General features: G+C 43.3%; 1 protein-coding gene across 4 annotated transcripts; it reads left to right on the top strand.

Moving 5' to 3' along the window:
* Positions 1-18949: 18949 nt before the first annotated feature.
* RAB4A (RAB4A, member RAS oncogene family) lies at positions 18950-64156 on the top strand. 4 transcript variants are annotated; one of them, XM_032841089.1, is made up of 8 exons: positions 18950-19184; positions 45407-45487; positions 47685-47799; positions 52597-52659; positions 54238-54392; positions 55592-55687; positions 59669-59803; positions 63976-64156. In XM_032841089.1, the coding sequence occupies exons 1-7, from the start codon at positions 19154-19156 to the stop codon at positions 59782-59784; spliced, it is 657 nt and encodes a 218-aa protein (XP_032696980.1). In that variant the 5' UTR covers positions 18950-19153; the 3' UTR covers positions 59785-59803; positions 63976-64156. The 4 variants fall into 4 exon arrangements, with proteins under 4 accessions (XP_032696980.1, XP_032696981.1, XP_032696983.1 ...); XM_032841090.1 differs by lacking the exons at positions 59669-59803; positions 63976-64156 and adding an exon at positions 55768-56088; XM_032841092.1 differs by lacking the exons at positions 18950-19184; positions 45407-45487 and having other exon boundaries at positions 47688-47799; positions 54276-54392.
* Positions 64157-71587: the final 7431 nt, after the last annotated feature.

The following is a 71587-nucleotide window of genomic DNA, read 5'->3' as shown; positions in this document are numbered from 1 at the left end:
CTTTAGTGAATACTTTCGCCACCATAATTTCTTGTTCCCTTTTACCCTGACATGAAGTTGTTTAACAATGGAATAATTCAGTTCTTTTATTTCTCAATATTGCCCTTTTGAAGGTTTTCAGGTTTTTAAAAATCCGAATACTTTGGCTGTTGTTATTCAGGGAAAGCCGGAGGGCACTCTGAGCTGGGCAGAGAGGTCAGCTTCCTGAGGACAAAAGAGGCTTGTTAGATCTGATCATGGGCTCCCCCATCAAGAGCCCCGGGAGCAAGAGAAAAATGCAAAGTCAGAAGCTGAGCTGAATTCTATGTTCACACGAGGAGCTCTACCACACAGTATCCACAAAGTTTCCACAAACTATCTCCCACAAAGCTGAGTATATAACCACTCAATAAATGCTTGATAACCCCCCTTTCCCTCTTTCTACTTGTTCCAGATGGTTTGTTTGTTTTTTTAAGATTTTATTTATCCATTTGACACAGAGAGAGAGCACAAGCAGGGGGAGCAGCAGGCAGAGGGAGAGAGAGAAGCAGGCTCCCAGCGGAGCAAGGAGTCGGATATGAGACTCAATCCCAGGATGCTGGAATCATGACCGGAGCCAAAGGCAGCAGCTTAACCAACTGAGCCACCCAGGCTTCCCATTCCAGATGGGTTTTAATACCAGCAATACCTCCAAACCAGCAATACCTCCAAAGCCTCCAAATCTTACTTCCTTGACCCTGAGCTCTCTGGACTTGAACATCTGCCTACCTACTCAACATTTCTGCTCTCAATTGACTAATCTTGATCCCTCTGGTGGCAGATTGTATTTTTTGAAGATGGGAACCACAGTATCGCCCATCCCATGCACTCTTTGGCAATGGGATGCTGACATGGCCCATGGAAGGCGGAGACCCATATCCCCTCCCCTTGAAACTAGACAGATCTTTGTGACTCCTTCAAGCAAGAGAGAATGGTAGAAATGAGGCTATGAGATTTCCTAGCTGGGGCGTAAAACAGTCATGCGCTACCACCTTGTTTTTGGAAGACGCGCTCTTGGAGCCCGGCCGCCATGCTGTGAGGAAGCCACCAGCGGCATGGAGCGGTGAGGTGTGGGAGTTCTGGCCGACAGTCCCAGCCAAGGGCCCAGCCAATAGGCAGCATCAACTTCTGCAGAATTGGAGAACCTCAGATAGTTCCAGCCAGCAGCTGGGTGCCCAGCTAATACCACCTGCACCCACTAAGCCTCCACAGAGCTCTGTCCCTATTTGTGAGAATTCACAAATCCAGTGGGAAGGTGGGACACATGGTGGGACAGTGAGCCTGACAGGGGGACACTGCCTTTAGAATCACAAAAACCAGCAGGGCCTTAGACCCACCACATCTCTTCTCTGAGATTTTCCTTAGCTTGAAAACATCAAGAATTAAACTCACTCTTTGTGGGGTTCTTCTAGGGACTAGAAAGAATATGAAAAGTGCCTGCCTCACAGAAGACACTCAGTATGTTGATGTTGTTGTTGCTGTAACTAAAGTCACGTTGCTGTCAGATTATGATCTGCTAATGAGTTTTTTATCCCACAGGCAATAGGGGTCGTGGAAAATTTTAAACAGGAAGTTATGTAATTAGATTTGTGTTCAACAGAGATCTCTGTGGACCAGTGGTACTTGACCTTAGAACCTCTTGAAATTCTATTTAGGATAGTCTGTGTAATTGTATATGTGTGCTTCACTGCAGGGAGGGTCCCTGGTTCTTTTTAGAGCTTAAGGTCTGTGGCCCTGTAAAGGTCAAGAACCACTGCCAACAGAAGCAGCAGGCAGGGGCGGTGGGAGGAATGAGGCGTTCGGTTAGATTCTTGATGCTTGGCGTGAAATAAAGCTTTGCTTGACCTTTGCTTTATATCAGTCTCGCTCCTTTAATCACGGACCCATTATTGGGGCATAACATATAAGGACTCGTCCGGGATTAAACAACGAGAACTGAGCCAGCATCAGAATTTCTGGGAAAAGCCTCGAGGTAAGATCTCACAGATTTTACTCTGTGGGATCTGCTGATATCCATGTGTTCTGTGAGATCGGTTGGTCTGTCTGGGTGGAGCTCCAGGTATAGCCCATCAGGGTGAAGCTGGACGCGGCCATGCTCCCCAGAGCTGGAGAGGATGAGAGGACGCCCCTTCCCTCCACTGGTAGATCGCCAGGGGGTTCGAGTCCCCCTAGACAGTCACCTAGGCAGTCAGGGGGTTCGAGTCCCCCCAGGTGGTCACCGGGGATTCGAGTCCCCCTAGGTGGCCAGGGGGTTCGAATCCCCCTGGACGGCCAGAAGATCAAAAAGTCCCCACTGGTGGCAGGTTCTGGGTAAGAACTGCTGGGCCTGTGGTTGTCTTTGTCTTGTCTTTTTGTTGTCTGCTGTGCTGTTTGTTGTGTTTGAAGGAATGGGGCAAACAGAGAGTAAGGGAAGTCTGACTCTTAATGGCTATAACTGGAGCCAACTGGGGTTAGTCTAACTCGAGATGGAGACTTTAAGGAATATTCCCAAGCAGCTGCCGAAACAACTTTGTTTTGGGGACATCCTTGCCCTCTCTGGCCCAACGGAGACTGCCTAGCCCCTCCCCCTTGCTGGCGGGAAAGCATGGCATCTGCTCCTCTCTTGGAGCTGATGAGCCCTGGAACTGGGAACCCTTTCTCTGCCTTCTGGTGGCACCTTGTTCTGTTCTTCACTGTTGGGAAACAAGAAGAGCAGCCCCTGGACCTAACACCCCTCACTCCGGATCTTCCCACCCGGGTCTCAGGTAAACATTTGAAGTGGAGTGGGCCCAGGTGGAACGTAAGTCAGTATTTGAACTAAGTTAAGTTTGTTGGGTTAATTAGGATAAACATGTCTTTTGAGTTAACAGTAGTAAATGTGAAACTTCAGAGATTTTACTTCAGGTCAAATAAGCTCGTGTTATTTGTTAAAATCTGTTAAAATCTGTGTTAAGTCTGTTAGCAAAGAGATGACTAAACTGATGGTTAATTGTCTGTCTCAGGGTTTTAATGGGTAATTCTTAAGGTAGCTTTCAAAGTCTTTGGTAACCTTTAACCAAATGGGATAAAATGCTAGAGCGCTGATAACTGGAACTAGGTTTGTGGTTTTGAAATCTGTTGGTAAACATGTTTTGTTCTTAACTGATTGATAAATTTGCCATCTAAAGAATTCTGTTGTAACAGTTCACAATTGGTTTATATTTAATCTTCAGTAGCGGTTAAGGTATTTCTAAAAATACGAAATTCTGCTAAGAGCAACTAAGACTGGAAATAAGGGAAGCAACTCTACATGTAAAAAGTAGGAGATATGTAAAAAGGAGAGAAAAATACCAGATGCCTGATCCTGTTTGAATAAGAAAGAAAAACAGCCCCCCCCCCCCCCCCCCCCCCCCCCCCCGGCCACTGTCGGAGCTAGATCCATTCCTGAAGAACGAGAAAGGGGAGACCCGGTGGGGAGAGGTGTCCAACCTGTCTGAATCTGAAGAGTGTCTGACCATGTGAATGTGTCTATATTGCTCCACCGCTTCGGCTACGGAGTCTGAGTGGGCTGCACCCTGAGTCTCGCAGGGCGTCATATAGCATAACGGTCATCTACTCCACGGAGTAGCCTGGTCTGGGGTTTATATGGACAGACCTTAGCTAAGACGCTCCTAAGTTCCCGCGAGGGACGTGAGCAGGACAGCATCTGAAAAATCCCCCTCCTTTTGTCTGCGACATCATTCATGATGGGAGGGAAACCCAGAAAATATCTTAAGGCTGCATGCTTAAAAATAAAAAAAGGAAAGACACTGGTATAGAAAAGCTGGTTTTCTCTCTGTTTAAAAGGGCAAAGTTTTCTTCGGTTAATTGAAATGTAACTGGTTTTCTCTTTGCCTGCCCAGAGTTGTAAATGAGATCTCTTTGGCTCATATGCTAAGTTACTGATAAACCTTGGGTTGCATTTGGGTAAATGCTGTAATTATTACATTTCCTAAAATTTTAATGTTTTGATAAGGGTCATCACTTGATTTTTAACCATATCTGTTCTGAGTTTTTTCATTTGTAATTGTTTTAGTTCTCTTGTAAGATGAATTCCGCCTTAAAGGAAATTCATATGGGAAGACTTTCAGGACAAATACAGGTCTTTGATATGTTAAAATCCTGGGAACTGAAATGGGTAAAGATTTACAGAAGTAAGGGCTACATTCGTCCTAAACCAGAATTAGTAACATGGGAACTAGATGAACTGAAAGGTTGTAATGTTGTGTCTCTTAATGTTTTAAACATGACTGGTTCTGTAATGTTTGCTCCTCTAGACTAGGGAAACTTTTTCTTAAGTTACCTGTAACTTATAGAGATGTAAAGGTGTTCATTTGTAAACGAATCAAGGCATTCAATTTTTCTCTCTATCTGAACCCTCTGAACCCAAAAGGGCTCAATAAGTATTCTTCCTTGGCAATCAGTCATTTGCATAAGTTCAATAAGAATCTGTTCTCCTTGAAACAGGACAGCATTGGACACTGGTTATTTTACCAAGGCTTTGACTGGAATGTCATATTTGAAAAGACTCAGATATGACCAGACAGCTGGAACTAAGGAACTAAGGTTGACTTTACAAAACCTGGAGCCATAAAGCCCTTTGGAACTGTTGGCCTGAGGACTTGCTTACAGAGTTCCCAGCAGCCTCACCAGGTGAGTAAAGAATGTTACTCCCTGGTAGGAGCAGGAGCCTCAAGATACTTTGGGTACCTCAGGGAGAGGAATTTGCCCAAGTCGACAGGTATTGCAGGCATGTCTGATGGCAAGTACGTGGCTTGGCTTCTGGCCCGGAGAGGCTAATAAAGTTCAACCTAGAGATTCCTTATAAAAAGTTCCAGCAAAGCAGATTCTAAAAGATCTATATGATCACACTCACTGTTCTTGCTGAGCTTATGTAAATAATTAGGCCAAGTTTATTAAAACTGGACTTGTTTTTCAAACGAGTTAGTCCTGATTTGGCTATCTCTGGAAATGAGGGTTATTTTAGAGAGAAAAATTATGTTTTAATAACGTGGCTTTATGGGTGTTAAATTCTAGATTAGATTGTTATTAAATGTTTGTTTACCTAAGCTGGACAACTTAAGGTAAACTTCAGAGAAATTGCACAATAACTTGTGTAAACGATCTTGCTTTTGCCAGTCAGTCAGCCCCAGATATAAGGAGGAAACTTCAGAAAACTGAAGGATTTGAAAGGAAGAATCTGAGTTAGTGGGAATAGTGGAAATAGCCCCTGAGGACTATGGGTCTTGCTTGCGGGGGACCAGAGCTCTCTTACAGACTCTGCAGGGAAAAGGGTATCGGGTGTCAGCAATGAAGACAGCTCTGTCAGAGCCACATCACTTCCTTAGGCTTTGGTCCCCGTGAGGGAGTTTCTTGGGACGGTGGCTACTGCAGGCTGTGGATACCACGGCTCGCGGAGATGGCACGACTGCTCTACGAACTGGCGAAGGGAGGACTCACTACGGTAGAGTGGACAGCTGAGGCAGAAGGAGCATTTCGGGAATTACAAAGAGCCTTACTGAGTGCCTCAGCACTGGCCATCCCAGACGTTACCAAACCCTTCCACTTGTATGTGGATGGAAAGGCAGGGGTGACTGAAGGAGTTTTGACTCAGACTTTGAGGCCTTGGCAAAGGCCAATAGCCTGTCTTAGCAAGAAACTAGATCCAGTAGTGGCTGGGATCCCCCTTGCCTCCTCATAACTGCTGCAATGGCCCTCCTTGTCAACGATGCAGGTATATTTACAGAAATGGACTAAATTAGATTATAAAGGAGATTGGGCTAAGACTAGAAGAAATTAGTAAGCCAAATACATCAGGACACTCATTTGGGGACACGCGAGTTTAAAGAGTTTATGGGCAAGCAGTTCTAGGTTTCTAAATTAGGGCGTATGGCTCAGGATGTGGTTGATAGATGTGCTCAATGTCAGGCAGTAAATGCAGAAAGAACTAGAATGGGAAGAGGGAAAAGAGGAAGAGGTTGCTATAGCAGAAATGACTGCTCAGTCTGTACCCCAGTCACTGCAGGCATTACAGTCTGTCTTAAAAGAGCCCGTACAGGGATCCGGACTGCCCACACTGGGACAGAATTGGAGGTGGAGCCACATCCTCACCAACCCAGGACTTAGTTTGGATGCATTGCCGCTAAGTGGGGGGCTTGGAGCCTCGCTGGAAGGGACCATTTACTGTCATTCTGACCACCCCCATGGCAATAAAAGTAGAAGGCATCAGGGCCTGCATTCAGCAGGTCATGTCAAACAAGCTGAGGACGAGAACACCCCCCAGAGGTGGATGCCACTGCCCATGGACCCTGCCAATCATGGACTAAAACTAAGACTCAAAAAACAATGAGTTCATTAAATTCATTGTTAGCCCTGTTGTTAAGATATAGGCGGGAGGTATAAGCAATTGCGAATAAAAAGGGGGGGCTTAACTTACTATTTCTGATAAAAGGAAGAGGGGGGCTCTGCATAACCTTAGGAGTGAAATACTGTTTCTGGGTAAATCACACTGGAGTCATTAAAACAGTCTAGCAGCTGTTAAAAGGAGGGTATAGAACTGGATAAAAAGTCAAAGATTTGACTAGTCTCTAAAGAAAAGGGGAGAATGTAAGGACCTATTTAGAAACTGTCCCTGCTCCCCTTCCCCCAGGCGATTTACTTGGAGACAAGTCCTGGAAACCAGCTTCAGGTAACAAAGCCCAGATACAAAGGTGGGTCAGGCCAGGTGGAGACATGGGATCCGTGGGGGGTTGCATACTGTCTCCCCAGTTACCAAGGAGGATGAGCCCCGCCCTTTGGGCGCCAATCCCAATCAAGGTGGAATAGGCTGGTTCAAATGTCTACTAGGGTCAATTGGAACTGAATGGGTCACCTAAGCTCACTATGGAGTTTCCTGTGTGTGTTACAATCTCATTGGCCACCTGTGCGTGGCCAGGCCTGACCGCACGGCCTTTGCCCTTAAAAGCTAGTCTATGAAACAGACAAGGGTCGCCCTCTCTTGGAAGAGGTGCGGCCCCGAACGTTCGGTGAGATTCTTGATGCCTGGCGCAAAGTAAAGCTTGGCTTGACCTTCGCTTTGTATCAGTCTTGCTCCTCTAATCACGGACCCATTATTGGGGCATAACACTGGCACATATTGGAAACACTCAAGGTGACCGATGGAGAGGACCCCATGGTACGTAAAGACTGAGGCCTCCCCATCTTGGAAGTGGGTTCCCCAGCCCCAGCCAACGTCTTGACTGTATCCTCATAAGAAGGATGCAGAGACACCCAGTTAAATTGCTCCAGATTCTTGGCCCACAGAAACTGTGTATAATAAATGTTCATAGTTTTAAGACAGTGAGTTTTGGGATAATTTGTACCAGAGCAAGAATTTACTTGATCCCTCTAATGTCTTCCAACTCCTTCCCTGGGCACCCCCGCCTTTGACTCCTTTGAGAATCAAGTTTTCCTCTATCACATTTCCACCCACACATGGGCCCAGGCCAACGAACTTCCGGGCCTCACTCTGCCACCACACGCCACCACCCCTTGGCCCTGTGATAACATCACATTTGCACAGTGCTCTACGATGAACAAAATGCGCTTACATACAGGATCACACTGTCCTCATGGGAACCTTGGGGATAGGGGAACTCTCCCTTTTGCATGTTTCCACTGTGTAGTTAATGACACTGAGGTGCAGAGGCACTGAAATGATTCGTCCAAGGTCACACAGGCTGTAAGTGGTAGCTGGGACTTTGACTCAGAGTCCCAGACCCCTTGTGCATTTTTTCGCTCAGCCCACCCTAACAAAGTAGCACAACTTGAATGCCTTCCAATGGCGGACATTTACTCTCTCACAGCCCTAGAGGCTGTAAGTGCCACGGCGAGGTGTCAGCAAACTGGTTCCATCTGGAGGCTCTGAGACAAGTTCTGTGCCATGGCCCCACATCCGAGCTTCGGCTGAGCCTGGCGATCTTGCACATTCCTGGGCTTAGAGCGGCATCACTGAGACTTCTGCCTCCATCGCCCCATGGCCTTCTCTCCCCTCATGTCTGTCTCCTCATCTTAAAAGGACACCAGTCATATCGGATGAAAAGCCAACTCTACTGGCCTCATCTTCACGCGCACCTTAATTACATCCACAAAGATCTGATTTTCAAATAAGATCACGTTCACAGGTACCGACATACCTTCTGGGCAGGTGGCGGGAGTCACAGATTAGCCCACACCACTCTCATAAGTTACATTCTTGCCCAGCTGACAATCGAGAGAACCATCAGGCGGGGCCCAAACTAGCAATTCTTGGGATCCTCCTTGGTGCTGTGGTCTTGCTTCTCCGGAGCCCAGAATCCTGGCGAGTACGTCGAAGTACCCACAAGGGGGCACCACTTGACCAGGAAAGTCACAAAAACACCTGCAGTCTTGCTAAATTCCTTAGCGAATTTGTTTCTTCAGTTTATTTCTTAAATTAAGATCTTCACATTGGATAGCCTAGAGAGACTCAAGGGTCTCCTGATTTTCCAACAATGATTTCTGAGCAGCATTGTTCCCATTGTGTAGCCGTGGAGCCAGAGCGGCCCTGTGCTGGTAGATTCTTGAGGAAGAGAGAAGTCGCTCCTCAGAGTCCTTACCACAGGGCACCCTCTAGAGAGTCCAGAAGAGTTCGGCTAGAGTGACCAGGATCTCCCACTGGACCCAAGATTCGAGGGAAATCATGCATCAAAAAATAAGTTGAAGAGTATGGCCATATTTCCAGCACTGGATCAACCTTCTCTCTCTCTCTCTCTCTCTCTCTCTCCCTCCCTCCCTCTCTCTCACTCTCTCAGGTAATTTTCAATTCTCTGCAGAGCTGCCCAAGAAAAGTCTTTGTTGTTGACTCCATCTCTCCATCCCTTCTTCCGTTCAACAAGCTTGCTCCACAAGCCCATTGCATATTGGTTCCCAAAGAGTCCCTCAGTTTCCAAAACCACCTCTCCCACAAACAGAATTTCCATTTGCTTCAGCTCAGTAGTAAGGAAAGACCCCTCTTTATTCACACACAATGTGAAAACACTTAAGCTGAACAAAAAAAAAAAAAAAAAAAAAAGAGGCTAGAAGGAAAACCCATAGAAACAGCCTCCGTAAAACAATCCCTATTTCCTACCCCAAGTGACTCACCTGTTCCTTGGTATCCTGGCACATAGCCTTCACGCAGCCTTAACATGGACTCACCTGAAATGGTTTAAATGCTCCATATAGTCTCCATGGTCTTCTTTATTGTTCATAGGTGGTACCAGCATCCATCCATCCATCCATCCATCCATCCAGTTAATTCCACAAACATTTTGCAGCATCTAAAATGTGCCTGCCCCTAGGGCAGGTGCTAGAGAGGGCATGCGGAAAAGAATGTGAACAATGAAGGTCAAGTCTCTGCCCTCAGAGAGCTTACCTTCTAGCATCAGAGGCAAATTGCCCAGTGAATACAGAACTATTGCTGAATTATGGGGGCAAGCAGAGAAAAAGAAAGAAACCAAGCAGATTGTGCTTTAAGAAGGAAATCAACCATCTCAAGAGAGGACCGAGGGAAAGTCCTTGAGTTAAGATGCTCCTTTAAAAAAGGTCAGAGAAGGCAAGAGAGATGGTGAGACCCAGGGAAGAGGAGGGAGCATTGCAAAGCCCCCCTTCTCCACCAGCTTTTGGAGGCAGCTCTTGCTTGCTGAATGTTGGGTGCTTCCCAAGGCTCTGGCTGACCAGAGGAATGATGGATGACCCCCGAACAGGAAGTGTGGCTCACAAAAATATATATATAGCTGAAAATTTAGCCCATAGTGTATCTCTAGCCCATCCCTATTTCTAAGCGGGTTAGTGTCCGAGAGAGATCTCAAGCACATGTTTTCACTACTCAGATGTAAAGATCCTGCCACTCACTACATTTAAGGTTCCATACAGGCTCCATTCCTCTCTGTTGCATTTTCCACAAGCAGCTGGAGCCTGGGTCTTTCAGCAAGACGACCCCTTACAGCTCACATCAGGGCTTCTCTGAAGGTGGGGACCTGCTGCCTTAGAAACACCTGTGGTGCTTGTTAAACAAGATGGATTCCTGGGCGCTGGTCCAGACTCATGAATCAGACCCTCCAGAGAGGGGATCCAGAAATCTGTGTTTCGCAAAGATCCCCAGGTATTCACATATGCTCTACAGTTTAAGAATCTGCAGGAGTCATCTGAAGTTAATGATGTACTATATGTTGGCTAATTAAATTACAAAAATAAATAAAAGAATCTGCAGGAGTCTGCACCTCATTTCTGAGGAGACACCGGGGTCTCTACCAATGCGAGCGAGGCATGATTGCTGTACGTTTCTGATTTAGGGGAGAGGAGGGACATTTGGATGGCGAAAAGTGTTAAAGGTTGAATTGTGTTTCCCTCTCAAAATTCATCTGTTGAAGTCCTAAACCCCCAGGATCTCAGAAAATGATCTCATTTGGAACTAGGGTGTAATTAGTTAAGAAGTCATTAGCCAATATGACTGGCGTTCTGACTGAAAAGGGGACATTTGAACACAGGCACACACACAGGGAGAACGCCATCTGGAGATGAAGGCGGAGGTCAGGGGGATGCTTGTAGGAAGGCCAGGGATGGCGAGCAAACCAGCAAACCAGCTTCCAGCAGAAGCTGGGAGGAGGCCCAGCACAGATGCTCCCAGCATACAGCCCTCGGAAAGGAGTCACCTGTGCCAACCCCTAGGTGGTGGGCTTCTAGCCTGCGGGATGGGGAGGCCACAAGTCTCTTGTTCAAGCCCCAAAGTCCGGTGTTTGTTACAGCAGCCCTGGCAGGCTAATCAAGTTTGCGTGGCACATGCCTGCCGTTAGAGCCTCCACCACTTTAGGGGCGATGAAGAGGAAGATCTGAAACCACTCAGACCTAAAGTCTGGCTGCTGCAGAGTCACAGAGAGCACCAGTAAGCCCAGGAAGCACCTCCCCTTAGGTCTCATCAGTCTTCCAGTAAGAGGCACAGCCCACCCAGCTGATGGATGCAAATGGTATTGACTCCTGTTCAGGCCCAGAGGAAGGGCTTGTGGCTTACACAAACACAAAAACAGGAGATTAAAATGGGGAGAAAGACAGGTTGTCAGAGGTCTGAATGGTGGCTGTTCTGTGCAGTGGGAAAATACCCACCAATCTCATAGGACATATTATATTTTCTCCTGTGACATCAGTAACCCTCTATAAAGGTTCTTTAAAAGTCCACCCAGAGGATAGCGCCTGGGGGGCTCAGTCTGTTAAAGTTGGACTCCTGGTTTCCACTCAGGTCATGATCTCAGGGTCCTGGGGTTGGGCCTGCGTCAGGCCCTACTGTCAGAGCAGAATCTGCTTGAGATTCTCTCTCTCTGCTCCTTCCCCGCTCATGCTTTCTCTCCCTCTCTCTCTCTAAAAAAATAAAAAATAAGATAAATTTTTTTAAAAATCTTTTTAAAAAGTCAGCCCAGAGGTCATTTCTAAAGGGCATGAAAGAAGTGTGGGGGTGACATAAAGGTTCTATATCATGATTGTGTTGTTGTTTGTTACATGACTGTGTAAAATTTGTTAAAAATAATTTGTGTAGAATTGTACACTCAAAATTGTTGGATTTACATATATAAAATTATATATATGTATATAATAGGTATATAAAATTATACCTCAAATAAAGCTGATTAGAATTTTTAAAAATCAGCTCATAACAGAAAATTCTGGCTAAATGTATTTGCTGATCAGGAGGAAAATCCAAAAACAAAAACCAAAACCCAGTCATTTTGCAAAATATCTTTTTTAACAAGAAATCAGACTGAAAATAGGCCATTTGATTTGATTGCAGTTTAGAAAAAATAGAAAAATAAAACAAAGATAATTCTATGGTACTTTTACCAGAAAGTGGGAAGAAAACACAGTTGGTTAATCTGATCTCTAAAAGGGGATTAAAAGAAAAGAGGACCCAGAAAATCCTCTTCACTGAAATGCAGAATAAAAATTAAAAGGACCCATTAAAAAAAAAAAAATCCCTGAGTATAAATGTTGTTAAATGCAGAAATAAGCAAAGAAGCATTCCCATTAGAACAAAGAACATTTGTAACTTTCAAGTTACAAGTTAAAGTTACAACTTTCAAGTTAAAAGATGAAGGTGAGGAATTCTCACATCATTAACAAATGTCTACTGCTCTGACCTCCACACTGCATACTGTTTGGTGGAACATTTGCAGCACATGCTTGTTGGATAAACAAAGTCCCTTTGCATTTAGAAATAAGTTCAAAGAGTTATGTTCAGTATTGGAGAATTGGATGTTACTTTCAGGGTTATGTTCTAGCTTAGAACTAGCCTGAGCTTATGCTTAATTTACAGAGGCATTCAGGGAACTTTTGCTCCGGGAAACACCTGCCCACTCCCATCTCCAGACTTACTTAGCATCATAGTGAAGTAAAGAACCCTGGCTTGGAGGGTGAGAAAGCCCACCTCGTAAGGTGAGAGTCCAGAGAAGTTACAGAAAGCACCCAGAATAGAACATGACCCCAAGGGCACTACAGTCTGTAGGTTCCCTTACATTGAACAGTTTGCACACTCCCATCTTGGAGGTTTTCTTACTGCATTTTTTCCTATTATACATTATAGATGAATAGCAGATGTGTTTCACTTAGTGTGATTAAACAGAAAAATCCGAGCATGGATATACATTGGCCCTGAGAACTGGGGCAAAATACGTAATACGCTTGGACCTTTGCTTCTTTGTCTACAAAACGGGATGATACCTACCTCATGAGTCTGTGGTAAGGACTAGGTTGGACAATATTATATCTAAAGCACTTAGCACTCTACCTAGTATTTATTAAGTACTCAGTAAGTTACACAAGTATTAGATGATGCTTTAAATGGTTTTATTACAGCCTTTCTACAATTGCATGGTAGAATTTAGAAGATCAGCTTTTAAATTTCTCATAAATCAACAAGTTTAAAATTAATTTCATCACACTAAAGTAAATCTGTATTAAATCAAGAGCTGCTGAGTTTTATTTCAGTCATTTGCTCATTCAACAACTATTTAATTATTGAGGGTTTGGTATCGCAAATACTATGTTAGGCATGAGGAGAGAGGAGAGAGTAAGACAGATACAACCCCTTCTCTTATAGAACTTATCATCTAGAGAGGGAGCAGACACTACTCTAATAAATCATATATGTGTTAGGTGGTAGTAAATGCTTTGAGGGGGCCCCCAAAGTAGGGAGTGTATGAAATGCTAGGGGGAAGAGGAGGAAAAGGATCACTAGGTTATACCTGAAAGGTATAGAATATAAACAGAGAACATAAAGACCATAAGGGCATAAACCACATAGACATCTGGGACAAGAGCATTCCAGCAGAGGAAAAAGCACACACAAAGGCTCTAAGGCCAACATCATCTTGATGTGTTCAAAAACAACAAGAAGGCCTAAGTGATCGGAGCCAAGAGAATGGGGGTAGGGTGTAGAAGGAGAGAAGAATGTCAGAGAGGAGGCAGACCATAGTACCCAGGGCCGGGTGAAGAATCCCCTCAAATTTTTACATCAACCCCCAGCACACACACAAGGTCCAGAAGAATCCCTAAATCCTTATATATTACATATACAATTAAACAAAGAAAACTTCTCAATGTCTGGCATCCAATCAAAAATTACCTTGCATGTGAAGTAGGAAAATACCACTCCCAAGAAGGAAAAAAAGCCAATCAATGGAAACTGCCTCAGAAATTCCTCAGCTGAGGGGTGCCTCGGTGACTCAGTGGGTTAAGCCTCTACCTTCAGCTCAGGTCATGATCTCGGGATCGTGGGATCAAGTCCCGCATCGGGCTCTCTGCTGAGCAGGGCACCTGTTTCCTCCTCTCTCTCTGCCTGACTCTCTCTGCCTATTTGTGATCTCTCTCTGTCAAATAAATAAATAAAATCTTAAAAAAAAATTCCTCAGATGATAAAATGAGCAGAAAATGACATTAAAACCATGATTACAACATATTCTGTATGTGCGAGAAACTAAAGGAGAGAATGAGAATAAGTAGGGAACGTGATATATGTATCTGCAAATTGAACTTCTAGAAATGAATTTACAATGTCTGAAAGGGAAAATACAATGGATGGGATTGAGAGATTAAATATTGCAGAAAAGATTAGTGAATTTAAAAATATGACACTAGAAATTATCCAAAATGACACACAGGAAGAAAAAAAGACTGGCAAAAGTGAACAAAGCATCAGTTAGCTGTGGGACAAATTCAAATGGGCTGATACACACATAACGGAGTCACCAGAGAAGAAGAGAGGGAGGGGCAGAAAATATAGTGAAGAAATAATGGCTGAAGAAGCAATCCAAATCTGAAAACAAACAAACAAACAAACAAACAAAACCACAATAAATTCACAGACCAAAGAAATTTAATGGAACATGAGGACAAGAAACACAAAGAAAACCACACCGAGGCACATCACATCATAACCGAAATCCATAAACCAGTAATAAAGATAAAATCTTTTAAAAAGGCAGATATTTTAAGAAAACCAAAAAACTGTGTACAAAGGAATGAGGAATAGCCATAGATTTCTCATTAGGAATAACATAAGCCAGAAAACATTATGTTAGAAGAAAAAAAAAAGCTGCTCACTTAGAACTCTAAAGTTAAGAAAAATACTATTCAAGAACAGAAATGAAATAAAGGCATCTTTAGGTACATAAAGGCAGGAAGAATTCATTCCCAGCAGACTGCCCTTCGAGATCAGCTAAGGGAATTACTTCTGGCAAAAAGGAAAGGATACCACATGGAACTGGAATGTGTGTAAGGGATGGAGGCATCCTAGACATGGTATGTATGTGGGTAAATATAAAATACTTGTTTAAATCTATTTAAAGAGAATTTTCTGGAAAATATGGTGTGTGTGTGTGTATATACAGTGGAATATTATTCATCCTTGAAAAGGAAGGAAATCACAAAAGAACAGATACTGTATGAGTCCATTCATATTAAGGTGCCTGGAGCATCAAAATCATAGGGAGAGAAAATAGGGTGGTGGTTGCAAGAGCTGGGAGGAGGGAGAACAGGGATTTGGTGTTTCATGGAGACAGCTGTAGCTTGCAAGATGAAAAGATTCTGGAGATGGATGGTCGCACAACATAGAGAACATGCTTAATGTTAATGAACTGTACACGCAAAGATGGTTAAGATGGCAAATTTCATGTGATGCATATTTTACCACAATTTTATAAAGAGAATTGGCTGCTTAAAACAAAAATAACAACAGAGTAAGTATGTGGGGTGTACAAGACTTGCAAAAGTAGGACCTCCACTGCACGGTTAATGGGGAGGACAGAGGCAAAATGTTGTGAGGTTCTTACACTCTACATAAAATGGCACAGCACATACAGGTGGACCATGTGATAAGTTAAAAACCTATACCATAAACCCTAAAGCAACCACTAAAATAACCCTACAAGAATTTTATTCCTAATCAGCAACAAAGAAAATACAATGGAATCGTAGAAAAGCAACCACTAAAATAACCCTACAAGAATTTTATTCCTAATCAGCAACAAAGTAAATACAATGGAATCGTAGAAAATGTCCCTAAAAAGACCAAAAGTAGTGACATGACAGTAGCAGCAAGCAGAGGTGTACCCCTACAGCAAAAACTGTGTCTCCTTCAAATATGTACAACTATGTCAATTACACTTCAATGCAGTTATTTAAACTCAAAGCCGAATAAGCTCTCTGGACAGGTACAGAGTTCTCTGGTAGTCATCACATCTTTCCAAATATATCCTCTTCTCTTTTCCCTCTGGGATGTAACAATATAGCACTCTCTGTTCTCTTTGAAATCAGGTGTAGGCACATGACTTGCTTTGGCCCTTGAAACATAAACAGAGGTGATTCTACCCACTCCCGATGGGATTATCCTGGGCTAATGCATCATTGGTGCTGGTTTTTTCTCCTGCCCAAGTGATGGTAGGAGCATGTGTTTCCATGAGACTTAGGTCAGCCTGGGTCTGCAGGTGCTCCCATGGAGCCCAGCATGAGTGGGGCAGGTGGTCTGAGTGAGAGGTGAACTTCATTGTGTTAGTCACGGGCATGTTGGGAGATCTTTGTTACTGCAGCTAATTTAGCCCATCCTCAACAATATCCCCTAACAACAGACATGTCCAATCACAGAGGTGGTAGTTTCAGATGGTCTTGGAAAACAAACTGGTCCAGTGGCCTCTGAGGTCTCTGCCAACCTGAAGAGCTATGTGTCACAGGTGTTACCAGCTTGTTTGTTTAAAAAGATATCACCACTTGGTTCACCTGGGTGGCTCAGTGGGTTAAGCCTCTGCCTTCAGGTCAGGATCTCCGGGTCCTGGGATCGAGCTCCACATCGGGCTCCCTGCTCAGCGGGGAGCCTGCGGAATTCCCCCTCTCTCTGTGTCTGCTGCTCTGCCTACTTGTGATCTCTCTCTGTCAAACAAATAAATAAAATCCTTTTTAAAAAATAAAAAGCTATTACCTTTTCAATCCCCTACCTACCTGGGAAGAACTTGGCTCCTTCGCAAAGTAACACCTAGATATTTCTGAGTCCTCAAGGACTCAGACACAGTTGGCTTAAGTTCTTCAACTCCAGCCACCAAGTAAAGTCACCATACCCCACAAACTGTGACCAGTGCTCTCCACCAAGTCTAGCTCTGCCAAGGATGCCATGTCCTGTCATTCCCAATGCCACTGGAACATCAAGGTCGTGCTGGATTCTCATTCCTAGGCCTTTTTAAGCCTCTCTCCACCCCCAGGGGACTGGACCACTGTTCAGGGTCCAAACCTATGCCCAGGAGTCTAGAAGTCCCCTCAGTCATTGTCCATCTGTGCCCATCTGTGTCCTGTCCCGTGTGGTCCTCTGCCAGTCCTGAGGAACAGGAATCTTTTGGAGGCTGGAAGCCCTCTGAGGTTCCTAATCGATTATTAAATGTGCAGCACTGCCAGAGAAAAAAGGGGAAAGTACGAGAGACTTGCAGGACCCACCATCCTAAGGACTGGGTAGGAGTGGATCTATTTTGGAAGAAATCCTTCTCCCTTCAACTCCTGTAGACAAATCTCCAAGGTGCTTATTAGGCTTTCGGAAACCTACTTTTACTCGGTCACAGACTTCCCCTAAATAGAATGAAGACAATAACTGGAGAAAACACTAATTTTGCAACAAGTTTTCCTTTCACACAATCAATAGCACCTCAGCATCAAAGCGATCTCTGAGAATTTTTAGGATAAATTTATTTTCTCTCAAAGATCCCAGGTGACTAGAATGCAAAGTCTCTTCCACCTTGTTATTCAAAAAACTTAGCTCCTTCAAATCTCAGCTCAAGTATTTCCTTTTCCAGTGTGATATCTGGCTTTTTCTTTGCAAACTAAATGATTTCTTTGGGCAGTTTTTCCAAAACAAAGAGTTTTCCAGAAAGGTCTCTGTAAGTCTTCCTGGTCCACAGAATAGGTAACTGTTCTCAGCTTTGAAATAGCAGCTTAATTTTTATTTCTACCACTCTGTCCAGGTTTCAGAGATCGCGAGTCCAGTTTCAGTCAATAATCTGGTGATTTCCTTTCTTACCCACGGAAGCTTCTGGAAGGAAGAAAACTTAGATCTAAAGAATGGGATCCCTGTCTTTCTTTGGAAATAGTTTCAATCAGATTAGCCTGCTGCACTCAGTAGTGTCAATTAAAACTAACAGGCAGAAACCCAAATAAAAAAGCAACAAAGTATCTGAGCCCGTTGAGTAAGAAACATACAAAATAATTCTGGGAAATTACAGTTCTCACAATATTTCAACATGGGGCCTTGTCTGTTGTTTAGAAGCAAGGACATATTTATTTGCTATTAGGATCAGAAAGAATAAAATGTAGAGCCAAGTGGCCATTGGGGAAGAAGGGAAGACCTCAGTGAAGTCTGATGCCAATTTATGTGGAGGATGGAGCCAAATGGACAGGGAAAAAAATGTATTTACTAGCACTTCCCCACAGTCCAAGATACTTAGGAGCTTAGCCAAGGCCTATTTTTAGTATTCTACTATATCTTTTGAATAAAGTTGGGTCTTAGGTGATACGATGTGGCCCTGACCAGGCTCAGGCCAAGCAAACTCCCAACCAAAATTCTCTTCCTAATGTTTCTCGCTGCATTTCCAGCAGAAGAGGATTCTGAAGACAGCTGTGCACCTTAAATCAGAATCCCCAGCCAACAACTCCTAACCTTAGTTGAGGACCAAGGTATGCTTCCTGCTTATAAGCTAGATTCCCCTGCATTGGGCCGCGGAGGGGCCAATGTCTATGGGCTTTGGGGGACTCTCCGGCACCAGCGCACCGTAAGCTTCCGACAGTTTTCTCCAGACACCAGCCCAGACACCAGGAGAGGGCCTGGCCGGTTGGACTGAAAGCTCAGTTTCCCCGCAGGTCCGCCAGCCTCCTCATCTGGTGTCTAGCTGGACACCTGGGGCTACTGCCGCCTGGTTACACGTTAACCACGCTCTCTGATTGATCACAAAGTAGTCCAGGGGAGGAAGTCTTTTCCTGCCAGGGAGCCGCCAAGGACGACGACCAAGTCTTTACCGAGGAGGGCCGATCCGGCAGGACTGTGTTCCCACTGCAGGCACTCTGCCACCGCCACCCAAGAGCTAGACCCCGCAGGCCCCAACGCTCGGTCACCCGCAAGCCTACACATCGCGGGCGCCTCCCCACCCCGGCAACCGGACCTTGGCCGTCCGCGCCCCGAGTCCAGCCCCGGCCTCCCCGCCCCCCCGCCCCGGGTCGGGCCTCCCCGCCCCGGGTCGGGCCTCCCCGCGCCTAGCACCGCCGGGGGCTGCGTGCGCACGCGCGACCACGGCGGGGGCCGGGCCTCGCGCCCCCTCTCCTCCTCCTCCGCCTCCGCCCCCCTCCTCCCGTCCTCGTCCCGGCCCCGCCGGGGGGCGGAGGCCCTGCGCCTGCGCGGAGCCGCCAGTCCGGCAGGGCCGCAGCCGCGGGGTGGCCGGCGGTTGCGGTGGGGACCGCGGGTCCGTCCCTTCTCCGGTCCCCTGCCCCGCGCCGCTCCCACCGAGACGCGGAGGACGACCCGGACCCTCCTCTCCCGCCGGGCCGAGCTGCAGCCGGCGACCGGGCGAGAGGCGGTGCCGCTCCCAAGATGTCGCAGACGGCCATGTCCGAAACATACGGTAGGAGGCCGGCGGGGCGAGGCGGGCGGGGGCGCGCGGGGGCGCGGGCTCGGGGGGCCGGGGGCCGGGGGCCGGGGGCCGGGGCCGGGGCCGGGGCGCGGGCCGGGCTGTGTGTAGCGCTGACGTGTCCTGCGTTTTCAGGTTTCGTCCTGCCTTCCCTCCGCGCTCGCACCCGTGGGGTTTCCCCTTTCTTCGCCCCGTTTCCGTAGCTCGGGGTTTGGGAAGCCAGTTCCAGACTTTCCGCGGCGAGGTCGTGCCCGACGAGGATGGGAAGGACTTAGGGCGATGCCTGCATTCCAGTGTGTTCCCCCAGTCTTCCAGCGTGACCTTTCCTGGTTTGGAATTCCTTTCTTTGCCCTGGGATTACAAGGAGAAGTAATCGATAGACTGACTAATCCACGCCTTCCTTCGGAGACCTCTCGCCTCATTTACTGCTGTTTCTCAGTCTCTCCAGCTTTTTAGTCATTTCTGGGTTGCATTACGGCTATTTATAAATGTGCCTTTTTGAAACCATAAACACCCTGGAAGCAGAGCCCCATCTGTTTAATCTTTGCTTCCCCTAAAACAGCCACCCCTGAAGGGGTCTCCACAAATAATTTTGGAGTAGTCGAAAGCCTTCCCAATTCATATACCGTGTTTTTGTTTTGTGGTGTTTTAGCCCTGCATGGTAAGAACAAATACTACCCTACGCGTCTCGTTTGCGTCAGGCTTGAGGAGATGTTTACCGGTCTCTAATCACTTGTTCAGATGTGTGCATTCTCAGATTAAGTCTTTGATTGGGAGTTTTACAGTCCCAGGGAGAGGTTCAAGTTCAAAAGTGTGTACCTGATCTCGGATCACTTGTGCTGGCCTTGCTGGGCTCCTTTCACAAATAGGCGAGGAAGGGCGTGATGGAGCCGGCAGGTGCTAGGAGGCGCTGTCCACACTGCGGGCAACACAACAGGCGTGGTTCTTCTCTTGGAGCACGCAGTCTAGTAGGGGATACAGAGTTAAGGGCATCATGACCCTAACGAATGAGTAGCTAAAACTTCAGGCAGGAAGGAGTTCTGAAGGAGCGTGATCTGGGAAAGAATGTTAGAAGGAAAGCGGACCCAGACTGGGGAGGTAGGAGGCAGTTCTCATGACTGAACAGCAGACACTCAGGCCCAGACAGCCACGGAGAGAAATGGAGTTCCAATAAGGGGAGCCTAAACAGTGGGACAAAGGTGAGGGTGAGGCAGAGAGGGCCTTTGGAACATTTCCATCTTTCTTCTAAGAGGGGTGAGGTCTCATTTTCTTCACCTTCAGCCCCTCCTGTGACTTGTGCTTGCCCTGTTCTTGGTGCCACTTGGGCATTACATCTGTTCCTAGAAGGCTTAGGGAACCCTCCAGGAAGTCCATCGCAGTTTTTCATGTTGTCATTGCTGTACTTGGACCTGTGCACCTGTGTGGTCTGGTTCTCCCTATAGAGAACCACAGTCAACGAATTTGTAAAGAAAATACCTTTCTCTAGCAATTTTCAGCTGTACTTTTGCTTTTCTTTATTTTCAAGTGCTCCTTACCTCACATTTTTTTTTTCTTTAACCTGGAACCTTAGGGAGGGGTGGAAAGTCTAAATAAGAAAACCAAGTGGGGATTATAAATTAGTAAGAAGGGACTGGAAGACTTTGGGAGATAAAGCTTTTTCATTTATCTTATATGAAATAAACTTGATAAAATATCACTCATCTCTACTTGACTTTAGACACAGTTAACTGAGCTCTTGAACATCATGGATTAACTGATTAAATGATGATCCAAAGGCTTTATTTTTTTTTAAAGATTTTTTAATTCATTTGACAGACAGAGATCACAAGTAAGCAGAGAGGCAGGCAGAGAGAGGGGGGAAAACAGACTCCCTGCTGAGCAGAGAGCCCAATGTGGGGCTCAATCCCAGGACCCTGAGATCATGACCTGAGCTGAAGGCAGAGGCTTTAACCCACTGAACCACCCATGCGCCCCGATCCAAAGGCTTTAATCAACAGTATTCTTATGTCATGATACCTCCCAAGTACATTTTTACTTTTTTACTTGCAATTTCATCTTCTCCTCTAATAGAGGTAATTTAGAGGAAACGAATGGAATAGAGAATTAGTTTTAGAAACAGCAAATGTGGCAGTTGAAATTGCAGACCCAAAATAAGAATTTAAGAACCATCCAAAAGTCCTAAGGTGTCACCTTCATTTATCACTGACCATATTTGCACAGCATTGTTCCCCGAAAAGTAAAACAATCATTTGACTCTTAGATAGCTGGCAAACGAATGTGTGCCTAACTTTTAAACTCCTTTGTGCTGTAGGGTTATTTTTTTCTTCCAGAAAAGGAGGCTCTGTGTAGCTCAACAGGGATAGGATGAAAATTAAAGAGCCAGTGCTTATAGAGTACCATTTATGAGCTATATCTACCTGTTTTTTAGCATGTTCAGGCTGTATTTCACTTTCCATAGACTGAGTAGCAGTCAACATTTTGTTGCCTTGAGACTATATAACCATATAATATTGAATACTGTATATAATATTGTAATACAAAATTGAAATCTTAGATAGGTTTCAGATTGAAACCCTGGATCTGAATATCTCTAAGCTGAAACAGTGTTTCCCAAATAGTGTTAGATTCACTGCACTCTTTAAGCCTTGCCAGTTAGTGTGGCTTAGAACTTCCTGAGGACCTCCAGCCATCTAAGACTTGGGAGGTCAGAAATTGGCCCTAAGTAATTCCTGACACCAAGACTTTGAGACAGAATTAACAAGTTGAATAGGTAGTACCAAGCAGTGATGGTCAGAAAGGTGCTAAAAAAATATAAGGGGTGCCAAAAATGCTAGGGAAGAAAAAAGTAAGGGCTAAAGCAGTCTACCATGAGGAAAAATCTCTGCACTTTGGAGTTTATGCTTCCTACAGTGAATACAATTTGTGAAACAGGAACACAAATGGTAAGTCTTGTGCTGATTTTTATTACAATATAGTCTTAATATTTTTATTTTGTGCTTTATTTTGAAAGCACTATATTACAGTACTTACCACGTAATTTGGAGAATTATCAAGAGATTTTCTTTTAGGAATACATCATTATTGACGGTTGTGGGTTGAATTGTATCCCCCAAAAATATGTTCAGGTCCGAACCCCAGGTACCTGTGAATGTGAGGTTATTTGGAAATAGGTGTAATGTAATCCATTTGAGATGAGGTCCTGTTGGGTTAGGGTAGGCCCTAATCCAAAGGCTGGTATTCTTGTAAAATGAGAGAAATTTGAGCGTAAACACATGCAGAGAGAACGTGATACAGAGGCGCAGCCTGAAATTGGAGTAAGTGCTGTAAGCCAGAGATCACCAACGATGGCTGGCCACCACCAGAAGCTAGGAAGAGACAGGGAGGGATCCTTTCCTAGAGCTTTCTGGGAAAGCATGGACCTCCTGACACCTGATTTCAGACTTCCAGCCTCTAGAACTGTTAGACAATAGGTTTCTCTCATTTTAAGCCCACCTGTCTGTGGTATTTTGTTACGATGGTCCTAAGAAGCTAGTACATGGGCTTTGGTAGTTAGAATGTGACTCATGGAGAAATTGGGGCTTAATAGGTCAGGCAGAGGAAGGAAGATATTTTGGGCAAAGGAAATAACATCTCTAAAGTTACGTGGAACCAATAAAGTATTAAGTAACTTACTGTTAGAGAAATCGCCAAGATGGCCGTTACCTTAATTTCAGAAAAGACAGGGCATGTAAACAAGATCAACAAAGGAAGCGTATAACATCAGGATAAAGAACATTTCTCTAAATTGAATGCATTTATTATGTTTAATGTTTGTATTTTTCTTTTTCTCATTTGCTGAAAATGGATGAACATTTTAAGAACCAGAGTTTGGGGAACACTGCAGCAGTGGTCTCAAACTGATGGGCCCCTGAGTCCTCTGGTGTGTGAAGACACAGGTTCTGGTTCAGTAGGTGTGGGGTGGATGGAGGTCCCGCACCTGATCAACTCCCAGCCCAGGCAGGTGCCCGATTGAGTATCAAGACCCTGTGCTATATAATGGCTCCAATGCCGTAGACATTTGAGAATGTTGTTCTTTAGAAAAGCAGAAGTTGCTGATAATTTTTCATGGTCGTTTGAACTATAAAGCCTATCAGTCCTTGCCTTTGAATGTCTTGTTCCTAAATCTTTATTTCCAGTCATATCATTTACTCAAGCTTACTACCTTACATTCAGCTTCCTACCTAACTATTCCATTTGTATGGCCTGTGGTGTCCTAACACAATGTGTCCCAAACCCAATTAATTACCCACCCCTATTCCCTTCTGTCTGTCCCATGTACCCATTTGCCTAAGAGAATTCTTCAGCATCCTGTGTCCTGAGTCCACTTGGTTTCTGTCTTTTAAACTGACCCCTTAACATAGAAGAGGCAAGGGAAGGTGAAGTTGGGGCCAGCTTAGTGGACTATAAGGCAAGAAGACCCATCATCCGAAGGTTCTTCACCACAGGGACTAGAGCAGTTGTCCTAGACGTTTGCCTCTCGCTGCTGGAGGCCGCGTAACTGTTGATAAACAACATCTCCTGCTTGCCGGCGGGCACAGAGGCGGACTCCTCAGGCAGGGATGGGCTCGGTGGGTTCCGGCAGGGGCATGTCGGAAGGGGCTAGGTAAAATTTATCTGGGGACCCGGACTGCTGTTCACGTATGCCACAGCTTCATAGGAATATCTTAGTGATTTAAGTAAATGGTATTTCCAAAGCTTTTTGTGCTCCTTGAAAAATGGTTCTGTGCAAGCATCAAAGTGAACTTTACTTCTAGAAATAATAACGATAACATCTTTACTGTGAGGGACCATGTCACCCACATTTTTTGGAAAGTATCTTGTGCTTTAGGCCCTTCGTATGGGATTAGCCATAATGGGATTCTCAGGCAAGGTTCAATACTGTACTGGTCGCTTTTATCATATGTATCCAGGCTGGTGTGTTGATGGTCTGTGCTCTGAATATTTCTTTGGAATGAGAAGAAAGCTGCTGTTTCTTGAATTACTTCTTATAACCCATCCTCTAGAGATTGGTTAGGCTATTGGAATGGATTTTTTCCCCCCATTCCTGAGAACTCCATTAGGATACATGCCAGTGGAAATAGTTTGGGGAAAACCTTTGAATCATCTGTGTTTTGCAGTGCTTTTCTCTGTCACTGCTTTCTCCATCAGTATGATCTCTATAATAGATATGTTCTGTATATTTGAAGAATACTTTTTTGCTTCTCTGTAGCTGCGAATATAATTTAAAAGCTAAAATGACATGCAAGGTACTGTTATTTAAAGGATGGTTAGAGTAAGGCTAAAGTAGAGAATGGCCTACAGTAGTACTATAACACATAAATCAAATAAACACTGTGTAACTGCAAAGTTTCTTCCTTTGTAATCCCCCCATAACCTTCCCAAACCAAAATAAATTTATGTTGAGAGATTTGACCGATAGCAATACATCCCTGATAGCGATGACTTTGACACCTGGAGAAAGAATGCTTTGTGGCTCAGCCATAGCCAAGGGCAACTCCTCCACTCAGGATGGTCAACTCTTGTATGACAGTACACAGTTGTGTCTGTCTTTGGATTCTTTCTATTTCTCTTAGGTGCTGCATCTTTGGCATTTAAGTCTTAAAAGCAGCGAACAATATTTAGCTAGGGGGGAGGGTACAGTATTCATGCAGTCCTAATACATTATGAACAAGAAGATGTGTTTGAAGAGGGAAGTTTGTAATGTTTCAAATATGAATTTTTAATCATGTAGAAAAACATTGGGAACTTTAAAGCAAAGCCTCTCTTTCTCCCGTGTTATAATTTAAAATATTATTATATGTAGTGTGCTCCCTTAGTTACTCTCCTGTTTCTCTTGTTCATTTGCTTATGCCTGTTATTACAGGAGTCCTCAGAAAATAAATACTACATTTTGGCACTGCCTGTGGGAACTTTGCATATCTTTTTATTTATTTATTTATTTATTTATTTATTTATTTTTAACTAATCTCTACACTCAGTATGGGCCTCGAACCCACAACCCCGAGATCAAGAATTGCACGCTGTACTGACTGAACCAGTCAGGCATCCTGGGGACTTTGCATATCTGTTTTATAATTTGGTTAAATCTCAATTGTGACAAAGAAAATTTTTCTCTTAAGATGAGACCGTAAGTTCTTTAAAAGCAGGGGACTGCTGAGGTGACTTTCTGTCCCTGGTGTGGTGAATGGCTCCCAGACACAGCTTTCAGAGACTGCTGAAAGCACCTTTGATTGGATTCCATTCGAGAGCAGCCTTTTTCTTCTCGGGTACAGAATATGAAACAAAGACCAGGTTAATAGAAAACCCAACTTTAAGACATAGTCTTCCTTTCATTATGGTAGAAGTCAAACAGTTTTTACATTGTGTGTAATATAAATGCAATAATTAAAACCCCTTCCACTGCCTTCAGCTCAGGTCATGATCTTGGGGTGCTGAGATAGAGCCCAGCAAGTGTCTGCTTCTCCTTCTCCTTCTGGCCTCTCTCTCTGCCTCTCACCTGGCTCGCTCTCTTTCTCTCTTTCTCTCTCAAACAAATAAATAAAATTTTAAAAGAAAAAAAGCCTTCTTCCACAGACCACCTTTGCTTGAATTGAAGAGGTCACACAATGCATCCTTTAAGAAACAGATTTCCCTTCTGAGGCTTGGACTCTGGAAGCAATTCCGAGGGTGTGGGAGCAGAGAGCTGGAGGTCCTTTCCGAGCTTTCTGGAGTCACAGGGCTTGCATGCTGCTGCCCCATTGATCGAACCCAAGGAGGGAACATGTTGATCAGTGTGGGGAGTTGGTCAACGGTGGAGGCGAACGAGCTTTGGAGGCAGGATTTGGTGTGTCCATCAGGCACATTGTGGGGAGACTGGCTCCCTGTTCAGTAGCCAGGGGGCTCTTAGGGGCAGACAGACCCCTTCTGTGGTGGCAGATGATTCAAGATCTGAATCCGTGGCCACTGAACACTCAAATGGCTGGCATTTGGTGGTAACCGAGTAACTAGCGAGGGATGGAACTCCCCTCGCTCTAAATCCTTACTTACCTAACAACCTTCTGATTATAAGTTGATTCTCTATGACCAAAAAATAGAAGAATTTTTATAAAATTATGCTTAACAAGATTTCTGTTTAATAGATAATAGGTGATTAGCTTTTTTGATCATTTTATCAAGTGGAATGCTTTCCACTGCTGGGGGTAGAGAACCCAACTCAGTATGCCGTAGGTAATATGAAAAAGTTTTGTTTTGTTTTGTTGTTCGAATAACTATAGATGAGGAGGTTTCAGGATTGGCTGGTTCAGAAGCTCAACTGTGTCAGCAAGGACCTAAGTGCTTCCCATGTCTGTCCTCTAGCTAGCTCTATTGGTGTCATTCCCCTAGGTGACAAAATGGCTGTTCCTTGTAATCTGTGTATGCCTTCCCGTAGCCATGGACAAATGGAGTTCTTTGCTGCATTTATGGAGTAATAGTCCTTCCTGTTCATCTGGTTGGGCCTCATGGGGTCAGGTGCCTGTCCCTAGGCCAATTATGTGGCCAGGGTAACAAGTCGCACTGTTTAGCCTAAGCCTGTATGTATTTCTAACCAAGTCTCTGGCTCCAAATGACCGTAATTGGCTTAAAATAACCAAAGCCTGTCTCCAGTTTTGGGGTCACGTTCACCTGTTACTTTGGCTCCTTGGGGGAGTAGCCATTAGGCAGATAACCTCTACTACAGCAGCATCTACTACAGTCTCCAAAAAATGCAAGTTACAATTCAGTTTCAGCTGTTTGTTCTGGGTAGTGGTCTTCCTGAAAATGATGGACCTAAGTGTTCCTTCACACCCCTCTTCCTCCAGTGAGGAAGTAGGCAGAGAAAGCAGCCCAGCAGATGAGAGAGCGTGGGCCTCTGTCCACCTTGGCTACACGCACACACGTCAGAGTCCCTTGTCTTAGAAAAACTGAAATTTCTCTTGTCCTTTTATAGACACGATATACCTGCAGGTATTCTTAGTTCTTATTGTCTTTGTGAATGTGCTAAAAACACGTGGTGTTTTGAAGACTGACATCCCTCTTCAGAGTCACTGTGACCATGATAATACTTTGGGGGCAAACAGAAGTTGGCTATTTGGCAACTGTCATTTTTCCACTTTTCATATATTAGCACCTTGAGTAATTCGTCATAAATACGTATTTTAATGTAGGATACTCTACCTGTATGAGAATGAAGTCCATACTTTTTATATTCAGTTCCGTAGAGACATTCCTAAGTCGAGACATTGCGAAAGCTTTATTAGTAAAATTGATATTAAAGTGTCTTTTGTTATTATGCACACAAGTTCCTTTCAGTGTTTACACCTATAAAAGCTTGGTGAGTTAGAGTATTTTCTCTGGCATGTAGCATACAATAATAAAGTGAATTTTCCCTGTTACATTGTCCCAAGAACAGCATTATTTCTGGCTATTGCGCGACTGAACAAGCTTTTGGAGTGTGGGCTGGTTGAAGAGTCTTCTGGTGTTAACCTCTGGCTGTTTCCCTGGTTATGCCCGAAGTTGTTCCTCATTGAAAAGCTGTTGGTGTAAGAGGCTGAATTCTCTTACCTCTAGATGAAGGGCGACATTAGAGCAGTGTGTACACGGAGTGCTCTGTGGCGGTGTCTCCGATCCTCGCGACTGCGTGAGGTGGACACAGGCCCACTGAGGGGTGAGGAACCTGAGAGGTCCAGTCCTGGAGCTGGGAAAGGTGGAGCCAGAATCTGGACTCAGATCTGCCCTGCCTCGCGTGCCCGAGGGCAGTCGGGCTGTTACTCGGCTTCTCTGTCTTGTACAGAAATCTCCATAGAATCTCAGGTCAGTGGTGACCCAGAATAAACATTCCCACTGGATGTCATTGCTCTAGTGCATGTTCTGGACAAGCGTTGGACATTTAATATGAGTCAGACTCCTTCTCTGAACTCAGCATGAAACTGGGACCCAGGGAATAGCAGGGACCAAGGTATGGCCCTCCAGACCAACGCGGAAGAATTTTACCCTCGATAAGGGACGCTTTCCCAGATGCGTGTGATCTCTGTGTGTGTATCGTTGTCGTCTCACAATCGGTGTAATTGCAGATATTGTTGTAGAACTTGAGGCTTGCTTCATAGTCACAGTTCAGAAAGACAGCGTTCTGTGTATGTATCCTCAAATTAAAAACTAACTGTTCAACTTGTCTCTTTTAATTACACTAGTTGGAGTGTTCTCTGAAACATTTCACAAACCACTTATCCTTTTTTTTTTTTTTTAAGATTTTCTTTATTTATTTGACAGAGAGAGAGACAGCGAGAGAGGGAACCCAAGCCAGGGGAGAGGGATCATGATCATGGCCTGAGCAGAAGGCGGACACTTAACAACTGAGCGACCCAGGCACCCTACCACTTATCCTTCTTAATACAGTTTTATCCTTATGTATCAGAATCAAATGGAACATTGTACTCTTTAAAGTATCTACACTTGTTTCTTGCTGAAGGGTAATTATTTTTATTAGGTTTCTTTGTTTCTCTGTACTGACCTGGCTACTGACTTCCTCTTTGGGACAGTTTTCCACTTTGGGAGCATTATTTCTTTTTTTATATGTCGTTATATCATGTGGAAAACAACTCCGAACTTGCAGTTTCCACGCTGGGTGGCTGACCAGGCTCTCTCACCTGCTACCTCACTTGCACGCACACACCTGGCCCACAGCAGGTTTGATCCCGATGTGGCCTTCAGCAAAATCGCAGATTGTATCCCAGACCTTGAGCAACGATCAGAGTCTGTGCTGCAAATGTGAAATCTACGGATGTCACCATTTCTCTCCGCTGGCATTTAATTCAGGCTCAAGCAGACCAGCAGAGGGCCAGAGTTAGGCTTTGCTGTTACTCCTGCCGGCCTTTCCTTATTTTGCCTGGCACCCTCCACAGGTCACGTGTTCCGCTGCTGCCCAGCCCTTCTCCCTGCCCCAAGCCAGCACTTAACCAAGTTTCACAGTGCCGCTCCTCTCTGACCAGTGTGCCAGAACATTTTTTTCTCTGAAGGGCCATCTTCTGTTGCTCTGCTGGCTCCTTCTCTTTGCTGTTGCTTGATGACCTTGGGGTCATTCCGTATTCTGCAGGGTCACCTGGCGTAGGGCCTCACTCTCCACTCCCACTCCTCCCTGCTCCCGGGTGACTGCTGTGTCCCTGCAGAGCGGTCAGTGCGCAGCTCAGTGCCCGGTTCCTAACTTCCTCTCTTCTGCCCCCACTCGAGTTACTTCCCTGGCAGCTCACGTGTCCCATTCTACTCACTGCCACCCAGTCTTCCCTGGAGCTCCAGCCTCCTGGCACCTCCATCCCCTCTGCCAGGTGATGAGCTGTCCCCTCTCCAAATAGGACACCATCGACCTTTCATCCCACCCCTTCCTTCTCCATCCTTCAGCTGTACATGCTGCTTCCCAGCCTGCCTTGCCTGCTGCTGTATGGACAGAGCGCTCTAGGTTCAGTTCTGTGGATTAACCGTCTGCTTCCGAGGGACTCTCAGTAGTACTTAGCGATCCTCTCCCCTCACCTGGCCGTCCTGCCCTTTCTCTCCACCTGCTGTTTTAAACCTTCAGTAATCTGTTCCAGCCCCTCTTCTCATGTCTGATAGATGAGGGAGGGGAGACTGGCCCTGCTGGGGAAACAGATCTCCTCCCCTTCCCTGCTCCAACCCGGGAAGTGACTTAACCTCATGCTCTCTTGTAGTCGCAGAGACTAGGACGTCTCTCTTTGTGTCTGGGACCAGTCCCTGCCTTCTGCTTTGGCCCTCATCCCCCGAGTTTTCAGACTTATACCACCAACCATCCTTTCTTTTGCTCCTGGTAACTTCCAGTTTGCCTGCCTCACGCTCTGCAAGCCCCCCGAACACCTGTCTCTTCATCCCGTCACAGTCAAGCTTCTCGGAAGGGTTCTCGTGCTTCTCATCTGCAGCACCATCTTCAGTCGCAGCCGACTGATTTTGCCACCACCTTAGGTGAGGCTGAGCTCGCGTGGGGTCCTGGGACTTGGACCCAGCGGACACTTTGCACCTCTGCCTTACGACTGCTTCCCCATATCTCCACCATGTTGGCTCACAGGCATTTTAAGTTCAATCTCTCTGAATCTGCAGTCATTATTTTGCCATAAAATGGATTCCTCCTTCAGTATTATCTCCCTTGCTGGTGTCACACACCAGCTGGTGCCCTAAGCCAGAAACCACAGAATCCTCTCACATGACCCCACTGTCCCAGCATGACACATTTCTTCTGCCAGGAAATGAAACGTGGACCGAATCCTGTGGTCAAGGCCACGCACCTTTGCCTCTTTCCGACCTTTGGAAATCTGAAAAGCCAAACTGTTGTTTGTGGGAGAAACTAGGAAGGCAAAGGCCATCTTGTCTACTCACTATGACGTCATTTTCTGGAAGATTCAAGGTCATCATTGGCAATCAATTGCTGAGCAAGTGTGCTGTGCTGTTAGAGTCACTTTCTGGCTCGTTTCCTGGTCAGTGGTTGCCTTTGCTATCAGGACCTGGTTGTCATTGTGCCTGTGGCTCACAGTCCTCCTTGGTATATGCTTCTAATCGGCTGCAGTCTGGGAAGTTAGAGCTTCCTTGAAATGAATATAAAGACAAGTCAGTAATGAATGAGTTTTCTCCCAAAGACTGAAGCCTTTGGCTTTGTGTTTAGCTGTTTCGGTTGGCTTGGAGGCCGTTTGTTCCTGATCTGTATTTCGTCTGTGTTCCTGAATGGTCTGACTTTTTTTTCCCCCTTCTGCTTCCATTTATTGTACCTTATATAAGAAATCCTACCCTTCCCCTTCAGATAATGAATGTACTTCACTGCCTTTCAAAATTTTGCCTTTTACACTTGCATTAATTTACCTGAAAACAATATTTGTGGATGTTTTCAGGTGGGGGTTCAACTTCATATTTATGCCTCACGTGGATACCCAGATGTCCAGCTGTTACTTACCAAATTCTCTGTTCTCTTCTCCCAGGCATTTGTGATACCTGCTGAGTCATAAATAAGTAGGCTTGTTTCTGGGATCTCTACTCCATGGTCAGTGTCCATCTTTGCCTGAATGGTTGACTTTTAAATAGAAACCCATTTCTGTGTATTTGATAACTTTTCCTATTATCTCATTTAAATTTCTCATGGAAAATTAGAAGCACATTAATAGCATATATTCATTTCATTTTTTTCTATTTTGGGATGTGGTCATTTCCCCACCTTCTAGCTTAATTCATGCTGAGGAAACCCTCATCAGGTGACTGTAATTATCACAGATTGGAGTCAAATAACCTCTTTGTGATTTAGAGCCTTAAAGTTAATACCCGTTATAATAAAACCACATCAAATTTGATGTAAGTAGACATAAGTATTTAACTAGTTCACATTAGGTTATCTGCTTATATAACCTTTCTGTAATATGGCTATTCACCTGCTCCTGTTAAACCCTTTTGTAGCTGTGAAGCCCTGCACACTTAACATATGAAACACATACTCTATACTTGATGTATGTGTCATTCAGCTTCAAGCAAGGAAAGAGAAAAAGAAAGACAAACTGAACAGATTATCAAAACAAAATAAATCAGTAAAATCAATGCACATTCTACTGTACCCACAGATATGGGGACATGAGGCCAGCAGACCTCAAATACCCGCTCTCTGAAGAGAGAGCATCAGGCTGTACCCCTGACCTCCAGCTTGAAGGTGAGTGCATGGGGCCCCCATCTCCTGGTGCTCAGCTACAAGGAGGTCTGTGAATTCCAGACCCCCCTCAGAAAGAGGAGGGGTATCAGCTGCAAGTCTCATACAGTTGGCTTCTTCTCACTACGAGGAGGAATTCATTACCCATCGTGGTGCTTGGTTTTATCTGCGTTAGCCAAACAGATCTCTCCGCACAAAAAATAGCACACCGGACAGCTTGGCTGCTAACGTGTCCTCCTTCCTTCTGCTCCATTTCCTGCCTGGAGCCCACCCTGTGGTGCTTCCTCCAGGTTAGGACTGTCCATAGTAGACTTATAGTCAGTGTTGGATACTGTCTCCTCTTCTTTTATTTCTTACAAAGCTCTTTATTTTGAGATAATTAGAGACCTACATACAGGTTTAAGAAAAAATACAGAGCTCTCCTGTGCCCTTTCCCTGTTTCCCCCAGTGGTAACATCACGCAAAACTCTCCTAAGAGACCACCACTGGGTATCCAGAGGGGGATACCACCGCCTCTGAAGATAACACCGTACCAGTGTTGCGGCAGCTGCAGAAACACACATTTCCATCCCCACAGAGAGCTCTCCTGTTGCCCTTGGGTAGGCACACACTCATCCTTCCTGGTAACCACTACTGTGTTCTCTATGTCTGTGATCTTGTCATTTCAGCAGTGTCCTTAAATGGAGTCATGCGTCGCATCATCTTTTGGGACTGACCGTTTCTCTGGGGATCCCTCCAGGTTACAGCATGTACCGTCAGTTCATGCCTTTTTCCTGCTCAGCAGGATTCCTTGGTTTGAGCATATGAGACTTTGTTCACCTGTTGAAGAGCATCTGGGTTGATTCCAGGTTGGGGCTCTTGTGACTAACACTACTATAAACGTTGGTGTACAGGGTTTTGTGTGAACATAAATCTTAATTTTTCTGGGATAAATGCCTAGGAGGACAATTGCTGAGTCATATGGTAGTTGCGTGTTAAGTTTTTTAAGAAACTGAACTAATTTCCAAAAGTGTGTTCCACCGGCAGTGTGTGGGTGATAGGATTTCTGAGCATCCTCGCCCTCATTTGCTGTTGCCACTATTTTTGATTTGAGCCATTCTGGGAGTTGTATAGTGATGCCTCATTATGGTTTTGATCCGCATTTGCCTGATTATTGGTTAATGGTGTTAGAAATACTTTCACATGCTTACTTGCCATTTGCCTATGTTTTTCAGCAAATCTCTTTCCATGTAGAAACCGTTTTCCAGTTGGATTGTTTGAGTTTATCCTGTGGAGTTTTGAGAGGTTTTTTGTTTGTTTGTTTCTGTTTTTAAGTATACAATCTAAATGCTAGTCCTTTGTTGGATATATATTTTTTGGTCTTTCCTTCCACTCTGTAGCTTATCTTTTCATTCTCCTAACAAAATTTTCTTAAAAAAAAAAAAAAAAAAAAAGAAGGATTTATTTGAGAGAGAGAAAGAGACTGTGTGTGTGTGTACACAAGCAGGAGGTACAGAGGGAGAGGGAGAGAGAATCTCAAACAGACCTTGCGCCAAGCACAGAGCCTGACACGGGGCTTGATCCCATGACCCCAAGATCATGGCCTGAGCCAAAACTAAGAGATGCCGAGTTGACTGTGCCACCAGATGCCCCCAAAATTCTCTACAAAGCAAAAGTTTTCAATTTTGACGAAGTCCAATTTATATGTTTTTCTTTCTCTGGCTTGTTATTTGGAGTCAAGCCTAAGAACTCTTTGCTTTTCCATAGATACTAAAGATTTCCCCCCAAATTTTATAGTATAATGTTTTGCCTTTAAGTCTGTGACCTATATTGATTTAATTTTGCATTAGGTATGAGACTCAAGTCATAGTGTCATTTTCTTCCCTTTTTGGATATCCGGTTGCTTCCTCTCCATTTGTTGAGAAGGCTAAGTTTCTGGCATGGAATTATTTTGCAGGGTTTTTTTTTTTTTTTTGAAGATTTCATTTATTTATTTGAGAGAGATCACAAACAGCGGGGAAGGGTAGAGGAAAACGCAGGAAACCCAACACAGGCCTCGATCCAAGGACCCTGGGATCATGACCTGAGCCAAAGGCAGACACTTAACCAACTGAACCACCCAGGCATCCCTGTTTTTGCAGTTTTAAATTCTGTTGATGACTTAGTGTAGGTCTGCTTCTGGGTTCTCTGTTCTGCTCCATTCGTCTGTGTGTCTCCAAGTGTTGATACCATACAGACATCATTACTGCAGCTGCATAATAGCAGATCAGGTGAAGTGATTCCTTAGCTATTCAAGTTCTTTTGTCTTTCCATATGAACTGAGGATAATCTTGTCTATGCCACAAGCCTTGCCAGAATGATGATAAAAACTTCATAAACGTGTCAGTTTGGGGAGAATTGACATCTTTACTGTGTCTAGTCTTCTGATCCTGGAACACAGTATATCTCTCCTTTCTTTAGATTTTGTTTTTGTTGTTTTTTTCCGCTTAGCGTTGTATACTTACTAGCACTGAAGTCCTTCATGTGTTTTGTTAGACTGACAACTAAGCAAATGTTTTTTTAAGATTTTATTTAAGAGGACGCCTGGGTGGCTCAGTTGGTTAAGCGGCTGCCTTCAGCTTGGGTCATGATCCCAGGGTCCTGGGATAGAGTCCCACATCGGGCTCCTTGCTCGGCAGGGAGCCTGCTTCTCCCTCTGCCTGCCTCTCTGTCTGCCTGTGCTTGCTCGTTCTCTCTCCCTCTGTCTCTGACAAATAAATAAATAAAATCTTTAAAAAAAAAAAAAGATTTTATTTAAGAGAGAGAGAGCAGGAGTGCTCCCACAAGCAGGGGGCGGGAGCAAAAGGAGAGGGAGAAGCAGGCTCCCAGCTGAGCAGAGAGCTCCACACAGGACTAGATCCCCGGGTCCCAGGACCATGATCCAAGCCTAAGGCAGAGGCTTCACTGACTGAATCGGTGCCACCTAAGTGTATTTTCTGAGTGATTGTGAGTGGCATTATATTTTTAATTTTGATGCCCACATGTTTGTTGTTAGTATTAGAAATACAGTTGATTTTTATATTCTATAATCTTGACCTTGATGAATTCACTTACAGGTTGTAGGAGATTTTTGGTTTTGTTTTGTTTTTTGAGATTCCTTGAATTTTCTTGTATACAATCATATCACCTACCAATATAAACAGTTTTATTTCTTCCTTTTTGATCTGTGTGCCTTTGTTTCCTTTTCATGTCTTATTGCACTAGCTGGAACTTACTGTGTGGTATTGAAAAATAGTGGTAAGAACTGACATTCTTGCTGTGTTCCTGATCTTAGGGGGAAGTAGTCTCATCATTAAGGATAAGGTTAGCTGTAAGAATTTTTAAATGCTCTTTATCAAGCTGAGGAAGTTCCTCTCTGTTCTTTTTTTCCCCCCCCAAGGAGTTTTATCACAAGCACGTGTTGACTCTTGTGAAATGCTTTTTCTGCACCAATCTGACTTCCCTTTTTTTAGCCTATTAATATTGATTTTGAAATATTGAACTGGCCTTCCACCTCTGAAATAAAGCCCCCTTGGTCATAGTGTATAATTGTATTTATAAATATAAATATTAGTGAATTCTATTTGTTAGTATTTTATTAAGTACTCAGATATTGTTCTATAGTCTGTTTTGTTTCAATACTGTCATCTGGTTTTTGGTGTCAGTGTAATAATAAATATAAATATATATAAATAAAATTTTGAATATTTTTATGCTATGTAATATGCATATATGTAATATGTTACATAACTTAATATGTACTTAACACATACTTATATTAACATATTACTTGTATATAGCATGTGAAACATCTTTAATATGTCAAATACATAATGTTAAAATTTTTAAATAACAAAAACATATAATAAGTTAGGTAATAATAAATACCAACTTCCTAAAATGACTTGGGAAGGGTTCCCCCTTTTGTTTTCTCAAAGAGGTTGTATAGAATTATGTTCTTTTTAAAATATTTGATATAATTCTCTAGTGAAACCATCTCAGCCTGAATATTTGTCTGTTTTATGTTGAGTGAGCTGTGGTACTTTGTGTTTTCAAAGAATTGACCTGTCTCATCTAAGTTGTTAAACTAATGTGTATGGAATTGTTCATGTTACCCCTTGGTTATTTTTTTGATGTCTGCAGGGTCTGCAGTGATTGCTGTTTACTTCCTGAAATCAACTGTTTGTGTCTTCTTTCCTTTACTTTGTCAGTCTTAGTTGTATAAATGGATCAAAGGTAGCCCTCTATATTAGCCCCTATTTTGTTTTCTTCTTCACAGCAAGCTAGGACATTAGTTCAAAGTCTACCAGCACTACACTAAAATTCTTATACCCTAGGTTGCTTAAAATACAGCCCAAATAAGTATATTTTTAGCCATTTAGAGACTTCCTGCTTTGCATACCCTGTGAAATTAACACTCACCATCTGCTAACCTTTGATAAACAAACTCAGGGGCTATTAAAGACCTCAAGCCGCTGGCTGCCCACCAGACTGCTGGGTGACGTCGTGTGGACACATAAAGCCTCTCTCCAGACCCTTCTCCCTCAGAAGTCCCTTGCCGTTGTCCCCTTCTAGGCACCTTGTCTGGAAGCTCTCCTGCCGTGAGGGATGTCCCCTCCAGTGCAGCCTGTCAGAATGCTGCCCAAAGGAAGTGGATTGTGCCATCTCCCAGTCATGTCTTTTTCCTGGATCGGCCCCTAATTCCTTGAACTCATAACAGTTTTGCCAGAAATGTATCAGTTTTATTGATCTTCTCAAGGAGCCAGCTTCTGTCTCATGGATTTTCTCTTTTGTTCTTCTATTTTCAGTTTCATTGATTTCTGCCCCTTTTTATTTCCTTCCTTCTGCTTGCTTTAAGTTTATCGTACTCTTCTTTTTCTAGGTTCTTGAGGTAGGAATGTAGATAATTGACTGACACCTTTTTCCTAATGTATGCATTTAGCATTCTAAAGTTTCCGCTCAGCAGTGCTTTAGTTGTATCCCACAAATTTAGATAGGTTGTAATTTCTTTTCCTTTCAGCCCAATATATTTGTTTGCTTTCCCAGGAGACTTCCTTAAATCAAAGATTATTTAGGGGCTCCTGGGTGGCTCTGTCAGTTAAGCCTTGCCTTTGGCTCTGGTCGAAATCCCTGGATCAAGCCCCACATCGGTCTCCCTGCTCAGCAAGGAGTCTGCTTCTCCCTCCCCGACAGCGCCCCGCCAGCTTATCTTGCTCTGCTCTCCCTTGCTCTCAAATAAAATCTTTAAAAAAAAAAAAAAAGAGAAATCATAGATTATTTAGAAATATGTTGGTTAGTATCCAAGTATTTGGAGATTTTCCTGTTGTCTTCATGTTACTGATTTCTACTTTGATTACATTGTAGTTACGAGAACACATTCTTGTGTGATTTCCATTCTTTTAAATTTGTTGGGGTTTGTTTTGTGGCCCAAGATATAGTCTAACTTGATAATATGTCTCATGGGTCCTGGGAAAAAGTGTGTTCTGCTCTTGTTGGTGAAGTATTCTGTAAAAGTCAGCTAGATCGCATTGGTTTGCTATGATTTTTTCCTTCTGTATCCTTGCTGATTTTTTTCTCTAGTTCTCTCAGTTGTAGAGAGAAGGGTATTGAGGTCTCCAACCGTAATTGTGGATTTGCCTGTTTCTCCTTTTATTTAGTTCTGCCAGTTTTTGCTTGACATACACTTTATATAGCTCTATTTTATTAGTTTCAGGTGTGGATTCTTGTCTTGCTGGTGGATTTATTCCTTTATCATTATATTATAACCCTTTTGGTCTCAGGCATTCTTCCTTGCTATGAAGTCTGTTTTATCTGATAATAATAATGCTTTCCTTTGACTCATGTTTGCATGATACAGCTTTTTCCATCCTTTGACTTTCAGCCTGCCTGTGTCATTCTAATCAAAGTGAGTTTCTTATTGACAGCATATAGTCATGTCATGTTTTTTCATCTACTCTGCCAGTTTTCGTCTTTTAATTGGGATATTTATAGTTTCCATTTATTGTAATTATTGGTATATTAGGACTTATTTTTACCAGTTTTTAATCTGCCCTGTTTTTCATTTCTTTTTCCAGTGTTCCTGCGGTTTATGTGAACATTTTTAAGAATTCTATTCACTTTATTTATATTTTTTAGTATATCTCTTTGATATAGGTTTTTTAAGGGTTGTTCTGTGTGTTAAACATTATAAATATATTTCACAGTCTACTGCTGTCATCATTTTCTCCATTTGAGGGACATATAAAAACCTTACCTTCTTTCACATCTCTTTACTGTGTCCCACCTTTGATATAATTGTCTTAAATGTTTCCTCTCCTCATATTTAGAATCACATAACTGTTATTCTTTTTGTTTAAACAGCCAGATCTAATTTAGAAAGCACAATAGGAGAAGAAGAAAAGTCTATTGTATTTATCTTTTTTTTTTTTAAGTTTTTATTTAAGTAGTCTCTACACCCAACATGGGACTCAAACTCATGACCCAGAGATCAAGAGTTACCTGCTCTTCTGACGGAGCTGGTCAGGCGCCCTTACTTAGATGTGTTTTTGTTTGCCGAGTTCTTCCTTCCTTCCTGACATTCTAGGCTCTTTTTATCATTCACTTTCTGTTCAGAGAACTTCTTTACCTCTTTTAAACATGCTTTTAGGATTGGTCTGTTATGGACAAATTCTGCTAGAGCCCCCCCCCCCCACCCTGCCCCCAAGAATGTCTTGATTCTCCCTTCATTCCAGACAGTCATTTTCACTAGATACAAGATTCTGGACAGAGAGTTTTCTGTCACCCCTTGAAAAATGTGCCGCTTTCTTCTGGCCTCTGTGGTTTTTTGATGAAAAATCTGCTGTCACTTGAGTTTTTTTTTTTTCCTCCGTAGGCAAGCCATCATTTTCTCTGGCCTGTCATTTTCTCTGGCTGCTTTCAAGAACTTTTCTTTGTCTTTAGTTTTCAGAAGTTGAGTTATGATGTATGTTGGCATAGATTTATTTGGATTTGTCCTCAGCTTTTTGAATCTGGATTCCTGTCTGTTGCCAGATTTAGAAAGTTTTCAGCCATTGTTTCTTCGAGTACTTTTGCAACCTTATTCTCTTTTTCCTCTTCTTTCCTGACTCCAGTGACACAAATATTAGAGCTTTTTTTTTTTTTTTTAATAGGAGCAAGGGTTCCTGAGGCTCTATGCATACATTTTCAGTCTGTTTTCTCTTAGTTGTTTAGATTGGATACTTTCTGTCATTTTGTCATCTAGTTCACAGATTGTTTCCACTGTCCCTTCCATTTTGCTGTATTTTTCAGTTCTAAAAACACCATTTGGTTCTTTATATCTGTTATTTCTTTGATAAGATTTTCTCTTTGCCAAAGGTTTGTTTTTCATTTGTCTCAAGCATGTTTGTATTGTTGAGATATTTTTCTATTTAAAACTCTTAAAAGATTTTCAGTTGCTTTAAAATTTTTGTCATCCATTTCTTTTTTCTTTAAGATTTTATTTATTTATTTGTCAGAGAGAGAGAGAGAAAGCACACAAGCAGGGGGAGCGGCAGGCAGAGGGAGAAGCAGGCTCCCTGCTGAGTGAGGAGCTGGTTGTGGGACTCGATCCCAGGACTCTGGGATCATGATCTGAGGTGAAGGCAGACACTTAACCTACTGTGCCACCCAAGTGTCCCTTGTCATGCATTTCTGATATTTCTGTCATTTGGGCATTGGAATCTGTTATCTTTTTTTCTTTCAGTTTGAGATCTTCCTGGTTCTCAGTATGTTGAGTGATTTTTCCTTGAAGTCTGGACATTTTTTATATTATGTTACGAGACTTGGGATCTTTATTTAAATTGTTTATTTAACTGGTTTCCACTCTTGGGCACAACCTCATTACTGCCAGGTGAAGGTAGAAGTGCATAGTCCGGGCTGAGCTTCTGTTGACCTGTGGGTGGAGGGAGTGCTCCTTGTTACTGCTCTGTGGGGCCGAGAGCGCCCATGTTCCACGTCTCCCACACCACCACCACCACCACCACCACCACCATGGGGGCTTGGGGTCTCTGCTGACACTGTGGGGAGGGCTGGGGGCGGCTCATGACCAGCTACCGGGAATGAGAGTCTTGGCTCTGTGCTGCTACACCACCCTGCTATAATGAGGTTCTCCGGCCTTACTGGGGGACGTCTAGGCCCCCCACTCAGCCTTTGCTGGCATGGGTCAGGGTGGGGTCCCAGATTTTCCTGTGCTGCTTGGCTGCAGTAGAGCCGTTGATGTGTAAAAGTTTTTTCCTTGCTAGGCTGCCCTCATCTGGCTCTACGGCTACACAGAGCAGCTTTGGGGCGGGAGGTGGGTGGGGTAGGGCTTTTTAAAATCTTCACCCATTGCCATTTGCAGATTGCCAGCTTGTTCAGCTCCAGGTCTAGGGTATGTGAGGCGAAAGGAAAACCTGAAGAACTCACCCGTGTCCTTTCTCAGGCCCCAAGGTCCCTGGCCAGTCTGCCTTCTTTGCTACACTTTCAAAGTCTCCTTATGTTGCCTTTATATATACTGTCTAGTGTCTTAGGTTGTACTGAGTGGGAAGAAGTACTTCCATCTCAGCTTCTGGAAGCAGAGGTATACCTTGGCCTTGAGTATTATTTTTGTACATTGCATTCTACATTAGAGAGTTTTTGGTTTTGTGCTCCTCCTCTCAACACTGTGATTATCTCACTGCCTTATTAGGATAAGGAACCTAATTTCCTTTGGGATAAGGAACCTAATTTCCTTATATGGAATTTTTCCATTCTTCCTGATTGCCTTTATAGTCTTAGTTCTTCCATTTCACTATGATGATGATGTGTTTAGATGTGAAGTTATTCTTATTTATCCTTCTCATGGGTCACAGTTATTTTGGATCTGATAGTCCCTTTAATTTTAATTCTGTTGAAATTCTGAGGCATGATTTCTTTTAATGTTGGCTCTATACCGCATTCCCTATTTTCCCGTTCCCAAACACCAATTAGAACTGTATTGGACCTTTTCCTTTAATCCTCCATGTTGCTTAAACCCACAGTTTCCTCTCCTCTTAACTCTTTGTTCCTCCTTCTGGTAATTTTCTTCAGTCCCTATTCCAGTTAAATTTTCTCATTTTTGCTGATTTCATTTTTTTTAAACCCATCCATTCACTATTTAATTTTAAAGACTGCAATTCTTATCTCTGGACACATTCTAGAAATCTACCTATTTTTTCATATTATTTTACTCTTATAAATTCGGTTCCTTTTTCATGGTATTTGTCATCTTGGGTAGACATTTGACCCATGAATGACACAGGCTTGAACTGTACATGTCCACTTTACATGAATTTTTTTACAGTACAGCAATGTAAATGTGTTTTCTCTTCATTATGATTTTCTTAGTAACATTTTTTTAGCTTACTTTATTGTGAGAATATAGTATATAATATATAACATAGAAAATATGTATTACTCTACTTATGTTATCAGTCTAGAGTGGACTATTAGTCAAGCGTGGACTGTTAGTAGTGAAATATTTGGGGAGTCAAAGTTGTATGTGGGTTTTTCAGCTGCACAACATGGGATGGGGGAGGGGAGTAGTGTCAGTGCCCCTAACCCCTATGTTGTTCAAGGATCAACTGTACTTTTTTAGGTTTTTGTTTTTGTTTTTGTTTTAAATCAAATTCTTGGAAGTGTAATCTACCTGCAGGTGGTGGGCTTGTGATGGATTGTTTCTTTGAGTGTCTTGTAATTTTAGATTGTGAGCTCATCTTCAAGGAGCTGTAAATGTGAGAATCCTAATTCTTGGGTTGAGCACATGTCCTTCCAAAGTAATTCTTCCAGGCATCCTAGTCATGTCACTTTCATTCTTATTGTTGCTCAGTTCTTGATTTGGAGGTTCATTGTGCACATGTTTATGTAAATTTGAATTTCAAACCCACCTGTCTTAACCAGCCCATGATTAGTCTTCAAAGGGAAATGTTTTTCCCATTCATTAAAGAGGCCAGGCAGAGTGAAAGAAGTCTCCTCATCTCCCTGAGCTAGTGAATAAATGTTTTCCTTCCTACCCTTTCACTTCAGACCTAACCTTGAGAAGAACTCAGAGTTAGCTCTCTACTCCCTCCTTCACATGGGCACAAGCTCTTATGCTCTGTCCCGTACACATTTTACACTCAATACTGACACATCTGGGCCCCTATTGCTTTTTTTCTGTTTCTTCTCTTTCCTAAGCATCTAGAATTTTCCTTTCTTTCCTAAAAGCTCAGCTATGCTTTTTTTTTTTTTAATGTGTATTTTATCCAGCATTTCTGGATGTTTGACCCAAAAGGGTTTTCAAACAAAAAGATTTTCTACTAAAGTACGAATACTTACCTGTTTGAGCTACAAGATGTAGAGTATGAAGAGTTTGTTGGAGGGACCCCTGGGTCGCTCAGTTGCTTAAGCATCTGACTCTTGGTTTCAGGTAGGGTCATGATCTCAGGGTCATGAGATCAACCCCCGCATCAGGTTCTACACTCAGCGGCTGAGTCTGCTTGAGATTCTCTCCCTTTCTGCCCCTCCCCCTGCTCTCTCAAATAAATAAACAAATCTTTTAAAAAGTTTGTTGGAGGAATTTTTAACATATGGAAACTACACGTCTTCCTTGTCTTTTGCCCAGCAAGGTGCAGTTCAGTGGATATGTTACTCTTTTGTCTGTTAGAGCTTTGGTACAATCTAGATAACAGTTACCATAATAAAGTGCATTTAAGCCAAACTTCTAAAGCAGAAAATAACAGTGGAACAAGAATCAAGCCAAAGTCCATGTCTAGATATGTGAGTTTTGTTCCAAGAGCACATAGATTTGTGACACTCATCTTTCTGTATACATACGAAACACAAGAAATATTTCCATTTGCATATAGAAATTCTTTTCATTCTCAGTATTTGCTGCTCACTACATGTTGGCAGCGTCTTTATTTGGCTTCACCTTTTTCTGTTGGCAACTTCTATGGTTGACTCTTGAGCAACAAAGGGGTTAAGGGCACCAAACCTCTGCATAGTTGAAAACCTGCATATAAATTCTGACTCCCCAAAAACTTAACTCTTAATATTCTACTATTGTCTGGAGCCGTACTGATAACATAAACCATCACTTAACACATATTTCCGATGTATTATATAACATATTTTTACAACAAAACACACTAGAGAAAATAAAATGCTATTAAGAAAATCACGAGGAGGTAGGCTCCTGGGTGACTCAGTCAGTAAAGCGTCACACTCTCGGTTGCAGCTCAGGTCATGATCTTGTGGTTGTGGGACTGAGCCCTGAGCAGGGCTCTACACACATGTGGAGTCTGCTTCACATTCTTTCTCCCTCTCGTCTGTTCCTCCCTGCTTTTGCTCGCTCTCTCTCTCTCAAATAAATAAATAAAATCCTTAAAGAAAGTCACAAGGCAGGGGCATATGGGAGGCTCAGTCAGTTAAGTGTACAACTCTTGGTTTGGGCTCAGGTATGAGCTCAGGGTCGTGAGATCGAGCCCCCCATTGAGCTCCACACTCAGCGCAGATTCTGCTTGAGATTCTGTCTTTCCCTCTCCCTCTGCCCCTTCTTGTGAGCGCGCACTCTCTCTCTCTCTCTCTCAAATAAATAAATAAATCTTTTTTTAAGAAAGAAAGAAAATTACAAGGAAGAGAAAATACAGGTACAGTACTGTCCTGTAAAAAATTCTAATGTATATGGAACCACATAGTCATTCAAGGGCAACTTTACAATGTATTGGGCTTTATATTTTAAATAGAAGAAGATATCGAACAAGACTGAGAAATTCCAGGATTTCCATTTTAACCTGGCAATCTTAACCTTTGATTTCTTAGGTTATAAAAGCTGTTCAGTGAACATGATTAGATTTGGCCTGTTTTGTTTCATGTGCCTGTGTAGTAAAATTACATAAGATTTGCCACTCGCCCCATGTTTAAGTCTACAGTTCATTTGTATTAAGGACATGCACATTGTTGACAACCATTGCCAAAATCTATCTCCAGAACTTTTCCATCTTTTCACACTGACACTCATGTCCATTAAACAATACCTCCTCATTCCCCGCCTTCCCCAGGCACTGGCAGCCGCGATTCTACTTTCTGTCCCCAAATTTGATCTAGGTACATTATATAAATGGAATCATACAGTGTTTCTCCTTTTGTGACTGGAATGTTTCCCTTAGCTAATGTCTTTGAGGGTCAACCTTGTTGTGACATGTGTCAGAATTTCCTCATTTTCAAGGCTGAGTAACATTCTAGTGTATGTTTATGCCATATTTTGTCTATCCATTTATCTATAAATGGGTTGCTTCTTTTTGGCTGCTGTGATCATGAATGGGGCATGCTTTAAAATGATGCGGTAAGAAGCGTAAAACTTGTTATGGTTAAATGCTGACAATTCTGATATCCTTGTCCTGTAGGTTTATTGCCTGTAACCATGGGAAATCATGAGAGGTTAAATAGGCCCTGTCTCTGAGTGACGATGGATGTAGTTCTGAAGAAACAGGCTAGGCTGAATGTCAGCAAAGAAATAGGCCATTTGGACTTACGTCAGGGAGAGAGGAGCCAGGGCCAGGAGAGCTTGGTCTAGGTTTGGAAAAGGTGTGTGGAGGTAACACTTTCACAGGTGCAAACCAGGGAACCAGGGTCAGACCAGGGCCTTCAGGGCCACAGAATGAGTCAGTCCAGCATCGGGGTGTGGGGGCCATGGGAGTGCTCGTGATGGTGGGGTTCTGATCAAGGTGTGAGGGGTGGGGGAGGGAGTGGGTCCTCTGCAGCTCCTGGTCTCAGCAGAACTAAAGTTCTTTGCTAACAGAAGAAGCAAAATTAATCATTTAGGCCACGTGGGGCTACTGATGCTACATCATGCTAATTTAATTAAAATTTTACTGGAGAGTCTTTGTTTCCATTATATGGAAAATAATATTCCAAATTAAATATATTACTCTGTGTAAAGAAGAAAGGAAGAATTCTTTCTATACTGAATGAGACAAATTTCCCACTTCGAATACTGACCCAGACTTGGCTTAAGCTGTCCTTCCCACAAGTTACAGATAAGGGGATAGAAGCGAGACCACAAAAAATCTTCAGGGGTGGGGGAAACATACCTGTTTTTAAAAAGAAGAAGGGAGTGGATTTCTCAAAGCCTAGAAGTTTCCCAGCGTTTTTCTTTTATACAGAAAACTCTTGAAATTTCTAGACTGTTTTTGTCACTGCTTATACATATTTCTTTGAATAGTGACTAGCAAAGGGACAGATTTTGTTCACTACAAGAATAGTCTTCAAACTTCCGATATCAAAGGAAATTTTCCCAAGAGTGGAGTTCAGAAAACCATATGTGCCCAATACCAAAAAGGTGAAAAGATGAGTTGACATGTTTTTTGTTGTTTTCACAGAATAGTTGCCTCTTTTTTCTGTTATATTAACAAGTAAGATTTTGCTAACTTTTTTTGATCATAGTCTAAGGATACATTTGTAGCACATGTTTTAAACTTATTTTTCATGATCTCTTTTTGTTTTTCAGATTTTTTGTTTAAGTTCTTGGTTATTGGAAATGCAGGAACTGGCAAGTCTTGCTTGCTTCATCAGTTTATAGAAAAAAAATGTAAGTGACATCAGATGGTCCGTGTTTCATGCATGTCTTCCCCTGAGAGTGCTCTCTTGCTCAAATTTGTTTATAGCAAAACTTCTGAACATTATTTCAAGAAAAAAGTTATAGTTTAAAAGTATGTTAAAATCATATTAAAAGTTTATATTAAGCTTCTAGCAGTATGACTGAGTTTTTTATTAAGTTATTTCTGTTTTATGGTGGTTCATTGTTCAATATATTATCATATTGTACACTTTCCAGATACTCTAATACATTCCAGATATCAAAATACAACATGGTGAGGCGGAAGGCCACAGAGGACTTTCCTGCCCTGACAGGGAGCCGCCCAGGAAGCCCGAATAGTACATTGTAGATAAGAGTCCTCTTGGGTCCTTGGTGGCCTTGTACTGTAGTGAAGGTGGTTATTGTCATTGGTTCTGTTTTGTAGGTTTAGGAAACAGGTTTAGAGCAGTTGGGTGTGTGCCCTTGGGAATGTACCCTAGAGTTGGTCAGACTCAAGTCTAGGTCTTTTGACCACAGACCCGTCTTTTTGCCATTGACTTACACTGTTTTGGTAAGGGAAGTTGAATATTTTATTCCAAGGTAGTATCAAAGACTTGTAAGTTGAAAGACCCTTAAAATGAACAGTGCTTTTACAATCATGGGCAGAATTGTGGAGGATGACCTATTTCACAGCAATCGGGTGAAGACACAAAAAATAATTAATTTCACGTACTGCATGTGCACCTAAGTGGTGATGGGTCACATGGGGAAACAGACAGCAGAGGGAATCCTTGGCAAGGAGCTTTGAAAAATACTATAGGAACGTATTCTGCTACTTCTGTGTTCATTGTCCAAGAGCTTGTTGGGACCTCTGTCTCGTGACATGGAGCCCGCACGGGCTAGTCACAGAGCCAATCCTCAGTGAATGTAACAAGTATTTCCTCATTGGGCGGTCCAGGTCTCTTCACAAGGTGCCAAGACTGCACTGTAGCATCTCAGAAAAAAGTGCCCCAAGGACGTTGGGTGCAGAACCCACCTGCCTATCTTTGTGTCCGCTCCCTGTGGCGAGCTCTCCCTTGACAGTCCACCCCTAACTCCTTACCATGGCGACATGTGTGTTGGGTTAGTCTGCATGGTCTGTGCATGATGGGAAGATCTCCACTTGATTGGTCCTGTGGCCGTACTGTAATCAGGACGCCCTTGGACTTCAGCCATCACCTTCTGATGCTTTTACTCAGAGGTTTCTCATTAGCTTGAATTCTAGAATGTCCACACTAGTTCCCCATCTTCTGGGACAGGCTGGTGTGGTCAGTATTAACTGGTCAGTCCCCCACCCCTGGCCCCAGGAAACACTCAGCACACCTCAAGTGGCATTGGTGATTTCTAGCACACTTAGATTCTGCCCTACGGTTAAGAAGTGTAGGTCAGTCATGGGCTGTGTAGCCATGTTATTAGTGATAACTCGGCACTTCATCCCCCACAAGGGCTTTTTTCACAGACCGTTCATTCCGGGTGGGTTTAGTGAGCTGCTCTTTTTACCTGTCTCTCAGTAGAGAAAGTATTGACTTCTCCAACAAATTCATTCCAAATTACTGTCACACAACCTGCAAATTCATGGAAACTCAACAGCTATGATGTGTTCAGAATTTTTGTTATTCGGTTTTGTTTTATTTTGTCTATCTTTTCCTCCTTTTCCTTTAATCTTTGGTGTCCGTCAAGTTCCTTTTGGGGGCTACAGTCCTTTTCCTTCCCTTTTATTTCTTTGGAATAGTTATCCATTCAGGTAGTGGAGACAGTCACCACCTCAGTACTGACAGAGTCACACCTCAGTGACAGACCTGTCACTGGGCTGTCGGCCCTTCAGACTGGCCCCCAGGTACTTTATGCTGTCTCCACGTGTGAGTGCCCTTGCAGCAGACAGGTGGCTGTGACTGTCTGTGGCATGGCCACCTCCAGGCCTAGGCTTTACAATGGATGGCTCGCTCTAGGGGTTTTGTGAAAGAGCCTTATCATCTCCTCCAGAGTAGGAACTGTATGTGTATTCTGTTTAAAACAGTGTGTGCTTCTTATCAGCTGACCACTGGAAAAATGAAAGGCTACAGTAAATTACATTTCCATTGACTTTAACCCTTGATTTTGCTTGTTTAAATCTATAAGTCTGTTTCTTTAATGTTCTCAAATTAAATATCTTGTTCTTTTTCTTTTACAGTCAAAGATGACTCAAATCATACAATAGGAGTGGAATTCGGTTCAAAGATAATAAATGTTGGTGGTAAATATGTAAAGTTACAAATATGGGATACTGCAGGCCAAGAACGATTCAGGTAGCTTTCTCTCTAATGTAATAAAAATATTTGAAAATTGGATTTGAAATAACCAATTGTAGTCTCTTTATGTATACATATATATAGTCTCCTCCTTCCCAGCAACGATTTCAGAAACTTCACCTCCGGAAGCTTTAAGACAAGCCAAAAGTCAAGTTTTCTCCATGCAGCATTGATTTACTAAAGAATGCATTAGAGTCTCTCGAGTGAATGCACTCTCCTGTAGAGGCTGATTTATTCTTTGGGACGAGTGAGTGCATTAGAGGGTGTGGTATTGTGTACTCTACAGTATACTTTAGATTGAAATGAAGGCAAAGTAATAGCACAGCAGTTCTCTTCACTTTTACAGGAGAATTTTTAAAAACCTCTTTTGGCATTTTTGTTTTGTTTTATATTAAGTAGGGCATGTTCTGTTGGTTGATACACATCCCACCAAATATTCTGTCCTGCACATTTTCGTTACACCACAGTCATGACTGGTGTTTGGAAGGATGACCCCAGATCACTGCAGATGAGATTCCATGTTTAATATTCTGTAACTACTAAAGCAGGGAAGTGGATTAGGATTTTAGTTGTGGTTTTTGAACAGATACTCAAAGTCAAAACAGAACAGATACGCAGTTTTAAAACTTAGTTAAGTAAAACTCATTCTCATTGGTAGCATTAAAGTCAGGTGTATATTGTATTTGAAATGGTCAATAATTGCTTCAAAAAATTTTAATCACAGTTATTCTTCTGGAACCACTGATTCAACACTGTGGATTCAAGCCAGACTTAATGTGTTTTCCCCCCAAACCCTTACTAAAATGACTATAAAACAATTGAAATGGCATTTACTCACAAAGACCTAGAAAGCAAGAGTACATAATGATGATGAAGCGATTCCTCCCCCAAAAAACCCAAATGTCAGTGATCCAGAATGGATGCTGAGTGCCTGAAAGCAGAGGGAGCTACATCTTCAGGGCCTGTCATGGGGGAAGGGTGGCAAGCGGGGGCCGCATCCTCCTGCTGAGTCCCAGAAAAGGTCAAGATGTGGAAGCCTTGGGTTCTGCAGGAGGGAGGGTTAAAGTGTTTATATCTGCCTGTGTACGCACCCACAGGAGAAGTTCAGTGTGAGTGAAATAGGGTCAGGACTTGGAATTTCTAAGGCCAGCAGAGGGCAGGGATGAGGGAAGGACAAGAAAAGGGAAATTTGTGCAAGTTTGCAACCCCAGGCCTCTCCCCACTTCTTCCCGGTTGCCGGCATCCGGGTGTGTATGTGTTCTCAGGCAAGGGAAACAGTTTTTCTCTCTAGAAAAATGAATAGCTCCAGAGGAAAGGCCAAATATATGAACGTGTTGGGTCCCCTCAATAAAACAGCCCACTCACTGTAATTTTCCACCAAAGAAATGAGATCCCCGATGTACCGGGCCCACCTCACACCCACTACCTGAGTGGAGGGGTCTACAGTCCCAGCCAGTATGTATCATGTGAAGTTGTGGAGGACTCGGACAAACTGAAGATGCAAACAGATCCCAAGAAAAAAAGAAATAGTCCCACTGAAGGACTAGCAAGAGGAATGGCATTACACCGTTACGCAGCAACTTGCCTAAGCTCGAAGGCACGGAAGCCTTGCCCTCCGAACTCCGCGTGGAAAACTCCTCTCCAGCTGAAACACCAGGCTTGGCCAAGCTGTCCATCAAGTGTGAGAATTAAGGCAGAAGAGCTATAGATACTCAAGAATAGGGGAAACAAAGGCCATCTTTTCACATATTCTTAGACGTTACAGGAGGAGATACTTCGTCAACACAAGGAAGTAAACGCTGAAAGAGGAAGGTGAAGTCCAGCCAACCGGGGACCCGGCTGGGGAGGCGAGCCGGGACAGGGCAGCGCGGCCGTCAGGCAAAGGTGCTGCGGGCAGGAGGAGGAGGAGATGCAGGGAAGGGGCTGGGAGCATACGAGTGAGCTAGATTCTCGTCAAAGCAGGAAGGCAGTAAGCCCTGAAACTCATAAGTCAAATGGTTTCGCAAGCGTTTTATAGAAAGATGGAAGCAAATACCAGGAAGACAAAACTAAGATCCATGAAAGTAGGCACATTCGTATTTTGTTGTTGTTGCTTCTCCAAAGCCCGGGGTAGAATGTAGCACATGGACGTTCACCATGTATTCCATCAATGACTGCATTTAGGAAATCAGATCTGAAGATGGCCTCGGGGAGTGGGGCTCCAGGGAAGAGTGCGGCAGGAGACTGCAGACTGCAGCGTTGGGCCCGTTAGCAGTCTTTGCTTTTCAAACTAGGTGGCTGTATTACTTCTGGTTTAAACTACTTTGAGAAAATTAAATACCTCAGAAAAGTACTTTTCTTAAGCATTTAGCTTGTATACCTGAATAATTTGTCAAATGGCATGTGTCAAGGTGAGATAAATGACGGTGAAGTCAACGACTCAGCATGGGTGTAACTTAGTTTCTCTTGAGGAAACTCTTACATACCTCTTTCTCTAGAAACCTGCTAGTTTCTAGAAACTAAAATAGAGAAAAAGTTGCCTCTTCACATATGTGGAAAAGAAGCCTCCCTCCAACTTGGAGAGGGAACCGCAGGAAGAACTCGCAATCCAGTCCTCCTCACACGGCGCCTGTCTGCCATTTCTTAAAGCATGTGCCCATCTGCAGAGCGGTCTAGAGGTAGAAAAGGGAAGCTTCAGGCGCCCTATCTGCCTTTGGAGTTTAGGAGCTAAAAATACATTTAAAAAGAGCTGCTCTTTTCAAAGTGTCGAAGGCGTAATGAGTCCCTCTGTTTATTTTTGATAAGGTCCCCAGTTCTCTTCTCACCCTGAAGGGAAGCAATGTTCTGTGGTGCCCATTTTCTGACACCCGATGAGGGGGGCGGGGTTTCCCATACCAGTTCTTCAGCTCTCCAGCATCAAGTCTGTGGCCAACAATTCAACTAGTTCTGATTCTCTGGAGTTAGCAGCGGAGGCTAAGGGTGCCATCCCGCAGACCCACTCCCACTTCATACACCAGTCACAGGCCCCAGGACCCATCTCCCAGGCCCAGCAGTTTGTTAGAGTGACTCACAGAACTTGGGAAAGCGCCGTATATTTACTGCTGCCGGATCATCACAAAGGGCAGAACCCAGGAGCAGCCAAATGGAAGAGCTGCACTGGGCGCTGCTGTGGGAGCTGAGTGCTGAGCTCCCAGGCCCTCTGTGGGCGCACTCCTCTCCCTCCAAGTGTTCACGAATCAGAAGCTCTCTGACCTCCATCATTTAGGGTTTTTTTATAGAGGCTTCCGGAGGTAAACAGGACTGATTAAATCGTTGCCCCTTGGAGACTGAACTCAGTCTCCAGCCCCCGAGCACCAGGAGCATTGTAGGTCTTGATGAGGAATTGGCTTGCTCAGGAGAATGGACCGAGGGACACAAGTGGCAGTGGGGACATCATGGTAGTGGGGCCACCAGGCACAGGGACTGCAGGAGTCCAGCCGGAGACTCGGTGATTTGGATTATGATGGCACCGATGAAGATGGCAGGACCTGCGCAATATAGTCTGTGTTCTGTTCGTGAGACAGAACCGACTCGTGGGTCCAGCATGGAGATGGGCAAAAAGAGGAGGCGAGGATAAACGCGGAGCGTTCTGGTATAAACAGAGGGTTGGTGGTGCCCTCCTCCGCCCCAAACCAGGATGGACCTGCAGCCTGGGAACCAAAGTGTTCCGTCTTACAAATGTGACATGGGGCATGTTCAGGAGGCAGTCATATGGAGACAGTGGGGCAATGGCCAGATCTTACAGAAGTAGTCTGGGCTGAAGAGGACATTGGAGTCAAGGTGTGAGGACGAAAGAGAACGCGGGACTGAGCCCCAGCACTGAGGAGCTCCAGTACAAACAAGGCAGGCCTGGAAGAGTGACCCAGAGCTCAAGGAGGAGAGCTGGCCGGTGAGAGAGGAGGCCGTTGTGGCTGTAGAGGTGGAACGAGGGAGGCGTTCAGGGTAGGGTGAGGACCAAGAAATGCCACTGGGCTCAGAGCTGCAGAGTAAGGGAGGCAGACACCGGAGAGGAGGGGAAGAGAGGGAAACAGCAGGCAAAGATGACTCTTCGGAGGACTTTGGATCCAGAGAAGAACTCTGGAAGGACAGGGCTGCATATCTTCTTGTATTTTAAGATGGGAGGTATCAGAGCACATTTTATGTTGCTAATGGGGAAAATATCTAATGAAGAGGAAGAGACTGATAATGCAGAGGAGCAAGTGTTAGTGAAACTAACCCGCAGGACTGGAGAACAGCTAAGATGCTCGGAGGCGCTCGGTGCGGATAGGTAAGCTAGGTAAAGCCCTGTTTCCTTGGCAGTAAGCTAGGATGGGCTGGAGGGAAGTACTGAGGGGCGAGGGTGGCTGTGGGTTCATGGTTGGAAGATGAGCGTATTCCCGTCTGAGGACTTCCCCTGGAAAAGAGTGGGGGGCAGCTGTGCAGGAGCCTGGAACCCCAGAGGGAGCAGAGTAGGATGGCTGAGTTCTTAGTGGCCACCTAGCTCTACAGAACGCTTCTCCTCTCCCGCTAAGTTCAAAGATAACCTCAAGTTCTGTGGGAGAGCTTCATCTCCCTGTTCGAAAATGTCCTATTTGTCTCAGTCTAATGTCCCCACCTCCCCAGCGTTTCTGTGACATAATTTCAGACAGAAGAGCCCCCTTACACTCAGATGTCTGAACCGTTTCTGTTTGAAGCAACATCTATCCCCATGTCGAGGTTTACCCAGAAACATGGGTGATGGTGCTCAGTAGGAAGGGTCTCGATTGGCGGGAAGTCAAAGCAGTGTGATTCTTTCAGGTCTGTGACGAGAAGTTACTACAGAGGCGCCGCAGGAGCTCTCCTCGTCTATGACATCACCAGGTAATGTGCACTCCCCCGTGGGAGATGCAGCTGGGGGCTCTGCTCCCCGAGTCCCGTCTTCCCGAGGTGCACCTGCGTGTCGTGTGTGTGCTGTGTGGCTGGGAATCTGGAATCCCCTCAGCCCTTTCGTTTGGGGTCTTAGAGGCGATGGAGGCAAGCCCTCCCCCTGCTTACCCGGTCAAGAAATCTGCGGGTGAGGTTCGAGATACATAAAGCATTCCTGGGGTGTGTGTCTTTTAGCATGGTGCTTTGACATACTCCTCCAGGCTCACAGGGGGGAAGCTTGCACGTGGTCATTTAGTAGAAGTAATGGACACTGATGAGCGTTGAGGGCACAGGCTCTGCCCTGCGGTTGCCTGGGTTCAAGTCTCAGTTCCAGGTCAGTAGCTGTGTGATGTCCTCGGGCAAGGTGCTCTCACTCTCTGGACTTCAGTTTCCCTGTTATATGCAGTCATGCTGATTGTGTTACATTCACGAGAGTTTCTCGTTGTTAAATTGGTTAATGTGAAGCTCTCGGCACGTGCTAAGAATCTGAGTGCGCTGTCCCGTGTGTAGCTGTCACTCACATATCACGAATTAAATTAAAAAGTCAGTTCCTTGGTCTCACTTCCCCATCTCAGGTCCTCAGTGCCCACACGTGGCTGGTGGTTGCTGTATTGGACAGTACAGGTCATAGAACATTCTCGTCCTTGCAGAAGTCCCAGCAGACAGCACCAACCTCAGTGTTTGCTGACACCACCTGAAAAACAGCATCTCTGCCCTATCGTCTGGTGGCTGTCTGGGTGGGAACTTGCACAGCTAAGAGGGTCACCCTTGTGCTGTGACATAACCCCCGTCTGCATGTTCAGGATGAGGCACGCTGGCCAGGAGATGGGCAGCTGCTGGCCCAGTCCCCCTGCACTTGCTCAGGTGGTGAAAGGCTCAGCCTGCTCATGAGTGAGGTCATGAGGCTGTCTAGGGGTGCCGGCAGGGCGGATGTATCCCCGGGTGTGTCTGAGCTGAAAACAGATCTCCTGGAGTTCAACAGACCTGGGCAAGCCCTGCCTCTGCCGCTGGCTGCCGTTGTGCCTTTGGGCAACTTAACTAAACTCTCTGGGTTCAGGTTTCTCATGGAAAAGCGAAGTTAGAGTATATGTCACAGAGCCCTTAGAAAGAATGTGATAAATCCTACAAAACAAAGTACCACCGCACTGCACAGAGCTGGTGACTGGCTGGTCACCCGCAGTGGTTGGCTCTCCCATCTTGCTTACCCATGTTGCACATAGTGGCGCTTGGAGTTAAGAGCTCAGTAAATATTTGTACAATGAGTAAATGAATGTCTGTTTCCTTTTGCACCTTGACTGGGCAAACACACACAGCAAAACCTCTGACTCGCGGTTTCATTTTTCTGGAAACAGAACAGTCCAGCCCCACTAGGTATGGTGTGTGGTTGGGCCTTCAGGCTTCCTGCGTTGAATTCAAGCTTGTCGGCTTTACCCTGACATGTGCAAAAGTGGCGTGTGAGTAGTGTGAATGACTGGAAAGAGTTGCTGGTCTTATAAAATACATGTACTGTTTTCACAATCTTATATTACGCAGCCGAGAAACCTACAATGCGCTTACTAATTGGTTAACAGATGCCAGAATGCTAGCGAGTCAGAACATTGTGATCATCCTCTGTGGGAACAAGAAGGACCTGGACGCCGACCGTGAAGTTACTTTCTTAGAAGCTTCCAGATTCGCTCAAGAAAATGGCAAGTGACCCTTTACCTATACAACTGCGTTTCAAATGGGCAGATTTGGGGGTAATAACATTGCTTTGAATTTACATTATTGGAATTTTAAGATTAAATGGTACTCAAGAAAAGTGAAATTTCTTGGTGTTTTTAGTGAAGTTAGGTGTCTTTAGCCTATTTTCACTGTATTGCATTCTGCCTGCAAAAGTCATGATGTTGATAAAGACCAGTGTACTAATACTCTGTAATGACTTTTTGGTCTGAGCACAGGCCTTGGTCTGAAGTGAAGTTTGTAATGATTTTTAAAGGCCCTAATCGCACGATGTCCTGTCCTGTTTTCTAATGTAATTTGGAGCTAAGTTGGTGGAACATTAGCTCTAAATAGAAGGGGAAAGCAGTGGCAGAAATACTGGGCTTATGGGTTTTATTTTACTTCAATTAAATTTAAGTCATTTGGTTATATGCCTTCAAAAATTCTCCGAATTTCCATGTAGAAAACCAGAGAATGACACATAAAATTAATGGTTGCTTATAGGTAACAGAATGATCAGAGTTCAGACATTTTAAAGAACTTTAATTTTTAGAACCAGTCAAGAATTACAATATCCTAGTATTGATTTTCAGTTGGCCTCTAGGACTACCAAATTCCATTCTTGCAAACCACCAGTTTTATGCTAAGAAAATAAGCTTGTGAGAAGAATGTAAGCTGTCGTGAGTTTGTAAAGAAGCCATTTAGATGTACAGAAGCCAGGAGAGCCCGCCTTTCAGCTGGGTTGGTAACCGCTCTGGTGGGTAAGAAAAGTATGAACCCAGAGAGGACCTCTTCACCGTCAGGATGACAAGCTGCAGCGTAGCCACCCTCCGTGTCAGTTGTATCTGTGGTGACGTGAAGAGTTTTTGGAGACTCGGGTCTCCTGCCGACAGCTGGGCGTCTCCAGGCAGCCTGCTTCCTCAGCGGGCCCCGGGCCGGCCCGGCATCTGCCACCACCGAGTGCCAGTGCGAGACACCTGTCACTGCTGAGAGGGGCTTAGAATTCTGCTAACATTTAAAAAAACTTATTGACATTTATTGATGCTGTATTTACAGAAATATGTGGTTTTGAAGTAACAGAGTCCATTTGCCTGCTGTGGGAAGAGAACGCCCAGCAGGCCGTCGGGAGTTGAGCTGTGGTCACCTTCTAAATGTAGCTTCACATTTTGTTTGCTGTCACTTCTAGAGCTGATGTTCTTGGAAACCAGTGCACTAACGGGGGAGAATGTGGAAGAGGCCTTTGTACAATGTGCAAGAAAAATACTTAACAAAATTGAATCAGGTAAAAGGCTTTCCATTGATAAACTTTTCTTCAGCATATTTTCCTCTCTAGCTCAACAGTACCACTTTTTAATTTTCCAGGAGTGATTTGGTCAAAGAGCACCCTCTCTATACCTGCCAACCTAAAATTGCCACTTACGGTCTTGAAGGTCTCGTCCGCGTGGCTGAGGCAAAGGCCCACCCCTTTTTCCTAGTGGCTTCCTTGCACCATTGGTGAAAGAGAATGGGCAGGGTTTCCGCCTGTGTTTGCTTTCAGAACCACGGCCTTTTGTGGGTCCATTGCTTAGAGGAGGAAGGTGGGGTTGTTGTCCACTCTCTGTCAACAGCTTGCTGGCCCTCCTGGGCCAGTGGTCCCATGGTGTGATGGGGGACCGCCTGGGTGAGATTGAGGGAGTTACAGGTACACGCATGATGTGGATACTTCCAGCTTGGGCATCGTGAATTTATTTCTGAAGCTAACTGAGTGTGTGCCTCGGTTGTAACCTGTCTCATTATTGTTGTATTTGTTGCTTCGGTAAAAATAAATTTAAAATAACCCAAATTTAGATAATTACTATGTAATGGTCATTTATTAAAGTTGAGTTTTATTTAAATATTACTGAAATTATATGTAGACGTTTACTTTTTAATTGATTCCATCAAATATCTGAATGTCTCTTCTTTGTCAGGTGCTGGGATACAAAAATGATTTAATCATAATCCTTGCCCTCAGAAAACTGTCTTTCATAGGAGACATCAAAAAATAACTACAATACAGTGTGGTGGATATAACAACTGAGGGGTGCATAGGATCCTGGGATCACACAGAGAAGGGGGACCTGCCTAGCTAGGTCAGGGAGGTAGTGTCTGGGAGGGTTCCAGGAGGAGGGACAGCTGAGCTCAGTCTTTCACAATGTGAGGAAGAGTGAGCTGGCTAAGGGGGTGGGGTAGTCCCGCCGAGGGGACAGCATGATTTGAAAGTAACCAGAAAGAAAAGTCACTGGACCAGAGAGACTCCTGTGGGGATGGCAGGTGAGAAGGTTGGAGAGAGGTGGCAGCCAGCCTAGTGATTCTCATCAAGGATCTGGAACTTCATCTTGTGGGTTACTGAGTTGTACCCGGGCTGTACACTAGAGTCTCCTGGGATGCTTGAAAATTCAGATCCCAGGCGCCATCTCTCAAGATCCTGAATAATTGGGCTGAAGTATGGTCTAGGCATCAGCATTTCTAAAAGCCCTCTTATGTGATTGATTCTAATGCTCATCCAAGATTAAGAACCACTGCTGTAGAGGCCAGGAAGCTATTCAAGGATGTTAAGCAGCGAGTAGTGTGGTCAGGCTGGGACTTGAGGTAAATCACGTATGTGGGTGGCCATGTTGAGAAAGGATTGAAAGGACAGCACAATTAAGGCATTTTTGAGTAATCCAAGTAAAAGGTGACTGAGTAAAGCTTTGAGGAGGATGTGGAAGTAGAGACAAAGAGATATAGATGAATCAGAATTATTTTGGTAGTAGCATCATATGACTCGTGCTGAATAGTAGGGCAGGGCGGTCGATTTGGGGGTGGGGAGTGGTGAGGAGGTGGGTTAGGAAGGCATGAGGAGCCGGGGGTAACTAGATGTCACACGTGGGTGACTCGGTAAAGAGATGTCATTAAACCAGAGGATAAGCAGGGTCAAGGGCATGTAGATGATTCTGTTCTGGACGTGTTCCCTTTGCAGTACCACTGGCACAAGCCCATGGAATGATCTCATAAGCTCTGGGGAGAAGTCTGGGCTGGCAGTGTGCATTTGTCAACCATCAGTACGTAGAGTAGTTGAAACTATGGAAGGAACGGGATCATCTGAGAGCAGTTGAGAGTGAGAAGAGCACTGATCAAAAGCAGAACCTTGGAGACCAAGAGATGGAGAAGAAGAGGAACCTACAAAAGAGGAGTAGGAAAGGGTCAGAGAGATGTATGGAAAGAACCGGGGGAAAGTGGCTGTCATTTCAGCCAAAATAATGACAGTCAAAGACTTGTTCACTATCAAATGCAGTAGAGAACAGTCTCCTAAGCCAAGAACTAAGCTAGAAAAATACCCGCTGGGGTGGGCAATAGGAAGTCGTTGGGCTTCTTTATCAAGCTCAACGCCAGTAGAATTAAGAAAATAGAAGACAGCAATTGAGGAACAAGGAGGAGGTGAGAAGGCAGAGTGAGTGTTGACTCTTCTCTGGAAGGAAAGTAGTGGTAGCGTAGGGTACAAAGGGTTAACTTAAAGAGGTTTTGGTAATGGAAGAATGTTAGTGTGTGTGAATGCTGAGAGAGAGAAACAGGTGGGAGGGAAGGAGAGGAGATGACAGCAGGTTGCAGGGTGAGCTGCAGGGAGGGAGCGTCAAGGGCCCAGATGGAAAAGAGGGACCCTTCATCCTTCTGGATTTTCTTGATCTGAAAATAAAAAAGATTTTTTTTACTAAATTTGGCAGAAAAGCTGTTACTTTTAAAGACTCCATAACATTGTTATTAAAATTGGCTTGGCATTGAGTAGTATTAAGCTTAGCACGAGGTTTGATGTAATTACCTTGCTTCCTTAATACTACATATACAATCTTCAAGATAAAAAGATCAAAATCAGAATTACATCTAGGTGAGAAAATATACAGATGTAAGTTAAAATTTTTCAGCAGTACTTTAAATTTTCTGAATAGGCAGTACATTCACGTGATTCAAAAACCACTGTTTCCTCTTTTTTTCCAAGACTTATTTATTGGTTAGAGAGAGCACGCACGCACAGGAGCCGCAGGAGGGGTGGGGGAAGGAGAGAAGCGGGTGCCCTGCTGAGGGTGGAGCCCAATGCAGGGCTCAGTCTCGCCACCCTGGAGTTAGGACCTGAGCCGAAATCACTTAACCAAAGGAGCTACCCAGGAACCCCTCCTCCTTTTTTTTTTTTTTTTTTTTTACACAAAAGATCATGTACTATAAATTCTACGCCTTGCTTCTGCTTACTGGACCTACGGATCGTTACAAATTAACACATAGAGACTTCCGTACATATGCATGTGTATACTAACGCACATATACACACAAGTGTGTGTAATATCAGTTGTCTGTATTGCCATCATTTAACCAGTTTACTTTGGACGTTGGAGTATTGCCAACATTTTGCTGTCACAAATACTGCAGTAAATAATCTTTTATATATCATTTCCCCTGTGTGAAGGGTAAGTAGAGGATGAGTTCCCAGAAGTGGAATTGCCAGGTCAAAGAACATGCATCTGGAACTTGGGTAGAGACTGTCAGATTCCTCCTAGCATGGTTGTAGCAATTTATGATCCCACTACAATGAATGAAAGTGCTTCTTTCACCGAAGCCATGCCCACAGGGTGGGTGCATTATCATACTTGGGTTCTTACCAGTCTGATAAGTAGGAAATGGTCTCTTTGTGGTTTAATTTTTAATTAATTTTATCTTTGTATACATAATATATTCATATATTTCCAAATTCTAAAAATACAAAAGTGGATACAGTGGAAGTCTTCCTCCATTACAAGCCCTCTCCTGTCCCCGAGCTATCTAAAACTCCGTCTTGAAGTCAACTGTTATTCTCACTTCTTTTTTTTTTTTTAAGATTTTATGTATTTATTTATTTATTTGAAAGAAATAGCAAGAGAGAGCAGAGCAGGAGGGGGGCAGGCAGAGAGGAAAGCAGGCTCCCTGCTCACAGGCTCCCTGATGAGCAGGGAGCCTAACACAGGGCTCCATTCCCCAGCCGCTGGGATCATGACATGAGCCAAAGGCTGACGTTTAACCAACTGAACCACCCAGACACCCCCCATTCTCATTCCTTCCAAAGATATTTTTGTGCCCATATAAGAAAACATATGTGTATATTTTTTCCTCATTATTCAAAACAACTGTTTATACACAGCATTCTGCACTTCGTTGTTTTTTTTTTTTCACTTAACATATTCTTGGGGATCATGGAAACATGAAAGCTTTTTTTAAAGAAGACTTGCTTGGTCCTCAGGTGAGCTGGACCCGGAAAGAATGGGCTCTGGTATTCAGTACGGGGACGCCGCCTTGAGACAGCTGCGGTCACCGCGTCGTGCACAGGCCCCAAGCGCTCAGGAATGTGGTTGTTAGAGAAGCACAGAGTATCCAGGTAGGTGCTCTTGTCACATCGCCTCTGCTGGCCCTCTTACCGTAGACTCTATCCTCCGCTCCGGAGTCCTGCACATGCTTAACTGAAGCTTCTCATTCCTCTTTGCAGCCACGTTATGAACCCGAGAGGTGAGTGGGTAATTAAAAGTTAGATATTTCAGCAACAGTGGAATACACATGCTTCTCAAGCTCATGTGGAATGTGCAGCAAGATAGACCACATTCTGAGCTATAAAACCACAGTTTAACAAATTTAAAAGAACAGAAATTGTACAATGTCTTCTCTTGGACTACAGTGGCATGAAACTAGAAGTCAGTAACAGAAAGATAACTGGAAAACCCAAAATATGTGGAGGTTAAGCAACACACTTTTAAGTAACTCTTGGGTCGAAGGAGAAGTCTCAAGAGGAAATTAAAAACATTTTGAACTAAATGAAATTCAACTTATGAAAATGTGGGGGGAGGCTGTGTAAGCAGTGCCTAGAGAGAAATATAAAGCACTGAATGCATACTTAGAAAAGAAGAAAGATCTAAAATCAGTCATCTAAGTGTCTGCCATAGGAAACTAGAAAAAGAAGAGCAAATTAAATCCAAAGTAGGCAGAAGAAATAAGAATTACAACCGAAATTAATGAAATTAATACCAGAAAGTCAATAGAGAAAAATCAATAAAATCAAAGCTAATTCTTTGATAAGATCAGTAAAATCAATAAGCCTATAACCAGACTAATTAAGAAAAGGGGGTGCATAAATTACTAATATCAAAAATGGGAGAGGGGACATCACTGCAGGTCCTACGGACATTAAAAGGACAATAAAGGAACACTATGAATAATTCTGTGCCCACAAACTGGATAACGGAGGTGAACCAGACCAATTAATTAAAAGACATGATTTGCCAAAATTCAAGAAAAAATAGACCACTTGAATAGGTCTACATCTATTAAAGAAGTTGAACCTGTGATTTAATAATTTTCCAAAACAGAAAGTACCCGACCCAGATGGGTTCACTGGTGAATCCTACCAAACATTTAAGGAAGAAATTATACCATTTCTCTACAGTCTCTTTCACAAGAGAGAAGCAGATGGAATGCTGCCTACCTCATTCTGTGAGGCCAGTATTACCCTAATTTTGAAACCAAAGACATTAGAAGAAAACTACAGACCAATATCTCTCATGAATATAAATGCAAAAATCCTCAATAAGATATTAATAAATTAAATCCAGCAATGTACAAAAGAAATTATAAACCACTTCCAAGTGGGATTTATTCTGAGTATGCAAGGCTGGCTCACCATTCCAAATTCCATCACATGAATGGGCTAAAGAAGAAAAATCATATGATCCTGTCAAGAGAAAAATCATTTGACAAAATCCAACACACATTCATGATGAAAATTCTCAGTAAACTAGGAATAGAGGGGAATTTCCTCAGCTTGGTAAAGGATATCTACAGAAAACTACCACTAACATCATTAAACCTGAAGCTTTCCCATTATTGAAAGGAACAAAGCAAGGATGTCCCCTCTCACCAGTCCTTTTCAACATCGTACTGGAAGTTCTAGCTAACGCATAAGATGAGAAAAGGAAATGAAAGGAATACAGATAGGGAAGGAAGAAACTGTCTTTGTTCACAGGTGACATGGTTATCTATAATGTAGAAAATCTGAAAGAATCCACAGACTCCTGCCTAAGCAATTACACATCAAGGTCAGATAGCAGGATACAAGGTTAGTGTACAAAGCCAGTCACTTTCCTGTGTACCACTGATAAACAAGTACAGTTTTAAATCAATACTGTTTATATTAGCATTCAAAAAAGCGAATACTTATGTATGATTCCTACAAAATATGTACAAGATCTATATGAGGAAGACCAAACTGATTCTACAGTTTATGGAGTGGCAAGAGACCCAGAAGAGCCAAGACAGGATGGAAGAAGAACAAAGTTGGAGGACTGTGGCCACTGGACTTCAAGACACTGTCCAGCTGTGGTCCTCAAGACCGTTTGGTATCGATGAAAGAAAAAACAAGCAGATCAGTAGAACAGAATAGAGAGCCCAGAAATACATCCACATAAGTATAGTCAATTGATCTTTGATGAAGGAACACAGATAAGGCAATGGAGAGAAGATAGTCTTTTCCACAAAAGGCACTGGAACAACTGGCCATCTGCATTAAAAAAAAAAAATCTAGACACCTACCTTACCCCCTTTACACAAATTAACTCAACATGGATCATAGACCCAAATGTAAAACATAAAACTCTTCAACTCCTATAAGATAACATAGGAAAAAAACCTAGAGGACCTTGAGTATGACAGTGACTTTTCAAACCAACACCAAAGGCACGATCCATGGGAGACGTAATTGATAAGCTGATGCGAGACTTCTCGAGGAAAGACAACGAGAGATAGAGAAGACAGGCCACAGACTGGGAGAAAATATTTCTGAGACATCTAATAAAGGATTATTATCCAAATAGACAAAGAACCCTTCCAACTTAATAAGAAAAATGGGCCAAATACTATAGTGGATGCCTCACTGAAGGAGGCACACACTGTAGATGGCAGCAGGTATATGAAGAATCTGCATGGCATCGTCATCAGGGACATGCAAATGAAAGCAGCAGTGAGATACTGCTATAACACACTTACTAGAATGGCCAAAATACTAGACACGGACACCACCGGATGCTGGCAAGCATGTGGAGTGGTCGGAACCGTCACTCGTTGCTGGCAGGAGGGCGGAATGGTGTGGCCACCTTGGAAGACCGTGGGTCAGCTTCTCACAAAGTAAACACACCCTGTAAACATGATCCAGCGGGATCACTGCCTCGGTATTTACTGAAAGGAGGTGCAAACACCAAAATCTGGGGTGCCTGGCTGGCTCAGCTGGTAGAGCATGTGACTCTTACTCTCAGGGTCATGAGTTCAAGCCCCACGTTGAGGATGGAGCCTGCTTAAAAAGAGAAAAGGAAAGAAAACACAAAAATCTGCATGTGGATGTTTATAGCAGCTTTATTCGTAATTACCAAAACTTAGAAACATCTCAGATGGCCTTCAGCAAATGGATAGACTAACCTGTGTACATCCAAGCAGTGCACTGTTATTCGGTGCTAAGAAGACAAGCCATGAGAGAGTGGAGAACTGTGAGTGCATGTTACTAAGTGAATGACGCCATCTGGAGAAAAGGCTCCATACTGCATGGTCCCCACACTGACATTCTGGAAAAGACGAAACTGTGACAGTAACAAATAGGTCAGTGGTTGTCAGGTTGGGGATGGGAGGGGTGAGTACGCAGAGCATGGACGATATTTGGGGCAGTGAAAATACCCTGTATAATACCGCGATGACAGACACTTGTCATTGTATATTTGTCCAGCATCTGGAGGAAGCCACAGTGTAAATAATGGACTTCTGGTGACGATGACGATTGTGTGTTAGTGGAGCTCCATCAGTCCTAACAGACAGACCTCCCTGGTTTGGGATGTTGATAACGGGGGGGGCTCTGCACATGTGTGGGCAGGGGCGTATGGGAAAATATAAAAATATAAAATCTTCATAGGAAAAATATAAAATCCTCATAAGAAAAAAGTCCTAAAGCAACCACTAAAATAACATGACAAAAAAGTTTTGGCTAATGAGCGAACATAGGAATTTAAATGGAGTAAATATATAATTAAGCTAACTAATCAAAAAGAAGGCAGAAGAAGAAAATGAGGAGTAAAGAACAAACAGGAAATGGTCGATTAAACTCTACCAATTAGAAAAGATGTTCTGCTTGAAAGAATTTAAGCTTTATAGGAAATTTTTAGGTTCTTGTCAGAACAAAAGGATGAATGGTAGGTGGAGGGAGTAATTGGGATAGAGATTTTTCTGCCTTTGTATCCATAAGGAGACTTTTGGGTAAGTTGAAGTCTAAATGTGTCTGTTGCTAAAATAGAAGGCTTATTTATAAAACTTGCAAGTGGAGATTTTACCTTTCTAAAGCTTTCTTTTTCCCATTTACCGCAGTGGACTTTTTTAACGAACCTACCACATTATCTAACAAGTTTAGGTAGGTTTAAGTGAAGTTGGAAGATACATTCACTGAGTCCCTATGGAACTTCAAGCTTTGTTTGTCTGTACGTTTATAGTTATGCATATTTCTAAATTGTTCTTAATATTTTTTAGGTGTTCATACAGTGGTATTTGGGACACAATTGTTGGACCTTGAAGAAGAAGTTTTTTACCACCATCTTTTTCTACTTTATACAGAAGTAGATGTTTGTGCGAAGAAAAATGATCCGGGGTGTTATGCAAGCTCATAGATGTGGCACAGCGAATCAGATAGTAATAAATCTCATTAAACGGACGGTCCTGTGAAGTGTATACATGTATGTAAAGATTTTCTGCTTCATATTTCCCTTTCACTTTTGGTTGCAGTCCTGTGTGCCGTATATATGCTCCAGTGAATCACGTCTCCACAGCATGGTATCTGACGTAGGGCATGGTAGAATGTTGCCCTAAGTGCAGTCTAAGATGTTGTTGTTCTTAATCATATGTTAGTGGTGAGGTGTACTTGGATCATCATGTCGGGTGTCACGCACAGCTGGTTACATTTATGACCTGACACTCACAGACTCTGGCCTCGGTGGCCAGCGCAGTGCTGACATCATTCCGCCTGCCACCGTCCGCCAAGTGTTTACATCATCTGCCCTTGAATGCTAGACCAGTAGTTACCCCCACACGGAGATAAAATGAAACATGGAGTGTTTCCATGAACTTTACACTGTCCAGTACTCTGCCGACTTTAAAGTATCTTCATCCAGACCAGTTCGGGAAGCATAGCCTGAGGATCTGATGTGTTTTAGGCGCTGGACCGGGAGATCTGTTCTGCTTTTGGCTGTTCGTAAGCGTGACGGATGATGTAATCCAGGGCTGCTCCCGTGTTTCTGGTTTGCTGCTCTTGATGGTCCCCTGCTGGAAGACATTGTTTGTTAACTGTGCTTTTCCTGGGATTCAGTGTCTGATGTCACTGCCTCTTTTTTAAGTCTTTTATTGTTTCATGTTTGTTTTAAGGAAACCCACTAAATCAAGTCAATATTAAATACCACTCATTAAGAAATTTCTGTATAGCTTTTGCTGAATACTTAAATGCCTTACTACAGTTATCAAGTTGACATGTTTTTAATTCACCTAAGATGTACTGAAGTATTATATATATTATATTACAAAGACTTGTTCTGATATTTTAAAATGTCAATGCAAAAAGTATATAATAGAACTTTTCTTTAAAGTTGGAATACAGTGTTATTTAAGGCTAAAAGGTTAAAAAGCATTCTTCACCTTCAGTATGTTCTTTCACTGTGACTTTTAGCTGCAGACTGGGAGATTTCATTGCCTTTCAGTTAGAAGCTGCCCACGGCTTTTGTTGTTTGACGGAGTCAACAGAGCACAGCGGCACCACAGACTCTGGAAGGTGATTTGGAGGAAAATAGTACGTATCTGTTTTAGGTACTTCCATTTTGCTTTTTTTTTTTTTCAATGCCATGGATATTTTCTTTTGAAAAGCCAGAATATGACGCAGACTCTGAGACTGAGCTACTCCGTGGACCGGGCTGGGAGAACATTGGATCCAGTGTCGCATTTATGATAGTTCCGCGGGCTGCTCGCGTCTGAGCAGTGTTTTGCCTGGGACAGGAGCATGTCTGTTCTACACATCGTTTATTCAAAAGCAGGAATTTTTTAAATGAATGTGAAGTTGGTTTATAAATGAGCCTATTCATGAAACCACAGGTACTGCATATAATTCCACATCCTCTGACCAATAAAAGTTGCTGGAGAACCAAACCATGGTGGTTCTTAATAAAGGCCTTGGGGAGAAATGGAGGAGGAGAACTGAGTGTTGGTTGGTGAAGTGTCCTCCGCCAGTTCTCCGTTCTGCACAGATCCCAGCCCGGTGGGTCCCACGTTATCCACCCAGAGATAACGCAGCCCGCACAGGTTCCAGATGTGGTCTGCCCTGCCCCTCCGCACACACGCACACTTCAGGCACCGCGAGTGAGCAGGTACCTGTGCTTCCGACCATCTAGAAATCTGAGGTGCCCACACCCCTTGCTTGTGTTTGATTCATCTGCTAGAATGGCTCATAGAACCAAGAAAAACCATTTACTTGCTAGAATGCTGATTCATTGAAAAGGCTACCAGTGAACCACCAGATGGAAAGATACATGGGGCCCGGGCTGGAAGGGTCCCAAGCCAAGGAGCCCCTGTGCCCCTGGAGTTTGGGATGCACCAGCCTCCTAGTCAAGGATGTGTTCTTCTTCACCAACCTGGAGACTCATCAAGCCCTGTTCCAGCCTGCCCCCCATCCTTCCCAAGTTGAGGTTGTGGAGCTGAAAGTTCCAGCCTCTCCAATGATTTGGTCTTTCTCTGGTAACCGGTTTCTGCATGAGGCTCAGGGGGCCCCATCCTCAGTCGCCTCATTAGCATAAGCCCCAGCATGCTCAGCGGGGGCAATTTGTGACTAACAGAACACACCCCGTCACAGGAAGTGTTGGGTTTTAGGAGCGCAGTGCCAGGAATCAGGGACAAAAACCAAATATATGTTACTATATCATAGTCTACTAAATGTTACGTATACACTTTGCACAACTTACTGCTTTCCAGGATACTCTTAATTCACATTTCTAGAAAAGTATTTTTTCAGTCTTCGTAGAAAAATATTCTAAACTCCATTTAGACTTGGAATTGTTTGTTCTTTTACAAGTCTAGCATTTAGTGAAAATAAGAATGTCGCAGTTTGGAAATCTAATGGTTTTATTAAAAACCTGTTTTATTGTGACTGATGAAATCTTAAGGATTTCATAGCAGATCAGTATTATTCAGAGTGATGAAGAATCTGATGTTAAAATTAGAAATTTGGGGCACCTGGGTGGCTCAGTCAGTTAAGTGTCTGCCTTTGGCTCAGGTCCTGATCCCAGGGTCTTGGGATTGAGCCCCACGTCGGGCTCCCTGCTCAGCGGGAAGTATGCTTCTCCCTCTGCCTCTGCCTGTTGCTCTCCCTGCTTGCGCTCTCTCTCTTTCTGTCTCTGTCAAATAAATAAAATCTTTAAAGAAAAAAAATTAGAAATTTAAATCATTAGCAAATCATACTGTAACACCATTGGTGGTTCTTCATTTTCTGTCAAGTTTATCCTTCCTTTTTTTTGAGGGGAGATTTAGAGGGACTTGAAAATACCTATGAATTTTTTTTTTAAGATTTTATTACTTATTTTTTTAATTTATTTTATTTTTTTATAAATGTATAATGTATTTTTATCCCCAGGGGTACAGATCTGTGAATCACCAGGTTTACACACTTCACAGCACTCACCATAGCACATACCCTCCCCAATGTCCATAACCCCACCCCCTTCTCCCGACCCCCCTCCCCCCAGCAACCCTCAGTTTGTTTTGTGAGATTAAGAGTCACTTATGGTTTGTCTCCCTCCCAATCCCATCTTGTTTCATTTATTCCTCTACCCCCCAACCCCCCATGTTGCATCTCCACTTCCTCATATCAGGGAGATCATATGATAGTTGTCTTTCTCTGATTGACTTATTTCACCAAGCATGATATCCTCTAGTTCCGTCGATGTCATCGCAAATGGCAAGATTTCATTTCTTTTGAAGGCTGCATAGTATTCCATTGTGTATATATACCACATCTTCTTTGTCCATTCATCTGTTGATGGACATCTAGGTTCTTTCCATAGTTTGGCTATTGTAGACATTGCTGCTATAAACATTTGAGTGCACGTGCCCCTTCGGATCACTACGTCTGTATCTTTAGGGTAAATACCTAGTAGTGCAATTGCTGGGTCATAGGGTAGCTCTATTTTCAACTTTTTGAGGAACCTCCATGCTGTTTTCCAGAGTGGTTGCACCAGCTTGCATTCCCACCAACAGTGTAGGAGGGTTCCCCTTTCTCCGCATCCTCGCCAGCATCTGTCATTTCCTGACTTTTTAATTTTAGCCATTCTGATTGGTGTGAGGTGATCTCTCATTGTGGTTTTGATTTGTATTTCCCTGATGCCGAGTGATGTGGAACATTTTTTCATGTGTCTGTTGGCCATCTGGATGTCTGCTTTGCAGAAATGTCTGTTCATGTCTTCTGCCCATTTCTTGATTGGGTTATTTGTTTGGGTGTTGAGTTTGCTAAGTTCTTTATAGATTTTGGACACTAGCCCTTTATCTGATATGTCGTTTGCAAATATCTTCTCCCATTCTGTCAGTTGTCTTTTGGTTTTGTTAACTGTTTCCTTTGCTGTGCAAAAGCTTTTGATCTTGATGAAATCCCAATAGTTCATTTTTGCCCTTGCTTCCCTTGCCTTTGGCGATGTTCCTAGGAAGACATTGCTGCGGCTGAGGTCGAAGAGGTTGCTGCCTGTGTTCTCCTCAAGGATTTTGATGGATTCCTGTCTCACATTGAGGTCCTTCGTCCATTTTGAGTCTATTTTTGTGTGTGGTGTAAGGAAATAGTCCAATTTCATTTTTCTGCATGTGACTGTCCAGTTTTCCCAACACCATTTATTGAAGAGGCTGTCTTTTTTCCATTGGACATTCTTTTCTGCTTTGTCAAGGATTAGTTGACCATAGAGTTGAGGGTCTATTTCTGGGCTCTCTATTCTGTTCCATTGATCTATGTGTCTGTTTTTGTGCCAGTACCATACTGTCTTGATGATGACAGCTTTGTAATAGAGCTTGAAGTCCGGAACTGTGATGCCACCAACTTTGGCTTTCTTTTTCAACAATCCTCTGGCTATTCGAGCTCTTTTCTGGTTCCATATAAATTTTCGGATTACTTGTTCCATTTCTTTGAAAAAAAAATGGGTGGGATTTTGATAGGGATTGCATTAAATGTGTAGATTGCTTTAGGTAGCATAGACATTTTCACAATATTTGTTCTTCCAATCCAGGAGCATGGAACATTTTTCCATTTCTTTTTGTCTTCCTCAATTTCTTTCATGAGTACTTTATAGTTTTCTGAGTAGAGATTCTTAGCTTCTTTGGTTAGGTTTATTCCTAGGTATCATATAGTTTTGGGTGCAATTGTAAATGGGATTGACTCCTTAATTTCTCTTTCTTCTGTCTTGTTGTTGGTGTAGAGAAATGCAACTGATTTCTGTGCATTGATTTTATATCCTGACACTTTACTAAATTCCTGTACAAGTTCTAGCAGTTTTGGAGTGGAGTCTTTTGAGTTTTCCACATATAGTATTATATCATCTGTGAAGAGTGATAGTTTGACTACTTCTTTGCCAATTTGGATGCCTTTAATTTCTTTTTGTTGTCTGATTGCGGAGTCTAGGACTTCTAGTACTATGTTGAATAGCAGTGGTGATAACGGACATCCCTGCCGTGTTCCTGACATTAGCGGAAAAGCTTTCAGTTTTTCTCCATTGAGAATGATATTTGTGGTGGGTTTTTCATAGATGGCTTTGATAATATTGAGGTATGTGCCCTCTATCCCTGCACTTTGAAGAGTTTTGATCAGGAAGGGATGCTGTACTTTGTCAAATGCTTTTTCAGCATCTATTGAGAGTATCATATGGTCCTTGTTCTTTCTTTTATTAATGTGTTGTTTCACATTGATTGATTTGCAGATATTGAACCAACCTTGCAGCCCTGGAATAAATCCCACGTGGTCATGGTGAATAATCCTTTTAATGTACTGTTGAATCCTATTGGCTAGTATTTTGGTGAGAATTTTTGCATCTGTGCTCATCAAGGATATTCTCTTTTTTGATGGGATCCTTGTCTGGTTTTGGGATCAAGGTGATGCTGGCCTCATAAAATGAGTTTGGAAGTTTTCCTTCCATTTCTGTTTTTTGGAACAGTTTCAGGAGAATAGGAATTAGTTCTTCTTTAAATGTTTGGTAGAATTCCCCTGGGAAACCATCTGGCCCTGGACTTTTGTTTAGAGATTCCTGATGACTGTTTCAATCTCCTTACTGGTTATGGGTCTGTTCAGGTTTTCTATTTCTTCCTGGTTCAGTTGTGGTAGTTTATATGTCTCTAGGAATGCATCCATTTCTTCCAGATTGTCAAATTTGTTGGCGTAGAGTTGCTCATAGTATGTTCTTATAATTGTATTTCTTTGGTGTTAGTTGTGATCTCTCCTCTTTCATTCCTGATTTTATTTATTTGGGTCCTTTCTCTTTTCTTTTTGATAAGTCTGGCCAGGGGGTTATCAATCTTATTAATTCTTTCAAAGAACCAGCTCCTAGTTTTGTTGATTTGTTCTATTGTTTTTTTGGTTTCTATTTCATTGATTTCTGCTCTGATCTTTATGATTTCTCTTCTCCTGCTGGGTTTAGGGTTTCTTTCTTGTTCTTTCTCCAGCTCCTTTAGGTGTAGGGTTAGGTTGCGTACTTGAGACCTTTCTTGTTTCTTGAGAAAGGCTTGTACCGCTATATATTTTCCTCTCAGGACTGCCTTTGTTGTGTCCCACAGATTTTGAACCGTTGTGTTTTCATTATCATTTGTTTCCATGAATTTTTTCAATTCTTCTTTAATTTCCTGGTTGACCCATTCATTCTTTAGAAGGATGCTGTTTAGTCTTCATGTATTTGGGTTCTTTCCAAATTTCCTCTTGCGATTGAGTTCTAGCTTCAGAGCATTGTGGTCTGAAAATATGCAGGGAATGATCCCAGTCTTTTGATACCGGTTGAGACCTGATTTAGGACTGAGGATGTGATCTATTCTGGAGAATGTTCCATGTGCACTAGAGAAGAATGTGTATTCTGTTGCTTTGGGATGAAATGTTCTGAATATATCTGTGATATCCATCTGGTCCAGTGTGTCATTTAAGGCCTTTATTTCCTTGTTGATCTTTTGCTTGGATGATCTGTCCATTTCAGTGAGGGGAGTGTTAGAGTCCCCTACGATTATTGTATTATTGTTGATGTGTTTCTTTGATTTTGTTATTAATTGGTTTATATAGTTTGCTGCTCCCACGTTAGGGGCATAGATATTTACAATTGTTAGATCTTCTTGTTGGACAGATCTTTTGAGTATGATATAGTGTCCTTCCTCATCTCTTATTATAGTCTTTGGCTTAAAATCTAATTGATCTAAGGATTGCCACTCCTGCTTTCTTCTGATGTCCATTAGCATGGTAAATTGTTTTCCACCCCCTCCCTTTAAATCTGGAGGTGTCTTCGGGTTTAAAATGAGTTTCTTGTAGGCAATATATAGATGGGTTTTGTTTTTTTTTTCCATTCTGATACCCTGTGTCTTTTGATTGGGGCATTTAGCCCATTAACATTAAGGGTAACTATTGAGAGATATGAATTTAGTGCCATTGTATTGCCTGTAAGGTGACTGTTACTGTATATTGTGTCTGTTCCTTTCTGATCTACTATTTTTAGGCTCTCTCTTTGCTTAGAGGACCCCTTTCAATATTTCCTGTAGAGCTGGTTTGGTATTTCCAAATTCTTTCAGTTTTTGTTTGTCCTGGAAGCTTTTTATTTCTCCTTCTATTTTCAATGATAGCCTAGCTGCATATAGTATTCTTGGCTGCATGTTTTTCTCATTTAGTGCTCTGAATATATCATGCCAGCTCTTTCTGGCCTGCCAGGTCTCTGTGGATAAGTCTGCTGCCAATCTAATATTTTTACATTGTATGTTACAGACTTCTTTTCCCGGGCTGTTTTCAGGATTTTCTGTCACTAAGACTTGTAAATTTTACTATTAGGTGACGGGGTGTGGACCTATTCTTGTAGATTTTGAGGGGGGTTCTCTGCACCTCCTGGATTTT

This window comes from Lontra canadensis, unplaced genomic scaffold, assembly GCF_010015895.1.
Source record: "Lontra canadensis isolate GAN:19392208 unplaced genomic scaffold, GSC_riverotter_1.0 scaffold120, whole genome shotgun sequence".
In the NCBI taxonomy this organism is placed as follows: Eukaryota; Metazoa; Chordata; class Mammalia; order Carnivora; family Mustelidae; genus Lontra; species Lontra canadensis.
Note: the sequence above shows the minus strand (reverse complement) of the source record. Positions and strands in the feature narration are given on the sequence as shown.

Bases quoted from the DNA above. Each gene is read 5' to 3' on its own strand.
- RAB4A (XM_032841089.1), top strand. From the start codon at position 19,154: ATGTCGCAGACGGCCATGTCCGAAACATACG. The intron at 47,800-52,596 runs GTAGCTTTCTCT...TGATTCTTTCAG, and splicing joins GCAGGCCAAGAACGATTCAG to GTCTGTGACGAGAAGTTACT. The intron at 55,688-59,668 runs GTAAAAGGCTTT...CTTGGTCCTCAG, and splicing joins ACTTAACAAAATTGAATCAG to GTGAGCTGGACCCGGAAAGA.